Raw genomic sequence first — 72,089 nt, 5'->3', positions numbered from 1 at the left:
AGCCAAGATCCCCAAGACAAACTATTTGGGGGGGGGGGGGGGGGGGGGGTGTTATAGTAACCGACCCCATAGGGTTTCACGACAACCTGACAGCCCACAACTCAATTTCTTAACAGAGAATAAACATTAACAGGGAAAACCCAAAATCTACACTAGAGTGTCGTAGCTTGCGAGTTTCCCAAATTGGTGGATTTGGGATTTTCGTGCAAACCCAATCGTACAGTCAAGAAACCCGCTTATTTTACACATACCGAAACCCCCAAATCAACAATTTGGGGTTCCGGGATTAGGGGTTCATCGGAATTTCCATTCCGGTAACCTGAGATTTCCGGCACCGACACCCCCTCCCTGCGGATTAACTGGTTTGGGGTTCCGACATCCCATCCCCATACGAGCCACGATAGACATACAAGAAAAGCATACGAAAACCCTATGTGTTCCGGCGATTGAAGGAGGAGAGGGCGGCAGTGAGAAGGCATCAATTCCTTGCTTGCTGTGAGAAGGAGGTCGTCGGCGATGGCGGCAGCAACAACAGCTCTGCCGACGTGCGCAAAAACACCAGAGAGGGAAAAAGAGAGATGAGAGGCGATCAACAGAGAGGAGAGAGAGTAGAAGGAAGACGAGATCCCCCCCCCCTTTTAACGAGGCAATCCCTCCTCCCCTCCAGAAGAGATGGAGGGAGTCGGTTACGCCTTTCGTAACCCCCCTCCCTCCCCCTCTCTTGAATTTTGCAAGAATCGTGCCCTAGGCATGATTCTTGTTTACAGGACTTTATAAAATCGCACACAGGTCCTGCAACCCACGACGTTGGATCCACTATCAAAGTGGATCCAGGTCCCAAGCAAGAGGCGAATCCGGGTCAGTAATAAGTTATGGATCCACTCTAATGTGGATCCGAGTTGGCAGCCATTTGACAGATCCACATGGATCCACCTGAATTCGAGTAATGGATCCATAAATTGGATCTTGTTGGCTCCAAATGGATCCAAACCCCATTTACCCAATTCTTTTATTATATTACTTTTTAATTATTTATTTATTAAACATTACTATTACGAATATATTTTTAATACTCATATTTATATTTCTTTTTTGGATCCAGGTAACGGATCCTGGGCCCAATATGTATAACATCACTCAAATTTTACGGGTATTACAGCAGTCATCATGCGCCTCGTTTCAGTTCTCTTTCCCTTTCTCTGTTCCCAATGAAGCTGATGACGTGGAACATTGGAGGGCTTGGTCGTTGGTGGGCCCGCCAGCAGATTTTGGACGTGTTGCACAACCAAAAAATAGACATCGCCCTCCTACTGGAAACTAGATTTTGCAGATTCACTATACAAAAAGCTAGATTTAATTCTAACTGCATTGCTAGAGATCTCGCTAAATTAGCTAAGGGGGTATCACTAAGTCATGGAAAGATCACCCCCCGATTGGTTCCCCGACAGGGGTGATATACAACAGGCACTGTAAGTAGCTTCTAATTCAAAATTAATGAAATCTGGCAGTGGTCTGCTTAACCCCAGCTTGCCTTTCCAAAAAAAAAAAACTATTGAAATTGGTGCCCTAAATCAGAGTCAAATGAGAACAGAGAACTCTCCAGAGATTGAACCAATGCCTCGTAACCGTGCAACATTTATGCAATTTAGTCTTGTTCACCCGACAGAGTAACGGTAAATCTTTGAAAAAAAAGGTTGGGGGGAAGCAAAACAAGCCACATTTATTACAGAGCACATTCAAGGAATTATCCATGCAGTAAAAGCACTCTAAACAAAATAATCAAGCAAGAAACACTAGCGTGAAAACCCAACGATACTTTCATAATGCCCGATGGATCATAACCGACGACACACAAATCAACGGCACTTATGCCACCCTGGAACTAGGAAGTCCCCTTCACAACGATGACAGGGCACTTCACATTATTGATACAGTAATTGCTTACACTACCCAGGAACATCCTGCAGTAAAAGCACATGAACACAGTACTCAGAAGACCAACAAAATCAACTTTTAAAGGAATCAGTTTAAAAGAGTAGCATTCAATCACCAGATATGACTATAAAGGCAACTTCTTAGAGGCATTGCAAACAATGCATCATGATACAAAATACGGTCAGTATTATCCAAGAAATAGTTGTTCATATACCTGAATAATTCTCATATTGAGGATACTAGTAGCTGATTTTCAAAAGCTCTAAGCTGAATGGAAAGTAGCTTTGACTACTTAATATCATGCATGCAACAACTATTGAAGTTGCATTTATCTTAGTGGCAAATGGGCATAGTGGCTTGGCACTATCAAGCAAGATTGATTAAAAAGCTAAGTACCATCTTACACGATAAATGGAGTGGCAGGGTGTTCAGAAATGATCCCATCATAAAGCAAAATCACTGCACTTTATGATGTCAAACAGTTGCAGAAGTGCAGAGCGTCTGAAGAAGCAATTCTGCACATGCATCATGAAGGAACCCGAAAACATATTTTTTTGTTTTTAAGTATGAATTACGACGACCCAGGTCTGCAGCTACCAATAGAATGATATTCCCAGGGTTCTGCCTGACAAGCAGTATCAAAAGGGGGCTATGATTTCCCAGTATCACTATCACAATTATTTGGAAAGGCATTCCAATGGACATCACAATTATTGTAATAAAAGTTTCCAAAATACCAATTAAAGCCTACCTATACGATGCACCACAATGCTAAAGAAACATCAAGGTAAAAAACCTTGGCAGTTGTGCTAGTTTTCATTTAAAGGCAGGAATGTTAGCAGCCATATAAAACATATTCAACGCATAACTTGTGAAACTTGGTTCAGTGTCAAATAGGATTAGTTAGTTTTAAATTGGATGTATTTACATTAGATCATTGTAAAAAAAAGCGCATAAAATTGGAAATATCACTAAAATATATTTCAATGTTTCCACAAAATTCTAATTTTCACAATAATTTGATCAGTTTTTGTTTCAAGATACAAAGTGACAAGATTTTTCCAAGAAAAGACTATTTTGCTTTAAAATCTTCAGCAACGTTCATCCTACTTATCACATAGATGATATCTGATAAGGTTGAAAATCTTGTTAAGGGGATCCCAGATAAAGATACTTCCAAGTTTACCAGCAGTTAATTTAAAAAGTAAACAAAATTTTAGCCCGTTTCAGGTGCTCAATGGCTATTATCATTAGAAAGTTTGTTAAGCACTGGCATCATGACACCAATTCAAACCGAAAGTATGTGGAGAATGAACTTAGAGCCTGCCTGGCCAAAGCCTCAAAATTAGATAAATAGTATAAATGTTGACCTAAATGGATAAAATTAAATCAACCACAGCCATGCCACACACGTGACTGTTTAGGCACACACGTGCAAGCAGGTCTCAATTTTCTGAGCCCGTTGATATCTAAATTCTAAGACACATCAGTCGGGAGAACAATGTTCATGTGAAGTTCAATCATGATTAATCCTGCCACAGTGTTTTAACATAATATATAATGCCCAAATTCCAATGTAACCAAAAGACAATTTTCCAGTAGGATGAGCATTTCAGTTTCTATGATAAAGGGACTATCTCTGGTATTCAGTATAGCTAAAGGAAAACAGATCATACTTTAACAGCCTATATAATGGAAATGTTGCTCCAAGTAATTTTGCGAAACAGGGGTCATGCAGTCCCCTACCCTACCACTAGCAGTCACAATTATGTTTCTCCAGTTTATTTTGCCACAGTTTGATGCTACACAAAATATTATTGTCACTACTCTTCTAATCTTGAATTATGATTAACATTCCATTACACGTGCAAACAGGCACACACAAGGGAAAAATATTGGCTATACATCTCTAAATATGTATATACATATCATGCCCATCTCTTTAATGTTGTATATATCGCTTCCCAATATCATGAAGTGAATTTTCCTTCTTTTTTTCTTTTTTTTTTTTTTGGGGGGGGGGGGGGGAGTTGAGCCTTTAACAAAAAAAAATTTGCCCAATATCGGAAAAACTCGATTCCTATTCGTTTCCCACTCGAATCCTAGGCCCCTTCCCTCTTCGCTTCTGGTTCGCTTCCCTTCTCGCTTCCGAGACAATTTCCGGTTCCCTTCTAAGTCATCCCGCGCTTCCCGCTTCCTAAAATTTTAGAAGTGTCTCGCTTCCCGCTTCCTCGACCTGCAACTCTGGTATATATTATGTTCATTTTATTAAACTGAAAACCTTGTCTCCAATGTTTATCTATATTATAATAATAATATGTTGCACAGGATGCACCTACAACCTAATCAGGTCTGTGGAACTGTTTTAATCGAATGACTGTGACGATCTAAAAAAGATATATCATATTTAATGTTGAGAACCTTTTTAATTTTTCATCTTTATGAGAGCGCTAAATTTATCATGACTTTATATGCATCTTTTTTTGAATTATCACAGCTATTGAATCAAAACAGATCCAACAAACTTCATTAGGGTGTACGTGCATCTTATCATGATTATATATTATACATATGAAATAAATAGAGATGGTGAATGATTCTTTTGGCCTTAATGAGTGTACTTGAGACATCAGAAGAGCCTCAACTCTCAACACTCTTGAAAGAGGAAATTATACAGACAAAAGAGCATGATGATGCACTTATTAAAGCAATGAAATATAAAAAAGTTGATGGAAAAATACTAATTGACTTAGCAAATAATGATGAAAAAATATTGAGAGGCATTGCATAACAGCTTTTGGTCCAAAATACAATGAATAAAATGAAGACTTTAAGAATTCTGCACGCCATCTTAAATCAAAATCGAGTTAATATAAACCTGAAACAAGAAAATTGAAGCGACATATGTATGGGTTGAATATATAATGATACACATTGAAAAAAGTTCTATTTTTTCTTGTCTTAACACGGTATTGCACTTACATATTCATATCTTAAAATGCAAAATGCAGTTCATCTCATTCGCAGTATAACAATTTAACAATGTGCTTTAGTAGTATCTCTATTACAGAGTATTCCCCAGTCTCGGTACATGCACATAAAATTCCACCACCTTCCAAACCAAAATGAGTCATGTTTATTTGCTATCATAGTTGACCTACGTGATGACCTTGAAACCTTCACCCTTTAGGGCATGTTTGATACGCCGTTCCCAGTGGGATTCAGACGAAAATCCCGCAGGGAACAACCAAATTCGACAAACGTTGGACGCGGCAGACGGCGTTCCACGCGTCCACCGCGTCCATAAATGTTTGTAATTTTTGATCCACCTCCCCCCTGTTACAAAAAGAACAGAAACGAAGGGGACGGAAAAAAAAACGCATCGACGGGCGCGCCGCGCCCGTCGATGCGTCTCTCTCTCTCTCTCTCTCTCTCTCTCTCTCTCTCTCTCTCTCTCTCTCTCTGTGTGTGTGTGTGTGTGTGTGTGTGCAAGGGCTCCGCTGGAGCGGCGGGTGGCGGCACCATCGCCTCCGGCGCTAAGAGGGGGCGTCCCTTCGGCAGCGGGGGCAGCCGACCCTCTCTCTCGCGCCTGACCCTCTCTCTTAAAAGTTAAAACTGTCTCTCTCTCCTATGCAGCAGCCGGGGGAGCGGAGCGCTCTCTCTCGGCGAAGGGGCGCGGCCGGCGGAGGCGAGGCCGCTTGGCCCCCTTCCTCTTCTTCTTCTTATTCTTCTTCTCTTGTTCGTTCTTTTTCTTTTTTTGATTTTTGCTTAATTAGGGTTTTTTTTCTAATTTCTTTGATGATCTTCTTCTTCATTCTTCTTCTTGCTTTTTGTATTTTCTTCTTGATTAGCGCTTTCAAGAATCTCCATTGAAGCCTGTTTGGAAGAAGAATTTCATAAGACTGGTTCTTGTGGCAGGAATTTTGTGGATATTATTCATGCTCATTGTGTTATTATTTCAAGTTTGGTCGTGCCAATTGTCTTTGGCTTCATTTTCAGGTGGGCTTTTGGAATTATCCCATCTAAATTGTTTGTTAATCATTTCTTGGTCATGATTTTTTTATGAGGCATTCAGAATCAGAGTTTATCAGCAACCACAGAAGTGGCAGTTTGTCTTATGTTGGTTGTTTAATAACATGATTTCTGATAGAGGCATATGCCAAATATTCTGTGTTAGTTTTCGATGACTTGCATTGATAAATGTATTATTTTTGTGATTTTTATGAACTTATACAGGGATTTGTGGTTTTTATGAACTTATTTTTGTGTTAGTTTTTTATATATGCTTTCAGTATCATAAATATTCATCAATTGAAGGTGAAAGTTTACTCTTTTGCGTCTAAACTTATGCCTATTCCTGTCAAAACATTGCTAGATCATGAACTTGCTCAGAGACTGTAACTTTTTGCAATTTCTGTTGCAATTTGTAACATAGCATCTAAGTACATCATCATCAAACAACGAACATTTGGAACATGGCATCTGAGTACAGTCCAAACAAACGTTGGACTTGGAACAGTTGTTACGGAACAAACATAACCAATGTTCAGTTCCGTCTCTTTTGTTCATTTCGTCCAACCCTGGACAAGCCATCAAACATACCCTTAGGTAACAACTCAAGGAGATGTGTCTCCAAATGTAGAGACTTTTTAAATGAGCACAAGGCTTGAAAGACAAAGGGGAGGAAAAAAAGAAAAACTGGAAATTTCTTGATGGACGCAATCAATAATGTTAGCAAAGTAGCAAGAGATGTTAGTAATGAGTGATTTACAGAAAAAAATAGAGAGATGCATTAAAATCTTAGAGACCATAGGCCTTGACAAACAAATTTATTGCAAAGCAACTGAATTATTTGGGAATGAGGCAAAAGACCCTTTTTTTATAAAAGAATAAAAAATATTGGCTTTGTTATTTAAAGAGTTTGGTGGGTAAACCAATATTTTTTGAGTGTTGTGGTCTTTTCTCTCATTTTATATCTGACTTTAGGTGAAGATGACCGAATGTTCATTACCATGTGTATGTCTTAACATTTACCTCATGTAGGTACATAGCCAAGGATAGGATGGGGAATAATATCACATATATGTTTATAAATTTTGATATGCTTCGGAACTTCTTGATACTTTCACTTCTAGGACAACAATCAATTGGTAGCAAATATTGGATGAAAAGGTTTTTTTCAGAGGTCTGCCCTCAGTTGGCACAAGCCAATCATGGATTAAAGTAGTGTCAACAATAAGCTAGCGTTTTCTGTATGCCATTTCGTGTTAGCATACATGGGTAGCACTTCTAGGGCGATACTGTTATCAAAAAGTAACTGGTGAAGGTATTGGGACTTAGACCTTGAAAAAGAACATCCAAATATAACATCTAGGTATCAATAAATGTCACTTAAAATTGTGACAAGAAACAGGAGATCTTTAAAAATGGTCCCCTAGCATTGAAATGAATGGGCTGAAAAGGAACCATGTCTCTGTTATTAAATATTGGGCAAAGATCAAGACCTTTATAGGTTTGACATATACAACATACCGACTTTTTTTCTTTTTTGCCCTGAGGAATCAGCTGTGGAAGAGGGAAGACTAAGTTATCTAAAACACAAACTTCTAAGGAAATAAGGTGACAGTGTCTGAGGTTACAGTTGTGGAAACTGATCGTACGTGTAGCACCATCAAACTGGACCAAAAGATCAAGCCCTCCAAGAAGTTTGAGCTTCATCGTGTACAATAAAATAAAGGTCATCCAATTCCTTCTTCAATCGACCTTCAAAATGTATGTCATTGTTACACAAAGGACCATCACAATTCAAAATGGTTATAGAAAGTGCAACACAAGAACCATTTGAGTTCCCCCTTCATCATGATTGACAATGATGTGACCAATTGCCACCCAAAAGTAGAAAATGAAATACGCAGACATCGGAAACAAAGTCAAGGTTGAGACATAGCACCTCACCTCTCTATGTAGGCCAATGCAAGACATGTCAAGGTCAGGGTTTTTCTTCCTTTTTCTTTTTGATAATCAAGCTAAGTGATAGCCCTCAATGAGATCAAAACCCCAGATCCCTTGGTTAGGATAGAGTGACTTTAACCAACCCAGCTATCTTATTTGACCCCTGAACCTGAAGAAGTGTTGAAGTTAAAATTCTACAGAAAGCATATCTTAAAGCATTCTCTGATTTTGTTCCATCCAAGTGAAAAACCAAGCATGAAAGAACCAAAATCTCAAGGCAGAGAACCAATTCATACTATTTTCCCTAGACCAAGGAGAAAGAATAAGCCATCTAACCTTTTGTTTCTTATTTTAAAAATATGCATATGACTGATCTAGATGAAGTGGAAATCTGTGATTGGTGAACTCTTCCTGCATTACCCACAAGTTTTTGTTGACCTTGACAAGAAGATGTTTGGTTAATTTGCACACATCATCTAAACAATAATAAGCAATTTCCAAAGTTAGAAAAATTCAGACTCATCTTTAGTCAGCTGCATCCCCATACTGGAAAATGCATTAATGCAGATTCAGGATTCTTATGGAGATTTCCAAGGATAAACCACGAATCTGTTTAGGTTGTTGACCTATTGTGGATAGGTCCAATGAATTATGAAATTTCAACCCAACAGTTATGCACAGATAGAACCGAGTTTGTCATATAGGGGTTAGGGTTATGCCAACATTGGTTCTGGATTGAAAAGGTGTGTAGAGCAAGACCACAACCACGGCAACAAAAAATTGTCGGCATTTGCCATGCCAACCATGCTGCCTTTCACATCCAGAACCTTGAAATGCAGCAGATGACATAGCAAGTACTTGAAGACTATCTCATGAAAAACCTGTCTCAGTTCATGAGTAGGTCAAATCGTATCACTTCTTGCAGAAGCAGCACAGGCCACAGCTCAAAAAATGATGGCTAAGGAGCAGTGGCCAAGCAGCAATGAAGCAACATCTAGCCCAGACTAATTAAAGTGTCAGCATCTACGTCACATGGACACGGCTCTGGTTTCACATAGATCACAACATAATCTCCATTTTTCAACTGTCATCTAGCTAGATGCATTGTTCTGTGGATGTTCATGTGCCCGCTTGTTGAAAAAAAAAAACAGCTGATAGGATATTCGATATTGCCGTTATGAATCAGACAACAAATTTCCAACTTATCCCATTCACAAGGTCTTCCCAGTGAATCTCTATAGGTAAAGAAGCAGTGGGATGCATCCATCCACCCTGTTAGAAGGAAACAACCTTATTTGAGGCATCGTATGTTCGAATCTTACTAGAAAAAGCTTCAAACACAGGAACAGGAGCATACCAAATTCAAACAACCAATAGTAAGAGAGAACATCTTTACAATCCAAAGTGTATGGATGATTCACATTCGAATCCTAAAAGAAGGGACAACTTTATTTATTTCAAGTCCAGAAAAAAAAGGAGAAAATGAATTATGCTAATTGATGACGGGAAGAAAACCAACACAGGAGAAGAAACCAGTCCCAAACTTGAGCTCTACGTTCTATTAGCAGAATGAGAAATTAACCAGAAAAACAAAAAAAAAATGAACAAAAAACAGGAAACGGAACTTTTTGTACATTGCACCAATTCGAGAATGACGAAAACCAAGAAGCAGCAAGAGATGGGAAGAGAGCATGGGGTACCTCTTAATGGCACCATAAGCGTGGCTTCCCATCAGGAGGACATCCGCTTGTAAATTCGAGGTGACCTCGCATATCACGTCCTTTGGATCACCCACGACCACCTGAGTCTTCACGTTCACCTGAATAGTTGTTCCGACGCCCAACCCCCCAAATATCACTCCGACTGATCCCACGGAAAGGAAAGCTCTTTTTTTTAATTAATTAATTAAAAAAAGAGAGTGAAAGAGAAGGATCTCACATTCTTCTGGGAGCAGATGGCCAAGGCGTGAGCGATGATGGCGTCGCTGATCCGCCTCTGGTGCGCCTCGATCGCAGCGGAGAACGCGGGCACCTCAACGTCTTCGCGAATCGATGGAAAGGAAAGCAACTTGAATCAGTTTTTTATTCAGAAGAAGAACACAACAAACATAAGAGAGAGAGGGAGAGGAGGAGGAGGAGGAGGAGACGGACCGGGACCACCGAAGGGGATGGATCCAGGGTTGAGGCCAGCAGCGATGTTGGGAGGGGACTGGACGTGGAGCACCACAAGCTGACCAGGCTCCAGGCCCTGCTGGGGCTGGGCGGGGCGCAGCTTCAGATGCTCCAGCCCCCATCGCAGCGCGTGCATGCTCTCCTCGCTCCCGTCGACCGCCACCACCACGCAACCCAACCTCCCTTCCATTCCCTGATATCCTTGCTCCTCGTGCTGCAGAAAGAGAGACGGAGAAGAGACTCTCTCCCTCTTGGTGAACTTGAAAGGGCCAATCTGGAGCCGGTTTTCGTGGCTATCAAATGACGAAAACACCCTTACCGTCTCTACCTTCTCTTTGGTGCGTTGAGTGAGGGTTGAAGTGTTGTCTTTTTTCCCATAAATTGCCTCACTGTCACCGACCCCACACTGATCTGCAAACAAATATCAATGAAACAAAGCAGACGATAGTTTTCTATGAGGAGCATAGAAACCAAGGTGCCTGGGGGAACTCTTGTGCAGTCGTCTACGGGCACAAACATCCAACGATTATCCCACTTAAAAGCATGAATGAGAGGAGAGCACACGTGGGTAGGGGTGGCACATCAGGCTGCCCGGCCCGTTGCCCACCGCTACACATGGGGGAGTCGAACTAAAACAAATCGGCACCATCCCAGATCGAAATGGGATGACGCAGCCGCGGGGACTGTGCAATCCACAAACGACAGACGCGGCGTACACACGGAACGACGTCTTCGGATGCATCTGTTTTTAGGTGTTATTTCAGTTCGACCTCCATTTCAAAAAGAACAGGGACCAGGGGAACTAATTTTATTTTTTTTTAAATGAATGACCCCTAACACTATCTCTTCCTGCCTCTCTCTCTCGTCCCCGACTCTCTCTATCGCGCGCCCCCGACGCACTCTCGAACTCTCTCGCCCACAACGCTCTCTCTCTATAGCTGCATGTTCCTCAACAGTCTCTCTCGCTGCCTCTCTCTCCAGACGTCGGAACTCTACTCAGCCCTCGACCCCTTTCCTCCCCTTACTCTCTTTGCGCTTCCGTGAACATCCCTCCGACGAGCGACGTCCCTCCGGCACTGTTACTAAGTAATTCGATGTATGTATCCCTCACGCTCTGTTGTTGTAAGAGCCAAGCTGGGTGAGCTCAAGGCCACCACGCTCGGCTAGATCGAGATTAGTAGAAAATAGGAGGATAAACATTGAGGAAACCGTGGTTCCTCATCTCGATTGGGAGGGGAATCGTGGGGAGTCCCCTCTCACAAATTTGAGAGAGTGGGAGCATGAGGGCTCCCACGACCTCTTCCACCCCCATCGTTTCTTAAAATCAGAAAAAAAAAGAGAAGAGAGAGGGAGTTGTAGAGAGAAGAGGAGGTGAAGGAGAGAGAGGGAAAGAGAGAGGGAGAGCAAGCCGCAACGACAGGTAACCCCTTCCACCCAATCGTTTTCTCAAAGAAAAAATAGGTGAAAGAGAGACGATCCAGTAACCACGGTGGTTGTCGGCACCGTTAGAGAGAAAGAGAGGGATAGGTGGCGAGACCGAGGGCGGCGCCTCTCTCAGCCACCAGTGGCGCCGTCGTGAAAAAAAAAGCATCATGTCTTAACCGCCGACAACAAGGTGGTGGCCGGTGCCACTCGGTCGAGGGAGAGAGGGCAGCGAGACAGAGGAGACGCCCTCTCTCTCGCTTCCTTTAGAAGCCTCGGATCGTGACTAGACCGAGTATGGTCAGAAAATATATATATATAAAGAGGATCCAAGAAAATGCAACCGGCGAGTCGACTCTACTCAAACCGGTTTAAATGTGAATCCAAACTGGGTCAGGTCAGACCGAAAGGGTCTGGTCAGAGAGTTTAAAAAAAACAAGATGAAGGTCGAGCCCTGTCTCAGTTCTATGTGCTGAATTGGATCCAAACTAAACTGGGTTTGAGTTCAGTCGAGATTGGATCATTTTTCTCTAAACCCAAACTGAATCTGTTTGGATTCAGTTAGTCCAAACCCAAGTTAAACTAGGTTTGGATCCATTTAAGCCTAACTGGATCTGAGTTCAGGTTGAATCAAACCTAAACAGAGACTCAGTCTAGTCCAATTGTACCAAACTAGATTTGGATTCAGTTTGCTACCTTAAATGTGAGATCGAGACTGGATTGCTACTTTTGATCCAATCTGAATCCAAACCAGACTGAACTGGGTTGGTTTAGTTTATACCAAACTGGAACTGGGTCCACTTTGTTGAACTAAAGAGAGAGAGAGAGAGAGAGAGAGAGAGAGAGAGAACTTATCAAGTTCAGTTTGGACATAAACCAAACCGGTCTCATTCCAAACTCGAACTCGGTCAGGTCAGACCCGAAACAATAAAAAAACCAAAATACCCTTATACCATAGAATTAGTAAAATAATCATAACTTCTCACCTCGAACTTAGAATTATGTTAGGTTTGGGCCATTGAAATTGGGACGTAGTGAAGAATCTGCTCATCCTGATCTCATGACCAAATACACAACACAAAAATTAAAGTGTGATAGACCACCTTTGAGGGGTAGTTTGATAATTTTATAAAATGTAAGAAATGTTGGTTTAGACATTGAGTGGGGTCTTTGTGTAATGTACAAACTCGACTACTACTGTGAGGGACTTGACAATATGTTAAAGTTTATGGATTGCATTTGAGGTAACGGATGGTATAAGCATGTCTAGTTAATAATAAAAAAATATTTGTATTTGCATGTATGAGATATTTGCATGAAATTATACATACTTGAGAATGTCGTCTTTACCTTAGTTGTATTTTTAGAAATTGTGTATTTTTTAGAGTTATAATAAATGCATATTTGTTAGCTATCGTGTAGAAATGATTTCATGTACGCCTTAGTTTCAATATGATATGCATGAATAGATAAATGTGATATTTTAGACAAAAATACATATAATGGGCTTAAGCACATAGAACTATATGCATGAAAATAGAACTGAGTATTTGAGTACTCACAACAAGAAATCTGTGGATTAGTGACAACCTCAATCCGTCGCTAAACAGTTTAGCGACGGATAACTTCCATCGCAAAATTATAGTCGCTAATTAACGACAGAAACTATCTGTCATAAATTTCATCGTTAATTTATGATGAATTAGCGAATGTCATGATTCGCCGTAAGGTCGTCGTTAATATATGGAGATTTTGGTTTGGCGACAGATTAAAATTCGTCGCTACTTTTGTTGCTATTGTAGCGACGAATTAAAATTCATCACAAAAACATTAGTCGATTCACATTTGCAATAGATTAATATTCATCCCTAAACTGTTGCTAAATTGGACGCTGGAAGTAAATAGCGACGAAAAATATCTGTCGCAAACAAGAGAAAAAATAAAAAAAAATGTTTAAAACATAAATATCGAGAAAAAATTCTCGTGATACAATTTATATTTCTTGTACAATTTATATTTCGTGTGTATAAAAAATAAAGTACACATAAAAAATACATATAAAAAGCAACTAAAACAATTTATCGATCCAATATAATTTTTGCCAAGTTCTAATTATTTACAAGTGAATACTTACATTTTTGAAACAACAAGAAGGTACAACAAATTCAACACATGAATCTAATCATTGCCAAGATTCTATGCGTCATCTTCTTCATTGTCTCGATCTGCCCCTTCAGCTCTTCTACGCTGATTATCTCCAGCAACCTACAAGAGAAAAGAAAAGTTAGTATTGATAAACAAAATATAATGAAATAAATTATATGAAATGCACCTAAGTTAAGGCAATCAAAGTAACATGAAATCTAACAATATGTAATACATCACATGAAACTTTCATACTTGAGAGGCACCTGCAGACGAAGTTTTCCTGTCCCAAAAAAAAACTGCATAACTCATTACGGACAACGTCGAAAATTGCTTTATGTAAATAGTCATGCATTGTGTCCTTAACGAGTTGACGTACAGCATCCCAAGAATCAGGGGGGTCAGTCGGATGCTTGGAGCTGATGCTGATGGGAGAACTCTGTGAGCCGTGACTGGAGAAAGCAACGACTGGTGAGGTGTTCATATTACTCACAAATATGAACACACGACCCTTTTTGGGTTCACCTGTTGTTGTCACCCATGCTGCAAGATCAAAAGGTGGATGCTGAGTGGAGTCATCGCCATATCGCTCTATCATTTGTTGCTCATATGACTGTTATAAAGTAATGATTATAGTATAAATTAATAATTAAGAATTACAATATTTATGATAACTTGTATATTACAATGTTTATTAATACAATAAATACATATCATTGTCGTTCTCGCCTTCTCTGATACCAACTCTTTCATGGTCTTACGTTTATGTGTTTCAACAAACACATCCTTTTATGGTACAATGCCTCATTTTTCTGCTTCCTGTAAAGTTAAATGATAAAAAAATTATTTAACAGGTTTGCAATAATACTTATAAAATTGATAATATATAGATTGATGAGTTACTATTTTCTTCAGGTGGCTCCCCAAAGTCCTAGATCCACCTAAATGCAGATGGGCATCGGGCATTTTTTGCTCAGTTTTGTGCAGTCTTTGCTGAGCGGTTTCGAAATTCATGTCCCGCCCACTTATCGCACATTGCATCCCAAACATCTGACCTGATAGTAGGAGGTTCATGGCCCTTCCACTGCAGTGAAAAATCTATCTCGCCAGATGTTTTTCTTGTTGCAGTCTTCATATTGTGTAGCATGTCTGCAAATCGATTGACAGACACCTTCTGCCATACCTTCCTCGCATCCTGCTCCTTCATCGTAGTCGTGAAGTGATTCAAAGCCTACAAATATTTTTAGAAAGTTAGTAGACATGACTATAACAAAAAATTAAATATGAAACACATTAACAATGAGAAATGATTGTATATCATGAATGAAGACCATAATTTGTCCAACACCTCATTCAGGTACTCTTTTCATTGAGCGACTGGTCTTGATAGATGTTGAACTAGTGAATTTCTAATCTCTCGTATTACTTCTTGTGGCTCGAACCTCGCGTTGCACATGAATTAGTACACATTAACTATCAATATACAATATTTATAAGATAAGTATATAATAAGTGAAAATGAAATACTTACGGTCGATTATCGATATACACTATTTGAATGAGTCTTCTTGTGTCAGACTAAGAAGACCCTTCATCCAGCGTTGTGTCGTGACTTGTATGAACAACTGGTGTAGGTGGGTCATGTGCAGGCGAAACATCATATGTAGAAAAATAAGTTAAAAATTCTCAGAACGTGCATTTAAACTAATCAAGTATATAATTAGTTAAATGATATACCTATCAAAGCACCCCAAGGCTGAGACTGGCTACCATTGAGTGATTGACCACTGTAACATCCACGAACTATATTCTAACAAATAAAAACTGGCATGCAATACATTCAAACATTGCAATACCTTCAAATCATTGCAATACATTTAAATACATTCAAATAATTCAAGTCATTCACATCAAATATTGCAATATATTCAAATCATTCAAACATGTTACAATACATTCAAATCATAACTCTATAAGTATCAAAGATACATTTTAACAAAAAAAAATGTCATGTAATACATTCAAACATTGCAATACCTTTAAATCATTCAAATTATTGCAATACATTTCAATACATTCAAATCATTCACATCAAATATTGTAATACATTCAAATCATTCAAATACGTTACAATACATTCAAATCATAACTCTATATGTATTGAAGATACATTCTAACAAATAAAAAATGTTATGCAATACATTCAAACATTGCAATACCTTCAAATCATTTCAATACATTTCAATACATTCAAATCATTCACGTCAAATATTGTAATACATTCAAATCATTCAAACATGTTACAATATATTCAAATCATAACTCTATACGTATCGAAGATATATTCTAACAAATAAAAAATGTCATGCAATACATTCAAACATTGCAATACCTTCAAATCATTCAAATCATTGCAATACATTTCAATACATTCAAATAATTCAAATCATTCACATCAAATATTATAATACATTTAAATAATTTAAACATGTTACAATACATTCAAATCATAACTCTATACGTATTGAAGATATATAATCAAAGAATAAAAAATGTCATGCAATACATTCAAACATTGCAATACCTTTAAATCATTCAAATCATTGCAATACATTTCAATATATTCAAATAATTCAAATCATTCACATCAAATAGAGGTTTGTATTACAAGATTTATTTCACTAGCTCGAGAATTCTTCTTCATCACTTGTTTGACTTTCATATTCCTTTTCTTCCTCCTCCTTTTCTTCATCTTCTTCTTCTTCTTTGTCCGCTTATTCACTTGGTATATCATTTGGATCACATTCTTCTATGAATGTTCTATCGACCAATGGAGATATGACATGCATATCATGCGCGACATCGTGACCATAAGAAAAGTCATACATATCATCTGATTGATATCAATCACTCTCTTCAGTTAACTTGTCTTCCTGTAGCTGATCATACTCGGGGTATAGTTTGTACTTCACCTTGTAAACTGTTCACCATTCATTTCTATCTGACTTCTTTGTACTCATATATGAAGTATAGTAAACTTGTTGAGCTTGCGAGGCTAATATGAATGATTCATATGTTCCAAACCTTGATTTATGATTCACCTTCACAATGCCTGAGGCTTTGTCGACTCTTGTTGCAGTGGGATCAAACCAATGACACTTGAATAAAGTTACCCTATTATTTATACCTAAGTAAGTCAACTCCATTATTTTTTCTATAACACCGTAGTAATCATGTTCATTTTCACCGTAGCTGCTACATTTGACACACATGCCACTATTCATCATTGATTTGTTTACACCGTAGTTTTTTGTATGGAATGAATAACTATTTACGATGTACCCGTTGTAACATTGCACAACTTTGGTCAGGCCATTTTGTAAATCACATATTCTTTGATCTTTAACATCACCATGACGGACCTACAAACATAAACAACGATTGTGATCACGACCAATTATGTAACTTATTGTTGTTTACACAGAGTCAATTTATGTCATCGTCCTTACCAACTCTTTTAATCGTGCCACAAACTTAGTTTCACGTTCTTTTTGTACTTCTGCATCAGTGAGATGTGAAAGTTCTCTTCGCAACTCCAGATTAAATCGTCTGCACTTATCAAATACTTATATTACCGAACCATGTATGCACGTATAGAATATAAAATAATATAGATTTGTGTTGCGTCTATATATACTTACTTGATGTATGGGTCAATTGCTGAGCAATCAAAAAAGATATAGATTTGTGCTATGTCTTGCTCTCGATCTTCCAAGAGTCTTGACTGACAACTGCCAAAGGCATGCCTAAGTGGTTGAAATATCGATAGTTTGTCAGCTATAGTAAATTGTTCTCCATCATCATTATGAGGTGGGCATGTGTAATGTGTTAGAATATGAGGTTTAAAGTACATAGATGAGAAATTTGAAATCTCTTCTAAAGTGTACGCCTCACAAATAGAGCCCTCTACTCTTGCTTTATTTTGAACCTTTTTTTTTGAGGTCAAACATGCATTTGTCAAAAATATGTATCTCGGATTACAATAAATTTCTCAATAGCTTTGAAGAGACAAATATAAGAAAACATATACCTTTCAAATGGGTACATCCACCGATATTGCATAGGACCACCAACCCTTAGTTCATATGACAAATGTATGATCAAATGTTCAATAACATCGAAAAATGCTGGCAGAAATATCTTCTCGAGCTGACAACTAGTAGTGACGATAGAATCTTTGAGATTCTTTACCTCAGATACTACGACTTCCGATGCGCATAATGTTCTAAAAAACCTACTCAACTCAGATAATACCCCTCATATAGGTTTGTCTAACATATCATAGAATTATAGGGGTATCAATCGTTGCATAAAGACATGACAATCATGGCTCTTCCATATAATTGTCCCTCGTCTATCTTCACAGCCCGAAGAACGTTAGAGACGTATCCATCTGAAAATCTCAATTGTCTCAACCATTGACATACCTACTTTATTTGATCTGGTCCAAGCACGTACCTTGCCTTTGGTTTCAGTACTTTGCCATTGTACTCTTTGAGTTTCAATTTTGGTCTTTTACATATTACTTTTAAATTCATCCGAGCCTTCGGATTATCCTTTGTTTTCCTTTTAATATTCATTATTGTATTGAACACATTATCAAACATATTTTCTCTACATGCATCACATCCAAATTATGTCGTATTAATAAGGTCTGCCAATATGGGTAGTTCACAAAATATATATTTTTTGTCCAATTGTGATCCTTCCCAAATCTAAGGAAGGGCGTCAGGCTACGGGCATCTGTCAGTCTATATGTAAAGTATCACAATCTTCTTAAAATCTCTATGCCAGACAATCTTGTAGGTGGACCTTTCATTTCAGTTGTGCTTACTCGAAACACATGACTTTATCGTCGAAATGGATGGTCGCTGGGTAGAAATCGACGATGACACTCAAACCATCATGGCTTCCTTCCATGCATCAATCTAAATGATTTTGTATCCTTCATGCAGTACGAACATGCCAACCTCCCATGTGTGCTCCAACCAGATAGCATACCATATGCAGGGAAGTTACTGATTGTCCATAGAACAACAACCTTCATATTGAAATTTTATTTTTTTTGGGCATCATACGTGAGAACACCATCATCCCACAGTACTTTCAGTTCATCAATTAATGGCCTTAAATATACATCAAGATTTTTGGCCCAGAGAGCTCAAACCAGTGATCAATAGAGACAAAAAAAGATTTTGACGCTTGATACACAAGCTTGGAGAAAGGTTCTATGGAGTTACAAATACTAGCCAACACGAGTATGGAGTTGATCTACCCCCAAATGGATTAAATCTATTTATACATAAACCATGCCTAACATTTTTCACTTTCATTGCAAAGTTTTGATGAGTATGATCAAAGTGTTTCCAAGCTTTTGCGTCAACAAGATGTGTGATCTTGTCTTCATCATGTCGAACTTTATTTGCATGTCATCTCATGTGTTTAGTTGTCCTCAAAGACATATACAATCATTGCAATTTAGGGGTGAGAGGGAAGTAGCAGAGCGACTTGTATGACACTTCTTTTGACCTCGTGCTACCATTGTTTCTTGTCTTTGGTTTGAACCGAAGATGCCCACATGACGGGCATGATCTGCTATTTTTTTTATCTTTGAAATACAACATGCAGTGATTTAGACAAGCATCAATCTTTTGATACCCCATACCTAGAGCGTTGACCATAACCTTCGCACGATAGAAATTTTGTGGTAATTTCTCATCTTTGGGCAACATACTTTTCATAATAGAGTACAAATAATCAAAACATGATCGACTCAAATTAAACTCGAACTTCGAATTCAGTAGTTGAAGAACTGCAAACAAGATAGTGTGACTCTCGCAACCATTTCAAAGTGGCTCATCAGCATCTCTGAGTAAATCATAAAATCTGCTAGCTGCATCGTTTGATGTTTTTTCCTCTATCCCAGTTGTTACATTACTAGGACCCATAGTAGAACCCAGTTCTGGTCCTGCGACATCAAATATCAAATCCATATAAGGATTATCGTGTATCATATCCACCCGTGCATCAAAATTGTTCCTAAATTTTTCACCATGAAACGTTCAATTCTGATAGTCACTCACAAAACCCTTCCTATATAGGTGATGTCTAACACCATGAGGTTCTACAAATCGATTGTTCTTACAAATCTTGCAGAGATACCTAATCCGACCTGTGAGATCCACTGTGCTGACACTTGTCATTGCAAATTTAATAAAACTTTCAATACCATCCATATATTCAAGCGATACCTCATTGTCAACTATCCTATGGTACATTCATTCATGGTTTGGAGTCATTTTGTCGTATGATGTTACGAATATTATCCTAACCAGTTAAAAGAGAATCATCAAAATGCTATGATGAAGAAAATATCAAATTTATCATGCATTCGTGGTAGATGTAATGATTTGATATATCACACACACACACACATATATATACATATATATACATATATATATATATATATATATATATATAATCATACAATCACAAGAACTATGATGCATGCATTAATAACTTAATATTTTCATGTGCAAACTATTCACAACACGATACATTTATTTGAAGCATGTTTTCATGATACAATTTCATATGAAAGTCATAAACAAATTAAAAGTAACTTCATGCAAGCATGGATACAATTATATCAAACATTGCAATACATTCAAATCATTCATATCAAAACAAGGTCAAAGATGTACCTGCAATAAACACACTCCAATATCTTACTAACTACTACCATGACTAGCATGAAATCCGAACTCAAAAAATATGAATATTTCTATTCTTATACATTAAAATCATGCCCAACATGATCTCTGAACTCCAATAAAGCAGTCCAAGATATCCACAACTAAGTGAGTGTGTGAACAGAAAAAGTGTTGCATCGAAGAAATTAAATAACATATGATGTGCTTGCATCACTTACTCACCACCGGTATTTACCCGATTTGCATTTTGCTTGTTTATGTGGGAAAGCAAGAGTTGCATAAAATATCCTATGGTTTATTTTCGCATAGTGGGAAAGCATAGAAAATGAACTTGAAGTAGTTTAAGTGGGAAAGCAAGAGTTGCATAAAATATCCTATGGTTTATTTTCGCATAGTGAGTAAGACTTTAGGCAGATTTGTGTAACATGAACCACGAACCTTAGGGGTAGATATAGCTCATCAATCTGACTCCTTAGCTAGCTACCAGTGGATTCTCTTTTACTGTAGTGCCCAATGATTCTGACCAAGATCGCTCAAAATAGTTCATAGTTTAGCCAACATCATAGAATCGAGGTATTCTACACGGGTTGCTACACGTATAGTAGGTTATTACTAGTATAGCCAATCTAGTATAGAGTTAGCATTGAGTGAATGCTAACTTGTGAGCTTGAGAAAGTTAATGAGAAGATTTAAAAAAGACAAACTTTGTTTGTTCTATAACGAAAATTAAACTACGACTAGAGGCTTAGAGTTCACTACAGTTGTAAGTCAGAGTCTTAAATTGTTTATAATTATTTTTTACTAAGTTTTAAACTCACCCCCTTAATAATTATAATTATAAGTTTTAGGAGATCTACTTAAGCAGATCAACATAGCTGCTTTCATCCACAAGTGTTCGTAGACAGCCAGAGAGCCGTGCAAAAACTTTTACTTTATTATCTTTATTTATTGAACCTTATGTAAATATGCATTTTTAAGTTGGATGATATAGCTTATATGACCTTGGTTATGAGATTATGATGTTTTAATTTAAAAAAAATTTATGACGTGTTTTCTCTGCACTTTTTCCTCTTAGAAGTAAACCCGTAACCTGGACTCGAGAGGTCTCGGATAGGGGTGTTACACTATGTCTTTCTCATGGATAGAATTAACGCTAGTCTAATTTTAGGGTTTGTTCAATCCATTTTTTTTGTACTTTTAAGGTTTCTACATTCTAAATGCTGTTTTTGTAGGGTTAGGGTGCTCTCCATTCCTTTTCCTCTCTCTTTCTCATGAATAAAATTAACCCTAACTCGATTTTAGGGTTAGGGTTAGGGTTTGTTCTATCCATTTTTTTTTAGTGTGCTCAAGGGTTTTGCTTTTTAAATGTTATTTTTGTAATCTATTGAGTGAATACATGCAAAATCTAATAGATTTTAGAGATTTTGTATCTTAAACTTTATTTTTTTTATGCTTAGATTTTAAAAATTTTGTATCTTAATTTCAATTCGAGATCTATATTTGGGTAAACAATCCATGATTTTAGACATACCTTCATAATTGGATCCATATATGATACCAATTATAATGTCAGGATATCAAAAAATTATTGTGTACTTGTTTTACATTTTTTTTTATATTTTAGTATTTGGATCCAATTCAAGATCCACATTCGGGGCAAAAATCCATGATTTTAGACATACCTTCATAATTAAATCTATATCTGAGCAAAAAATACATAATAAACTTGTCAAAACATGTAAAATGGTGGGCAAATCAGGTCATACAATCTAAAACGAAGTAATCTAACCCATTATCCATGTCTGTCCAAGTTATTCGCACGTCATCATCAAACAAGAGACATTTGAAACACAACTTTCGAGTACGGTTCAAACAAACGTTGGACTTGATATAAATGGTAGATAATGAAGATAACCATTGCTTTATCCCTTTTTTGTTCATTTTGTCTAATTCTAGACAAGCCCTACGTCACCTATAATGTATGAAGTTATATAAAAACAAAAACAAAATTAAAAATAAATATATTAAAAAACATTTATCACTATTATCAATTAAAGAATATAAATTACCTTTAAGATTGTTTGAACTTATTGTACGGGATCCTATGAAATCACTAATAAGAAAGAAAGGTTGATAGGATGGAGTGCAAGAAATAAAAAAAAAAAATAAGACCTAAAATAGAAGCAATAAAAGTGATGTGAAAGCTTCACCGGAGAAAGAAATTATAGATTTTAATTTAACCAAATAGTTAGCCTCGACTCAAGGGGTTTGGCATAGTGGAAGGGGGCCTTAGCTACTAGCCCGGTGGTCAAGGTTTTGTTCTGACATCTGCGTTCAGCAATATAAGAATGGGCAAGACCATTATGCTTCTTCTTGTTTATACCAAAGCAATGCTCCTCCTTGGAGGCAAAGTGGCACAAGTTTACACCATGGACAAGGCGACGATAAGTATGGAAGGCTTAGTTAATGTAGCTAGATCTCAGATCTCCAGGTGGTTTTCACCTTCTTTATGAAGAAAAAATTGAATGAAATAGTTACAGAGTGAATGAAATTATAGCTATAGATTGAACCAAATAGAGAAAATAACGTCCAATGATCATTTTGGCGATTGGCATGCATGTCAATATAGATACAAGATACCTTTTTTTAGAATAAAAGAAAAAAATAAATGATAACAAATCATCAAGACTACAACGAATAATATGTTGGGGAAAACTGGCTTTCCCAGAAGTGTGAATCGATGGAGGCAATACAATGATGATAGTGGAAGAAATAAAACCAAAACAAACCAACAACAGAAACAAAAACACACAAAGATTTACGTGGTTCCCTCAAGATGATGTACATCCACGATGACTGATAGGTCAACACCTTCCACTATCTTCAAACAAAGATTACAAAGTGGCCAAAAGGCATACGCCTTACAAACACACAAAGGTGTAACGAAATGAACAAGAGGATATACCTCACTGAAGAATGAAGAACGAATAATCTGAAGAACCAACTTGACGAAGCTGTCCTGAAAGAAGTGTAGCAACACTTCTTGCTTTGTTCTCTCTGCACCCTTTCGGTGCCCTAAAAGTGTTTCTCACACTCTCTTTCTAATGTTCTGCCTTTTTCGCTCACACACACTTCTCTCTCATCCATCCCTTATATAGAGGACGAGACCCGTATTAAATGCAGAAGACTAAATGTCTTGTATAACTTACGATGCGCCTGAAACGCCTTATCACAAATTGCTATCTAGCGATAATCACAAATCGCTATCCAGTGATAACCACAAATCGCTATCTGGCTGAAGCACATAACACTAACTACAAATCGCTATGCAGCGATACCACAAATCGCTATGCAGGTTAAAGCACTCTTCGCCAAATCGTTATCGACAAATCACTGATCCTCAAACTCTGAACAACTGAATCATCATTCAGCTGAGAGGACTTCTACAAATCGCTATCCAACGAATACTCCAAATCATCCTTGAGAAGATCAAGCATCGTGCTTGGAATTCTGCAATGATACTGAATGTGCATCAAACAAATGGATCTCACAAAGGAGGGAAACCCAACAATTCTCCCCCTTCCCGACTTATGTGGAAGCTTTTTCATTCCTGCTAGGAATCGACACTTCTCATGTTTGTCCTTGGGCAATGACTTGGTTAGAATATCTGATGTATTGTCATCAGTATGCACTTTCTCCAGTTGAACAATTTTTCATTCAAGACATCTCGAATCCAGTGGTATCGAACATCAATATGTTTTGATCTTGAATGAAACAATGAATTCTTACTCAAGTGAATCACACTTTGGCTATCACAGTGAAGAACATACTCTTCCTTCTTCAAGCCCAACTCCTGCAAGAATTTCTTCACCCACAACAATTCCTTACTGGCTTCTGTAATGACGATAAACTCAGCTTCTGTAGTGGAGAGAGCTACACATTTCTGTAATTTCGACTGCCATGCAACTGCTCCCCCTGCAAAAGTAATCAAATACCCAGAAGTAGACTTTCCACTGTCTACATCACCAACCATATTAGAATCTATGAACCCTTCAAGAATAGGTTCACTCTTTCCAAAGCACGGACTCATCTTCGAAGTGCTCTGAAGATGCCTCAGAATCCATTTCACTGCTGCCCAGTGTTCCTTCTCTGAATTTGACAGAAATCGACTAACAACTCCAACATCATGAGCTATGTCTGGTCGAGTATAGACCATAGCATATATCAACAGACCTACTGTCGAAGCATAGGAAATTTTCTGCATCTCAATTCCTTCATCATTTGTAGGACATTAACTTGAGCTAAGTTTGAAATGGCCTGCAAGTGGACAATTAATAGGCTTTGCTTTGTCCATGTTGAACCTCTCAAGAACCTTTCTGATATACTTCTCTTACGATAACCAAATCAGCCCATGTGATCTGTCATGAATGATTCTCATTCCAAGAATCTGCTTTGCTGGACCTAAATCCTTCATGACAAAGGTCTCATTCAGCTCCAACTTTAACTTATTTATTTTGCTAATGTCTTGGCCCACAATCAACATATCATCCACATAAAGCAAGAGAATGGTAAAATTACCATCTAAAAATTTCTTCACAAACACACAATGGTCTGTGGAGGTTCTTGAATATCCATGCTCAGTCATAAAGGAATCAAACTTCTTATACCACTGCCTTGGTACTTGCTTCAATCCACACAAGCTTTTCTTTAGCTTGCAGACTAGGTGCTCTTTACCCTTGTCAATGAAGCCCTCAGGTTGCTCCATATAAATTTCTTCATTTAAGTCACCATGCAAAAATGCAGTCTTCATATCAAGCTGCTCAACTTCCAAATTCATGCTTGCAGCTATACCAAACACAGTTCGGATGGAGGGCATCTTTACAACTGGTGAGAAGATTTCATCAAAATCAACTCTCTTCTTCTAAGCAAAACCTTTCACTACAAGTCGTGCCTTATATCTAGGTTGAGAGTTGATCCCATCAGTCTTCTGATTGAAGACCCACTTGTTCTTCAACACCTTCTTTCCTTTAGGTGTCTTTACTAGATCAAAGGTGTGATTCTCATGCAATGAATTCATTTCCTCTTTCATTGCCTTAAGCCACTCAATTTAGTTTTCAGCCTCTAAAACCTTTTTAAAAGTTTCTAGCTCACCTTGATCTGTAATCATTACATACTTATTCGATGAGTATTTCCTAGATGGTTGTTTCTCTTTGGTAGACCTTCTTATCGGAGTCTGAGGAAGTGACTCTTGGGGTGTTAACTCCCCCTCAATTTATGTCTCATCATATCCTTCTTTTGCATAATTGTGAGGAGGTGGCATCTCCGCCATGAAATCCTGAACATCATGTGCATCAAGGGGATCTATATCAACAAGATCACCTGTACTGGGCTCTGATGACTCGGTCACTCCAATGTCTTCAATGGTCTGATCTTCCAAGAAGACAACATCTCAACTTCTGATCACTTTCTTATCAACAGGGTCATAGAGTCTGTAGTCAAATTCTTCATGTCCATAGCCAAAGAATATGCACTGCTTGGCTTTTGGATCAAGCTTGGACCTCTCTTCCTTCAAAACATGAATAAAAGCTCTGCAGCCAAACACTCTTAAGTGTTCATAGGAAGGTTCTTTCCCTGTCCAAACTTTCTCTAGAACATCTTCCTTCAAGGGAATAGAAGGATACAAGTGGATAAGATCAACTGTTGTCCTCATTGCCTCACCCCAGAAAGATCTTGGCAATTTAGAGTGTGATAACAGACATCTGACTCTTTCAAGAATGGTGTGATTCATTCTCTCAACAACCCCATTTTGTTGAGGTGTCATCCTCACAGTCCTTTCATGCTTGATGCCATGATTGGTGCAATACTGATTAAATAGCTCAATGTATTTGCCATCATTATCCGAGCGAATACACTTCAACTGCCTACCAGTTTATCTTTCAGTCATGGTCTGAAAATGCTTGAATACATCTAGAACTTGGTCTTTTCTCAATGTATAAGCCCAAACTTTTCTAGAGTGATCATCTATGAAAGTCACAAAATACAATGCACCACCAAGTGTCTTAACCTTCAAAGGTCCATACACATCAGAATGTACGAGATCTAGAACATGAGATTTTCTAGATGCAATGCTTCTATGGAAGGAAACTCTGTTTTGTTTACCATGGAAGCAATGAACATAAGGTTCCAAAGATGTACCTGTTGCACTCGCCAGGAGCTCTTTCTTAACTAGGACTTGTAGTCCCTTCTCGCTCATATTCCCGAGCCTTCTATGCCATATCTTTGTGGACGAGTCAGTCTCCACAGCATTCACAACACTCTTGCAGGTCTTCGCTTGCAAAGTATAGAGGGAACAAGTCTTAGTTCCTCTTGCTACCACAAGGGACCCTTGGTTAACTTCCACCTTTCATCACTGAAGGTGTTGTTATAGCCCTCATCATCCAACTTTTCGGTAGAGATCAGATTCAGTCGGATGTCTTGTACATGCCTCATATCTTTCAACAACAATTTACAACCAACGCTTATTTCTAAACAAATGTCGCCTATGCCAATAATTTTTGACACATCTTCATTTCCAATTCAGACATTATCGAAATCACCTTGCGAGTAGGAAGTAAAGAAATCAGCCCGCGAGGTAATATGAAATGAGGCTCCAGAGTCAATTACCCAATCAGTCTCTTGACCAATCAAATTGATGCTAGTGCCATCACAGATAACCATGAGCTCTCCATCTGTGACTGCGATTGTGACACTCTGCTTTTCTTCTGAGATTTTTTCTTTGCTCTGCTCCTTGAACTTGAGCTTCCTGCACTCCCGCTTCATATTCCCCTTCTTGTGACAATAATAACACTCAACATCTTTCTTTGAGCTCGAGTGTGAGTGACTTCTGGATTTGCCACGGTAGTGCGGAGCATTACTCTTACTCCTACTTTCCCCCAGTTTTCAATTACAAGCGCCTCGAAGGTAGAAAGACCTAATGAATTTCTCTTGGTCTCTTCATTCAACAGACTGCTGGTAACTTGGTTCACCCTTGTAAACACCCTAAAATTTTCAAGTCCATTCCAGACATCTTCATTTCACAGATGTTAGTCCCCTGCAGGGCGATATCGAGTCTCACCCCTAGGTTTATCCTAGTTTAGAGACAAGTTTACCCATTTCAACCAATAAAAATATCATTTTACCCCTAGGTCACCTTTAGACTTCTCATCAGTTAGGTTTAACCAAACTCATCTCGAGTTCAGCATTTCTAGCTCCTTTGAGCTCATGATGAGCAAATCCTGACCATTTTTTACCATTTCAGCTAATTTAGCTCATTTCGGGCGAAATAAGCTCATTTTAGCTCAAATCTTAACCAAACTATCCCTGAGTTAGTCAAATCCATTAGATCCCATCCCAGTGAGTCTGATCTAAGTTCACCAGAAGTTTGAACAGCTCGGTTTCAGTTTAAAGTAACTTTTTTTTACACCCAAACCTTGTTTCAGCTCATTTTTGCTCGTTTGAGCTCAATTCGGCTACTCGACTCCGATCTGCTACTTTTAACAAGTTTTCACCCACAGACCGATGGGTAGACAGAATGCATCAATGGACTATTGGAGCAGTACCTTGGGCACTTTGTTAGTACAAATCAGAAGGACTGGATGAAACTTCTAGATGTGGCCCAATTCTGCTACAATATTCAGAAGAGCAAGTCTTTAGGCCACAACTCATTTGAGATAGCTACGGGACAACAACCACTGACCCTGCACACTCTAGCCGCACAAGAGAAGAGAAGGTCATCCTTTGCCTATCAGGTTGTTCAAGATTGGCACAAGTAGATCGAGTTGGTGAAGGCGTTTCTGCACAAAGCGACCAAGAGGATGGAAAAGTGGGCGGACAAGCACCGCCGACCTGCTGGGTTCCGTGTTGGGTACCAAATGTTGGTGAAACTTTACCCATATCACAAAAACATCTTTTGTGGATGGCACCACGAATTGATCTGGAAGTACGAGGGACCATTCACCATCACTAAGAAAGTGAGCAACCTAGATTACAAGTTGGACCTGCCCCTAGACTTCAAGGTGCACTCGATGTTTCATGTGTATAACCTAAAATCATTTTATGCGGACGAGGGGGATCTAGAACGTAGCATGCCACAATGCGCCCCTATCCTGTAAAGGGCCCCGACAACATAACAGGATAAGAAGCGTCTCAGCAAGATCCTTCGTGACAAGGTCAACTACTTGGGCGAAGCGAATAAGTATTTGGTGCAGTGGGAGGAGCCAACATTCCGGATGAAGCGCCGCTACCCAACCAAAGTCAGGGCTTACCACAAAATAGATGGCGCCAAGGGCGGCACATGATTTGAAGGGGGGATTCTGTTCTTTTGTGACCTACTTTGTACAACCGTGTCTAGAGTCTGTTTTTCTTTGGTTGAGTCTTAATGTAAAATGTCGAGTCACTTGTAACTTTCTCTGGGCCATCCTTGTACTTTGGTTCAGGTTGATCAATACCTGAAAGGTTGACCCGTAGATCTGAACTCTAATGAGCCCTCGAGCAAAATTGTGAATGAATGCAAATGAGTTGAGCTTTTTTTTGTTCACCCTCGTTGTGATTGGTTTCGAGTGATTGTAATTTTTCTCCATCTCTTCTCTCTCGCTCTCTTACACTCTCAATGATCAAAGTTTCCGTAGTGGTAAGCGAGTGATCGGAAGGCTTGCGATGGTAAGGAAGGACCGTCGTGCCGCAGCCTATTGAAGAAGTAGGCCCGTGACACAAATGACCTTTATATTTAATGGCTTGATTTTCACTATAATAATGCCTCCATCTACTGTCCTGACTAATGTGACACACAGTACTCTCCCTACACCCTTGGCTGCGTAAGCGCATGAAATTCTTGGACCCACATTAAGCATTTTGGCACGTTACCTAATTTTTTTAGGAGATGGCATTAGGCTTGGAGATGCTGGTTAGCTTCAGCTTGGTGGGCAATATGGCAGAGCACAACAATAGGCGCTTCCAGAACTTGAGGTCTGACATTTCTGGTGTGTCACTTTCCATACATTCGAATTTGCATTTTGTTTCTTGCATTCTATGACCACATGAGGATATTTCCTGGTTAGATTCGCCACTTAGGTTCATTTTTTAAGGTGGGTTTGACTCCCATCAGTGATATGTAACTTCTTTGTATCTCGAGTGAATGCTCTCCGTCCTATTATTTTCTTGTTAATATAATTCTTTCTTTTTCTAAAAAATTTGGTGTTAAATTTGGGTTAATAGTTGGTCATGTCCACCTAATGGCCTTAATGAGCTAGAAATCATAGGTGTGGGACTCATCTACCCAATTGGTCCATCATAGATGGATTCAACACGATACTAATATTAGGAACCGGTTCTTGAATAGAATAAACATGAATTAATGAGCTGAGTAAATGTTGCGCATTGTACTCGAATGATTTTTTCAAGGTTCATAACATCATGATTCATGCAAGTCCCGATTTCCACTAATCAAACGAACCATGTAGATCACAACAACAAGGTCAATTTCATGAAAAAGGAGATAAAAAAAACTCTAAAAAAGTCATAGCCTCTTGAACATATATTAACCCGTTGATTTTTTTGGTTAATTGAGAAAGCTGATTGGATCGATGCTAGATGATAGCCTTGTGGTACCCAACTCCTACATTTTCATGTATTATGATATTAAACAAAAACTTACAACGCCTACATTTTCATAAAAATCAGGGATTTTTTTTTTATGATGAGGAACTCATAAAAATCATGAATTTATGTCTTCAATCCTTTGGAGCCAGGCCCCAACGAGGTCTGGCGTAGTGGGATGGGACCTAGGTCGTTAGGCATGTGGTATAGGTTCAAATCCCATGGGTGTCACCCCTTGTGCAAGCCGAAGAGTGGCAACTTCCTAGGGGCAAAGGTTAAGCCCACAGAGTTTTGCACTGTCAGGGCAAAAGTGCGGCATGTGCCAAACTTTATTCATCACTGGCTGAAAGTGGTGCACATGTGTGCATTGCAACAGGGCCTATGATGACATGCACATTGCTAAGTGGAAAGCCCATGTCTCACCTATGGCACACAACAATGACATGAGTCAACACAATATTACTCGCTAGCAGCTTAACAAGCAAACCTTAGTGTGCACATTACTTCTCAAATGCATCTGCTCAACTCCACGCTCCATGCCACGAGGGTCTCTTTGGCCACCCTCGGCCCTGTGTCATGCTTCGGAAGTGCTACGCCACCCGCGACTAGTCTCAACTTCTTGTCTGGAAACGGAGACCTTCCATGCATATTTCATGTGCCATGGTCGAGTATTCTCACATACAATCATACGTGGGGAATGTGTTTGTTTATTCAAAACACAGAAAGAAGCTTCTTCATCTGGAGGTGTCATGTTGGTACCTACGTGGGCCCACCCAAGCATCAAAACCGTGCATCTCCATGCACATAAAAAATTATCGAGCCAAGATCGAGTTCAAAACTCTTTATCAAGGCATTCCTTTCTCTGGAACCTAGAGTCTGACATTATCCATCTCCCTATAGAAAATGTAGTGTACACTACTAGGCATATTGTAGCAACTCTACCCCCACCTCGAGTACCAGAGTCCAATGTTCCCTAAGCCTCATGGTGGAGAATGAATCTTTTAGATCCACATGACAGGAGCTCGCTCAACTGTCCCAAAAAATTCTCCTACGAGGTCAGTGCGAGCTTGTTCATGTCTAATAAGCTAACTCAAGCCACAAGAAAACCTGACGAGCATAAACAACCATTCAGTGTAGCTTGTTATTAAATATTAATTCATTGTGCATTATATAGTACCCTCTTGGTACTCTGGGTCAACACCCAAACACATTCTTATAATAAGAAACTTCTAGGGTCATCACCCTAGAATTTCAACTGTACGTATACACACCCTTTTCTTTTCATTGATATTACTATCTTTGTAATACCCATAACTGAAAATAGTGAGACTCAACATCCCAATGCAATACACAATATACAATAAAAAATATGCATTTAAGCACACAATGGAAACCTCTTGGGCCAACCAAGATCAATTAATGCTTCATTGCACAAATATTATTCAAAATCAACAAACACTAGTACCGCCAATCCATACACAACTATTTTGGATTGGTTCCATTGATTTCTAGGCTCAATAGCCCATACCTGAACTCAAAATATCACAAAACCGTTTTTGAGTAACTCAAGAGTCGACTCTTAGTGTTTAAGAGTCAACTCTTTATATTAAGAAGTCAACTCTTTTAAAACATGGTTCGATTTTTTATAACAGGTATCGACTCTTTTAAAATAGGGGTCGACTCTTTTGTAACAGGTGTCGACTATTTTATAATAGGTGTCAACTCTTTTAAAACATGGGTCGACTCTTTTAAAACAAGTGTTGACTCTCTGTCCCCAGAAATGCCTAACAATGTTTTGAAAATGAGGTGTCAACCCTTTATCAGTAGGAGTCAACCCTCGGGGACAAAGCAACAAGCATATCCATGAAGGACTAGACTTTGACCTGCAAAAGTCAACTTTAAACAGAGCAAATAAAAAATCCTTTCTCTAAAACAGAAATTTTAAACAAAAATTCATAGATCTTCATTCTAAAATATGAAATAAACAATTAGCATACATTTTTACAAGAAAACTGGATCAAAATTACATTTAACTGCATACACAAGGAAACACACACATGCATACTTTTGAAAAATCATTTCCTAAGCGTACCACCATCATGGGTATATAAAAGTTTGAAAGTAATGTTGAACAACTTCATAGCATGCTACGAGTTTCTCAACAGAAAACACACATGATTTATACATTGAACATTTCCTAAACATGCCAAAATTTTACTTAACGAGCATGGTTTTCAGACCAACTTCATCTATATGCTTACATGCCCCTATAATTCATGGAGTAGGAAGATCATACCTTATAATCTTAGGAAAAATAGAAAATTGATCAAAGATAGCTCCTCACATGCGGGGAAACGAACAACACGAAATGACGATCCCCAAAACAGAGATCCAAATCCATTCCTATAGGTTGAAGTCACTTCTCGTCAACCAAAACTTGATGGTTGTGAGAGAGAGTGGTTGAAATATGAGAGAAATGATGTGTGGTTCAGTGAAGGGGATGAGCAGGGCAATGAGGAATGGGAGAGTGAAAAGAGAGGAAAATGAGAGATATGCGTAGGGAGAGAGATGTGTGTATGTGTGTGTGTATATATAAACTTATGTTTAATAAAATCTCCTTAATACACTAATCACACCTTTCTTAACATATGCCATCACAATTAAGTCGTTGGGGGCTAAGTTGTTCATTTTAATGACAACTGCCCTTGTCGAACAAAAATGCCCTTCATGTATTTTTTATACCCATTTTGCCCCTCTCTACTAATCTATTAACCATTTTGCCACTACCTAATAAAACCTAAATCTTTTAATCAAAATTTTAAAATATCTCTTGACAAAGTAATTCTCCTCCTTTTCAAAAATTCCCAATTATGTCCTTTATATATAAAATTATGATTCTACCCCTAGATCATATTGGATCCGATTCGAACCCGATTTTGACAATTTTGAGGTCCAAATCTCGTAAAATCTAAAATACAATAATATAATTTATGAATTACTCATAAAATTCAATTAATGTATTATATTATGAAAAATGTCAAGTTACAAAAAGTCAGAATGTTACAATGGTGGCTTGTCCACACCATATATCTTTGTGGGTGACGATTCTCAAAACTCTACAATGGCCGTCAAATTCATTCTAGTGGGGGAGAATGTAATGAACTTTATCGATCACTAGTGGGCCATGTCGCTACGTTGCTTGGATCACGTCTGCTTGGGTGGCAAACACTCACTCAACTCAAGAGGATTGAACCACCTCCAACTTCAGTGGCCTTGCCTTGACCACATCGAAACTCCTTGGCAGCTTGCTACACCACACATTTTTGTGGGTGGTGATTCCCACATCGACGCTTCATTAGTGACTTTCATATGCCACACTCTCAAAGACTGACACTAAGCTCCATCTCAAAACCTGACTCTATTCTTCTGCCTTGCACACGGTCTCTTGAAAGATGCTTGCACTACACCATCTTCTGCGGTTCAGTTTCAGTCGCCTCCAAATTGAAGAAGTATCGATGAGGATGTCGATTTTTTCTAGTGGGAAGAATGTGTTGAACTTTATTTGTAATTGGCCGAAAGTGGTGCATGCGTGTGTGCGTTGCGGCGAGGCTTATGGTGACATATGTGTTGCTAAGTTGAAAGCCCATGTTCCGCCTATAGCATGCAGAGACAACACGATTCAATGCAACATTGCTCATTAGTAGCTCAATAAACAAGTTTTAGTGTGTGCATTACTTCTCATGTGCATCTGCTAAGCTCCATTCTCCATTCCATGGGGGTCTCTCCGGCCACTACGACATTGTGTCATGCTTTGAGGGTGTTATGCCACTTGCAGCCCATCTCAACTTCGTGTCCGTAAATGGAGGCCTTTCATGTGGATTTTATGTGCCACAATCGAGTATTTTCTTGCACAATTATATGTGATAAACATGTTCGTGAAGTCAGAATAAAGAAAGAAGCTACTTCATCTGGAGGTGCCATGCTAGTGGCTACACGGGCCTGCTCGAACTTTGGTACCACATATCTCTATGCACGTTGAGAATTACCGAACCAAGATCGAAATCTCGCTAACACATTCATATGTGGGGAAGACCCTGATGCGGTCATTTCAATGAAATACAAAATCTAAATTTGGGAACTCTTTTAAGGGCAAAAACTTTGTGTTTTCAGAGGGTGTTAGAGTTTCTCTTATTGGCCAGAGGGAGGGGGGGGGGGGTCAATGCCCATAACACCTATATAGAGCACCTTCTTCTTGACTTGCATTAGTGCACCACCGTATAGTCCGAAGTAAGCAACCTCTATATCTTGTGAGTAGCATGTCAGAGTGTACATGGGTGCTCATGAGTAAGCAAATTCTTCATGAGCATTTCAGGCATTCACGGGGCTCACTCTTGTTGCCCATCTTACCGCCCAACCTCACACCCTTGCGAGGGGCTCCATGAGTGCATGTCGAGCGACGACGATTCCTCTTGGGTAGGGAGTTTTACTACGTCATACTAGCAACTGCCTTAGGCTTAAGGCCTAAAGGTCTTCTCCATCATAGGGGGGGGGGTTCGTGGGGTGCACACTGCGCTTCATGGGGCCTGCAAGTCCCAAAAATCAATATGCCCATTGTTTGGTGCGTCTTAGAAACTCGATATTCACTCCAATGTTCGAGATGTTTATTTAAACGTGTAGCTGGCGCTAAGATCCTCGATTGCTCGTACTCTTGTCACAAGAGGGCGACACACCTGTCCCTTGTTGGCTCCGCTTCCTCTAGGCTTACATAGCTTCTCGCCTCTAAGGCAAGCTTCATGTCACATGGCCCAAACATCCCATTAAGTTTCCTCTCTGTGCGAGACAAAAATCACAAAAAAAGGCCATGACAGACAGGCAAAGCCAGCGCTGCTAGGTCTCTGATCCTGGGGGGTGGTTTCTCGGTGTAAATATAAAAAAATCCCTTGACTGTATCCTTATCCATGTGACATCGGTTGGGAAGATTGGATTCATGAGCTGGCTTTTCAGCAGTTCAATTAGTTTGGCTTTTGTCGTTTGATTCTTAACTTCCCATTAGTGCCTTGGTGACATCCCTTACAAATCATAAAATGCACACATCCATGCTAGGGACGAAAATATGAACGAATCCAGGCATCTTAACTTCGTCAAGGCAATCTATGTTGGCCACCTCCAGTGATGACCAACAAGGGTCTGGCAGGAGCAGTTAGTGAAAGTCACCTTCTGTTGGGACGTTGCAAGTTCTAATCCCAATGATATATGGTTGTATAACTGGTAGGCCCAGGGGTATGCCTAATCTCAGCTTTATCTGTGAAAACAAAAGCTTAGTGATGACTTCTATGAGAGTCGTACGTACCATTCAATACCCAAGAACGAATGGTGCAGATCTCTGACCACTGCACATGCCCTAACCAATCTCTTTCTCTCTCTCTTATAAGGGTCAGAGCAAGTCATAACTGTTGAGTTCTTAGGTTGCACAAGAGCACACATCATGTGTCCCAGCTCTGACTTTCCTTACCCTTATAAGAGAGAGAGAGAGAGAGAGAGAGAGAGAGAGAGAGAGAGAGAGAGAGAGATGGCGGGGAGATGTGCGCTTCACATACTATGAAATTGTGATTAGAAACCCCAGGTTTGGGTGGTAGGGTCTGCCATATGGCTCAATTCCTAGTTGCCACCCTTCTTGCCTACTAAAGACCCTGCTCTGCAACGCGTTCCACTTAGGTGTGGGGACTGGGGAGCCATTGTGGCTCCCTCCTACAAATGACTTTGCAAGGTAAGAACTATTTGCAAGTATGTAATCCACCCCTTATGTTAGTTGTCTGGACTAAAGAAAATATATTCTTCAAAGTACCCAAGAACAATAAAGAAAGAGTAAGCCACAGGTCGTATTCAATAAAATAGGTAAACAAAATTCATCTAATCAACGCGTAGCACTGATTTATGATGAAAAATAGAAGAACAATTAATAAGGTGACGCAATTAAGTGGAAAATCAAGCTCCTTCCTCCTCCATGGTAATCTTCTTAAAAAAAAAATTACATGGTACATTACTGCACCAACTTTTTTTTTTATTATTATTTTGTTTGGTTTGTCAAGAAAGGTGGGGAGTAACATCTATGAACCAAAAATATTCACTGAACCACAGTCGGTGGTGATCCAATAAAAACCTGTTTTTACTGTTCCTACTTTGACAAAAAAGGAGGAGATTGCATACGATGACAGAAAAGAATAACATTCAATATCCAAAGGCAGAAAGTTTCTGGCAAATAGTCCAAAACCAAAAGTGCCTTTGTCATGCAAAATTTTGAGCCACTTGAATGGAGTGCTGTGCTCGACTAGAATTGTTCTTTTCTTGCCTCCGATAGCTACTTTAAATCTTTAATTACCCAATTTGGCTCAACTCCATTCCCCAGAATCAACCTACACTTTGATCTCTTTTTTTTTTTTGTCTGATGGGTGACTTGTTGTTGACACCAAATGTTTTAAGCCATACGTTAATCTTCTCCTGACGCGTCTTGAAGCAGACCAAACCCGGCTTCGGTTCAAACCTCGAACCATGCATACTTGACCTGGATGTATAAAGTCGAAAGTGAAAAACCAACCATTTCAAGTTTTGGTTCTCTTGGCAACTCAAAGTAACGTATGAAGCAAGTTGGTTTCCAACCTTTATCTGGTGAGCGCGACTCCACTTTTCTTTGGCTGGACATGGATCTTGTGTCAACCATTACGGCACTTGTGTCAGATATGCCTGGCCATTGCACTGAGTTTGCAGATGTAGTACAAGATGGGGTTGTCTCTTCTTAAGATCTAGGCTGGACGGGACATAGACGAGGACCCACCCGCTTCTCTAAATTGGACTAAATTCCCAGGTCCCTAATATCAACAAATGAAGCTGGCCAGCAACGCCTCAAATCAGAGACCACTCAACTCAAAAGATCTGCAACAAAATTCATCAACCAAACAAGAAAGCAACCAGGCGGCATAAGTCAAACCAAGATAAGGGGCACAGAAGAGACCCAAACCCACCAACCACGAGGTGCAGTGCAGGTGGGTGAGAACAAACGGATGCGCTCCGCGGCCTTGTGGGCCCACTCCTAATACGACCCCACATACACACAGAGCAAACACACCGGCGTACACACGCACTCAAGCACAAGTGAGCGAAGCGAATCTTTCGCATTTCACGAAGCATCGCACTGAGCTTCCTTACTCTCACACGCACGCACGCACACTCCAGGAAAATTTTACTCCCAGGTCTTTCATTTCTCCCACCCCTACCCCTGAGTCCGAACCTTTCTTTTTCTTTCTTTTGTTTGTTTGTTTCCCCAAATCCGACCCTCCCTGTAATTATTTCCACCCCCCCCCCCCCACCCCCTCAAATCTCATCGCTCCATCGTTCTTTCTTCCCCCTTCCTTCTCTTCTCCATCATTCTCCAATCATCGAAGACAAAAAGGGAAAATCCCAGAATTCGACGGACGATCTGCGAAATCTATGTATTCTTTGGGGGAGAAGGGTTCCATCGGAGTTAGAGTTGGGGTCTGCGCGTTCTTGATGCGTTTAGGGCAGGATAAATGCCCGGCAACGGCGATTTGGGGCTGCCCGGATTCGTTCTGGTTCTGCTCGTCGTCCCGCTGTTCACCTTCGTGATCCGCCGCAAATGGAGGCTGGCCGAGGCCCGCAGGCAGGAGATTAAGAAGCTTCTGGTCCTCGCTTCCCGGGAGTCCGCCCGGGCTGAGCTCGAAGCCGCCCTCGAGTACAGCGCCTCCTTTTCCTCCGTCTCCTCCTCCTCTTCCTTCTCCGCTCCTGTCGTTCCGCTCCAGCAATGTGCCGTCTGCTACTCGCCCACCACCACCCGCTGCTCCAGATGCAAGGCCGTTAGATACTGGTGCATGATTCCCCTCATTTCCTTTGTGTGTTTTTTTTTTGTCTTTCTCCGTTGAACTTTAGGGTTCACTTCATCTCTTTCATTGCGTGGGCGTGTGTCCTCTTGAATCGTGTTAGGAATTTATTAAGGGGTGGTTGCGAATTGATATTGGGTTGTTGAATAAGATGTAAAAAATCAGGGCTCTTGATAGAATGGTGTGTCCTTTGCCATTGATGCACGGTTTACCATTTGTAAAGATGCTATTTTAGGGCCTCCGGACCTGATCAGCGCTATAGACGGTCATGATCTCATTAGTCAAAGAGGGTAGGGGGGTTCGTTTGCAAGCACCACCTATTCCAGAAATTAGGATTCACCAGTTTTCTGGACAAGTGGACGCATCCAAACACCCACTAAACATAATAACGGGGCATGCTTTAAAAATTTCCCCTTCTTTTTCGCTACATTTTAATTGCACGTACAGCGTCCAGTGTGTATGTAAAACGATTTGAAATTGTGAGTGAGATTGGTTAACCAGACTCAAATTTACCTTGCGGCCATGCCTGTTGACGATAGTAGATCATGCAGTCATCGATTGAAAAATAAATAAATAAAAGATCTGCCAATAAGTTAGTATCATGTTGAGATGAACCGAGTGCAGCATAAGCTTTTGAAGGAGAAATAATTAGACATACCAAAAAAAATATTGTGGGCTATCTGAAGATAACACAATATAGTACATTCCAAGGTTGTTAAATGCGATGAGGCGAGGCGTTGAGCATGTTATGAAGCGAGGCGTTGAAGCGTAAGCTTCATGATCAGAATAATAAAATATATAATATTAATAAAATAATACAAATTTTAAATAAGAACTACTAATTTGTTTTTAGTTATTTTAGTACAAAATCATAAGAAAATAAAATAAATATTCATCATTGATCTCTGCATCCGCCATTAACTGATCGGGGCCGAACAGGGAGGCGACGTCAGAATCGACCTTGAATGAGACGATGCTTGCAGCGTTTTCCAAGAACTGCTCGCCGATGAGAAACCGCGCACCGCGGTACTCAAAGAGGAAGAGGAGGAGAGTGTACCAAATTATGCATTGGAGGACGACGATCTGTAGTCTGTACCTAAAGGCCGCCGACAGACCCTCACTGGCTACATCTGATCTTGAGAGCGGTTTTTCCGTGTATATATAAAAAAAGGCCACCGGCAGATCCATGAGGTCGCCGACAGACCCGCCCTGCCCCTCAGAAGTTTTTTTGTTTAATTAAAACTTATACATGTAAGCCTGGAAGTCCTACAAAAACTGAAAAAAAAACACCATTTTATACCTCAGGCTGCCATTAAAATGCATTCAGATAAAGTACCTTAACAAAAATAAATAAACAGGTTGTTTAATGTAATAGCCCTGAAATCAAACGGCCTTTTGTAAATAGATGATAAGTTAGGCATAATGTTGTAAATTGCTCGATATCTACATCATTTTTTGCCTGACCAGGACTGTTAAAAAAAGCAAATCTCAAAATCACCGTTGAGGAGGCAGCGCTTCAGGTACTGAGTGTGCGCCTCAGTACCTTGAGCGTGCGCCTCGCCTGTGAGGCGTACGCTTCAAGTACTGAGGCGTACACTTCAAGTACTGAGGCGTACGCCTCTCACAACACTGGTACATTCTTCAGTTGCATCTTGAAATGCAATTCCGAAGTATGGGGAGTAGGAACATCCAACCTAGCCATACTGACGGTTCAAGAATGTCCAGGTTGATGCTGACAATCAGGTTTTCGGGGCTCCACTAGTATTGCTGGTTCTTTTTTTATTTCTGACCTATTTTTGGCAGTGAGTTTTGCCCATTTTTTATACATGATCCAGTGTCCCTCCAAGAGTTTTTACCTATTTTTCATGCCTGATTGCGTGAACCACGGTTACCAGAAGCGCCACCCTAATTTGGGAAGCACACTTCTTGTATATGTTGGAATTTTGCATGGGAAGTACACTTCTCAAATACTTCTCATGTTTTGGAAAAACACATCCCAAATGCTTTTTAAACACTTCCTGGATTGTTCTTGGTTTGCTTCGCCTTTTTCTGCCATACATAGGCTTCAAAAGTCCTTGCTTCCCACTTTCATTTTCCTCATCACTTCCAAAATTTGGTTTCTTTCCTGGAAATATTAGTGCAAAGTAATGCAGATGATGGCTCTCTTTTATTGTTAGCATGTTTGAAAGTAGTGGAGTACGACAACTTTTATGGACACAATGACATTGATTATATCTGGTGATCATCAGAGCCTTGCAGGCATTCAGCTAATAGCATAGGTCTTGGAGGGATTTCTTAGAATGATGTTACTGGTGGGCAGGTAGATTGAGAGGGAGGTCAGAATGTTTGATAGCTTATGGAACTCAATTACCTTTTTTGCCCTTTTCAGACCTGCTTCCCTCCTTTCCTTTCTTTCCCTTCTTCTAATGCTTCTTGTATTTTCACTTTATAAGCTTAAGAGTTTTCTAAGCCTGACTTGCTGGCATGTGAATTCAGTAGCTGCTTTGACATTTGACAGAAGTGGGATGGTTGTTTCAATGTGCTTATTTGGGTATAGCAACTCGAACCTATAACAGACTGAATTTGCCCTACTTGAATGAATTCTAAATCCACATCTATGACAAAGTCTTGAGCTGATTTAGATTGTCATGGGTTTCACCCAGCTTCAGTCTAGTTGCAGTTAAACTAGAGAAGCTGATTTGTAAAATATAAATACATTCGCCTAAAGATTTTACAATTTCTTCCTTGAAGCATTTCACGGTTAGGTTGCTGTTTCCAGCTTGGTGGTGAGGGGAACCTTATGCGACAAATAGGCTGTTGGATCCAGCTAGATATCAAGGGTTAAAGTTATTAAGGTCAATTTTCCAAATCTGAGGGCTGGGTCAACTGGAATGTGTAGTATCCAACTAAAAGAGATTCCAATTGAGAAGGTATATCAACTTGAGACGAAGAGAAAGGGTGATCTATTTCTTTTTTTTCTTTTTTCCCTAAAGTGAGACCAATGATTTGTTATTGGAGAAGACAACAACAACCATTTCATTGCAAATTTTTACTTTTCCAATGTATTTTTATTTAATGAAAATTGTTTGATGTGGTGAATAATAGGCTTTGGTTGTTCTCAGTTCCAAAATTATTGTTTAGGCAGTTCATACCAGCGACAATTTGTGATTCTATCTCAGTAAACTAAGGATAATTTGCTGAAAATGTAAAACTTGACATTGGATCTTATAACATCTTTGAAATGGTTTGCATACAAAAGAACGGTTCTAGGACATAAATGGATAATGCATATACATCATACTTGCACAGGTACACACATGCATACACTTGATTGATTGTTTGAAAACCTCAGATCTCTTGACCAAACAATGTATATTTGTGGACAAGGGGGGAGGGAAGTGGGGGAAATGATCTAGCTATATTTGCTTCAGCATGCTGCACAAATAGTTCCAATTAATAAATGGCACCACATGATTCCAAATTCCTTTTCTTCAATAAGATCATTGCAGCATGGACCAAGTGAAACTTGAGTTACCCATAATATTATGGGTAATATTCCTTTTCTTCAATAATATATGCAATTGTTGATACACATTAAAAGGGGTCATAGGGCTGGGTGATGCACACCATGGAAAGAATTAATATTTGGTGTTATTTAAAGAGTAATGATTATGATTTTTATTTTTGCACATAAATCCAGCTGCATACCATGTTAACCTGTCACAATGAACAATAAATGTTTTCATTCTTTCTGGATGCGAGTAGAGGGAAGCGATGAGCTTGGTTTATCTATGGAGGTTTTGACTAATTATGTCCATATCTATTAAATGGAGTTATTGGTATTAAGCGCATATCAAACCAGGGTAAGGGTGAGCGATGGAATATTCATTTGTATTTCAGGGAATGAAGCATGGGTAGTGCATACAAATCACTCTCGGGAAAGATGGATGGAATGAAGAACCAAGTACGTATGAGTGGGATGATGGGCTATAGGTCCGTGGAAAAACTGTTACTTGCTGTTGTGTGTCCTCCCCACCTCACACTTTGTGCCCGCCTCCACCCATCACGCTAATGTAGAACGAAAGGGGATCAGGTGGAGGCCGGAACAACGCTATACTCAAAAGCATGAGCGGATGTCATTGCTTACCTTTCCCCAAGAGAACCTGTTTCATAGCTATTACCTCAAGAGGTAGGGGCAGCTGTTACATCACCATATGAACCAAGGGCATCACTTCATAGACAAAGCTAGCCGCAATAGAGTCAGAAGTAGAGGCTGGCATTTTCTCCTTTGGCTATTTTAGTCAAAGCAATTTGACCTTCATCAACATATGATGAGAAAATGAACGTGAACCTCTCTAACTATTCGCAAAGACATTAGTTTCACTCATCTACTCAAATCCAATTGCATATCCGGCTTTGTAATTGGCAGTAGTGGAAGCAGAAATTGAGTACATAGACAAGATGGAAACCGATGTAGGAGCTGGCCACTGACGACTAATAATCCATTTGCGATGTAGAAATAAGTTGTGGATAGGGAGAAATGAACATGTAGGATGTTGATTTCACCGTCTAAAGTGGTTGATTTATCAATAACACACCAGTCTTTCTTGTCTCAAAATCTTTTGATATACTACATATACCAGCTATAAGCTAAGAGTGTGCCATCTTCCTATTCTCTTTAGGGGGCTGCGGTAGTGACCTCCAATAGTAGGAGGCGGAGGTACCACCAGAAACAAAAGCCAGAGAGAAAGCAGCCCTCAAGATTAATGATAAAGTACATTTAATTGCTGAGTATTTTTATTGATAGTTATACTGATCACTGATGCATTTTTTGCCCATTTTCTTGGCTGATTTTGTCCTTGGTGGTGGAACTTTGTGGACCTCCTAGTTGGTGCTTGCCATACTTGGGAGTTTCGCGTTGCCTTTCAGTCACTTGAAAGTTATACTGTTGCTGCTTTTTTGAAAATTTTCCACTATTAAATCCTTTTGCTAGAAGATGTGAATGTTCGGCACAAACTTAATTGATGGCATGACTGATACTGCTTGCTGTTGAGCTGCAGATGGAAAAATTGGAATGCATGAGTTTTACTAATAGGTTCTATTTATTGCATATTATTCATTTGTTTTGTGTGAAATCACTGACGGTTTTAACTAAAAACTGTTGTCAGAATTTTTCCTGAAATGTCCTGCACATTTGCAGGCTTTTATTGATTGATCTTTTCTCACATATAGCAAAAATGCATGTTGCAGTTCTGGTAGGTGTCAAATCATTCATTGGCGGAAAGGTCATAGAGAAGAATGTCATCCTCCAAGCACGACCATCTGGAACAATTCTACTGCAGGAAGCTCCCCTCAAATAAATGTAGCATCTGAAGATTCATCATTAAGGGATGACAACTTAGGTGAATCAAGGAGCTGGCATGCGGAGACTGTTGAGTCACCTGCGGAGATACTTGGTTCTTCAAGCCAAAACTTCTGCTCCAGAGCTACAGATGGAAGGAAAAATGATGATGCTGAACCTCTTGCAGATTCTTCAGAAAAAGTCAGTGCTGTTACTGACTCCTTTGCTGTCTCTTCACCAGTCATCTCCTCTGACTGCAACAAGGAGTCTAGGTTGCCAACTAATGGGCCTGACTGTGTCTTCCCTGTCATTGGTTCATCTTTGGGATCCGAAGCACCCATTTCCAAAGGTATTAGCTCTCATGTGCCTGCAAGGGTTGCTGATGTAAATGAGGGCACTATACCAGAAGTTTCACCCTCTGGTTCTACTGATAGTGGCGACCTAACTGGTTGTGTAAAAAATATGGTTTCTTCTTCGAGCGAATTCACTAGAAAGACAAGTAAGCTTGATGATGTATCCATCGAGTGCATAAACTCTAGCAGTGTTCCTAGGTCGAGCTGCACAATTCCTGAAAAGATTGTTAAATCAAATCCTTCTATTTGCACCTCTGAACTTTTGGAAAACATTCCTTGTTCTATTGAGTTTTTTCAAGATTCAGATTGCAAGGAGTCTGCTCAATCAAGAATTTGCTCTCATAATTCTGAATCTCTTTCTGGGCATTCACTTAATGTTTCCGATCATTCTACTCCTGCTAAGCTATCTCGGTCTTCTTCTACTCTAGCTCATTCAAATAATTGCATACAATACAAGCACTCAGAGAAAGGAATACGTGTTAATGGAACTGCATCATCAAAGAAATTGGTACCGGATCAGTCCGTGCCCAAGAGTTCTTCATTGAAGACTCATGAGAGTTTGCATTCTCTATCTAGTCAAATTGCTGTTGATGCAACATTATCAAAATCAAACCTGCGGACATCAACATCAAGAGTTGCTTCTATGGATCATTTGCCATCTGTTAGTAGGGGACTCTGTGCTTCACGGATTACACCTGAAAAGGCTAATACCTTGGATGCTGTCCCTCCTGGCTCCTTTGAATCATTAATCTCTGGGCCAAATGTCAATGCTGGTCTGAAAACATCAATGCGCAAAGTTGTTCAGCAGTTTAGAGTACCAAAGCTTTCAAAACACAGTCCAATGGAAGTTGGAAATGAAATTGCTGGAAGGCCAAAGAAGGTACTTGCTACTGCAACAAGTTTAATTTCTCATGTGCATGCATCACTAAACGGTTTTATTCATTATTCAATCTTACATGTTTATGTGGAACATCTATTATTTGGATTTCATGAATTCTGGGTGTTGCTCTTCTAAGCTAGCTATTATTTGACAGGTTCTCTTTTCATATGATTTGTTTGTCAAGCTGTACAATGACAAGGTGGAGCTGCGTCCATTTGGACTTACCAACTGTGGTAACAGGTAGTCATCGGTTCCCTTTTTTCCTGAGCTTTAGGTGGAAAATCAATAACTTTTGTTTCTTGGTTTTATTTATGATATGATTAAATGTCCGTTGCCCCCAAGGGCTCCACACACCTGGCCAGGTTGGTTGGCTTAAGGCACTCAAGTTGAAGGACATCAAGAGTTAAATGCCAGGGGTACATTTCCCTTGTCACAAGACGGGGGTATGCATCCCTTGTTGCAAGATTGAGGCATGGGAAACTACCCACAGTGGGTAGGTCAGAGTACTTGTGGACCTTTACACTGTGGACACTGTAACGGTGCTGCGATTAATGTGGCACCTCTCACCCATAACAAGGATTAAATGGTCTTCAACTCTAAATTGAGGGGAATCTTGTAAACTTGTTAGCTATTGACTTAAAGTGATATTCTGAAAAGTAGTGTTGCTCAAAGCCATTAATTTTAGGCTTAAACATGTGGAACATTAGATTTATTGTTTGCTTCATGAACCAGAGTGATAAATATCAGTGTTGTGAGAGGCGTACGCCTCAGTACTTGAAGCGTACGCCTCACAGGCGAGGCGCACGCTCAAGGTACTGAGGCGCACCCTCAGTACCTGAAGCGTTCTGGAATTGCTTTGAATACATAATTATCTAAAATAATTTCAAATATATCACTGTTTGGATTGCCCTCACTATGATTTCAGCTAAATGTTTGATGCAAGTTTCAATAGCATTAATAGCTCCCGATTAATTGCGTGGTGGTAAACCACTAAAAATCTTGCATTAGTATAACTAACTTAAATTTACATATACCTGGCTGTATATAAGTAAGAGATGTGTGCAAAAGTGCATTGCTGAAAAACTATAGTTTCATGATAGTTCTATTGCATGTATGCATTTGATATGTCCAAGAAAAAAATATTTATATGCATCACTAAGATTTTTTTTTTGTTTAGGCCGTTTTTGATGGAAACAAATTCAAGGTTATAATTTAAAAAAATTGGGAGCTATTTATTTTTCAAGTCCTTCAAAAACCTTATATTTACTAAATCAACCATCAAACAAACTCATATATGTATATAACAAACTCATATATGTATATTTATATTAAAAAACCATTTACCAGTGCTATTTTATTAATATCATATATTTTATTATTTTGATCATGAAGCTTACGCTTCAACGCCTCGAGGCTTACGCCTCGCTTCATAACATGCTCAACGCCTCGCTTCGCCTCATCGCATTTAACAACCTTGATAAATATACCCACTTGTCTGGTGCATCCAGAATCTTCCAATGTGCAATAAAATTTTGTGCTTATAGAGTTGAAGTTGTGGTTTGTGTTTATGTTTGCAAAAAAATGGTTTACTAATATCTAAAAAAATTCTGTTCTTGATACATCTTTTTGCATATCTTCAATGAGTACTCTTTAAGTCTGATATATGTAAAATCTAAAAACTGTCCAGAACATATTCTCCTCCCTCTCCCCCTCACCATGCTCCCTCCCTTGTGAAGGAAAAAGTGTTCTGGATCAGCATAATGTAGACCTGACATCCAGGCATTGTGAACAATCACTTCCAAATTCAAATGTTTATGTTGTCAGGAATGGTCCTCTTTACATATTTAATAAATGCTTTTTAATAGACGTTGATTAACGAATTGCGCACACGTTATTGCGATGCTATTGGTCTTGTTCCAAATTTCTGGCCTTTTATCTAGTTGTTCTGCTGATGAAAATGCAAAACTTCTGGAGTCTATATCACTAATAACTAGGATTTTCTGACAATTTCATCAGAGGTGTTTATGTCAAATTCTGGCAATGTCTTATAATTTGTTGAATGTGACATATTGATTATTCTACTGGTTAATTTATTATCTTGGCTGTTCTTTCTGCAGCTGTTATGCTAACGCTGTACTTCAGTGCTTGGCGTTCACTCCACCACTTACTGCTTATCTTCTTCAAGGACTACATACCAAGAAATGTAATTCTCTCCATCTTTTTCTTCTATCATTCTGTCCGTGCTTGGTTCTAACAGGCTATTTGTTTTCTTGATTAATTAGTTTCCTTAATTTCTAATGTGTTTCATCAGGCAAAAGAGCAGAATGGTGCTTTGCATGTGAGTTTGAAAATCTTATTCTGAAGTCAACTGAAGCGAAGTTCCCACTATCCCCAATCAGGATTCTATCCCAGATACACAGCATTGGAAGCCACCTTGGTTACGGAAAAGAGGAAGATGCCCATGAGTTCTTGAGGTGAGTCAGAGTCATAGTTGAACTTGAATTCATTGTTCAGTGCTTACATCATCGGACCTGCTCTCCTTTTCCATGTTTTGTTGCTCATTGATTTAAATAGTTTATATTTTCATTGTATCTGCAGTAAGTTATTCTGTTCACAATTCACTGCAGAACTGTCTGATTTAACTGGTGAGTGACAATGGCAGGTATGCTATTGATGCAATGCAATCAGTATGCCTTCAGGAAGCTGGTGGGAGTGTGTCAGGTTCATTGATGGAAGAAACAACTCTTTTACAGCTCACATTTGGGGGTTACCTTCGTTCTAATGTATTTTCATGTTTACTCAGAGTCTCAGACTTATTTTCTGATCTTTTAGTCCCATGTACATTTTTTTTTTACTGAGATTCATAGAACTTAATTGTGAAAGATGATGGATGATTAATGCAGATAAGATGCTTGAAATGCCAAGGTAAATCTGTAAGGCATGAAAGGATGATGGATCTAACTGTGGAGATTGATGGCAATATTGGGACTCTTGAAGAAGCATTGAAGCAATTCACAGCTCCTGAGATTTTGGAAGGTGACAATAAGTACCTATGTCAGAGGTTAGTTCATTTTGGTTATGTTTGTTGATTTATTATAATTTTAAATCTGGTGTCATAAGTGAGTTGCATATTAATGTTCAGTTTATATTGATTGTGATCAATGGTAACATAAAGCAAACATGTAATCAGAAATATCTGGAGTTTTTAAGGACGATTGTATCCCACAAATATGAGTGAGCTTTTGAACCTTGTGTTGTTAGGTATGCAAATGAGTCGGAGTTCTGGCCCAGCTCTGAACCAGATCCGACCCGTATTATTGGTTCTGGATGGTATCAGAATACGGTTTGGATCCAAAACAGATATAAATAGGTTTAACTTGTTTCTCTGTCAGATCTCTTATCACAGGGTCTCATTTTTCTAGCCAGATCAGGAATTTTATCATGTGATCCAAGTCGGGCCTGGCTACGGAACCAGGCCCATGTTCAAAAATTGGATCCTGTGTCAGGTCAATCCTGACCTGACACATATCTAACCCGTTTGTATCCCTATGTGTAGGGGTGCATAACGAATCAAGCTAGCTTGAGCTTGGCTCGGGCTCGGCTTGTTTAAGCTCGACTCGAGCTTGTCCATGAAAGTAAATGAGCCGAGCTTGTTCACAAGTCCAAGCTCGATCTACATAAATGAGCCGAGCTTGATCAAGCCACTAAACTCGATAAAGTTTGAAAAGCTCGATTAAGCTCGATTAAGCTCGTAGAAATAGTATATATAAATATGTTTGCAAAAATAGAATTAAAGTTAGTGTTTCTCTAATGGGTAGTGTTTTGGACATCTCCTCGAAAGGTAGCGGGATCAAATCTCCCGTTATTAAAACTTTTCACATTTTTCAATAGCCTACCCTAGCCTGTCTTTTTAGAATATGTACCATTTTTTTCATCATAATAGCCAAAAAAAGGTCAGCCTGGTCTAATGGCAAGGCAGTTCACTTTTTGGAGAGGTTGGGGATCGAATCCCACCTCTTCAAAAGTGAATGATAATTTTTTTTTAAACTCAGGTCAAGGTCTGCACTGCTCGAGCTCGGAACCGAGCCGAGTCTGGGCAAGGCTGTTCCAGCTTGGCTCTGAGCTTGAACAAGGGTGTTTCTGAGCGAGCCGAGTTCAAACAGCCTAGGCTCGGCTCAAACTCGGCTTGTGTGCACCCCTACCTATGTGCTGTTATCAAGAGAAATTCACATTCCATGAAAACCCTGATAATATCTCTAGATATTCAAAATCTTGCCTAAATTTTGAAAAATCACTTTTTTCATATGTTTACATTGTTCATTTTTTGAGGACTCTAACTGAGCTTGTGTGCACCCCTACTTATTGGTTGCCACAATAACTATTTTCAAGGACTTTAAGAATTACATTAACCATAAATCTAACCAAATAAAGAATAATAATAATAATTAAATGTATTTACATAGTGTGTCATGCTGACAAGGGCCCACTCATCTGGTAGGGGCGACTTGTGAATGTCACCAAGTTGACCGGAGATGGTGTCCCTTGCCGCGAGGTTGAAACTGGATGCACTCACCGGTGGGTAGGTGTAAACACCTCAAATTTTCAACTTTCGCTCATAAACCCTTTTCTCCTGCCATTGGGACCCACTCTCTGCAGCCTTCAGGGAACCAACAGATCGACATCTGAGCCAGGGCTGTTCATAGCCCAAATTTTACAATAAATTTCAATACTTCATCCTACAATCAAGATTCAATCCTCATTTTGGCTCAATCTCAATTATCAGTTCTCATCCTCAGATGAGAATTTCCTATCCTTTGTGTCTGCCAAGGGTTCGGGATTCCAAGTCCCTCATCCAGGGTTTACATTTTATGTGTCATTGTATATCACTGCATGCATTTGGCATATCATCTCATGGCATTGCATGTCATTGCATCTCATTTTTGAGATTCAGGACTTTGGTTGTTCAAAATATTTAATCCAGATTCGATTTTAAAACTTTTCTTTCAAAATCAATTCCAAATACCTGGGGTTTAGATCGACATTTTGCCATTTGTTAACCCCCAGGATCTTATATTCTTTTATTTCAAAATATTTTCTTTACAAAACGATCTGGATTCATTTTAAAATCAATTTTTAACTGATCTCAGTTCTCAGATGAGACACATCTAGGTGGTGTCACTTCTGGATTCCTTCATTCCTCAAATTTCTCAAATTTTCAATCCTAGTCAGTTCAGGACTCTATCTTTTTACTTTTTAAACAAAATTCTATTTTGGTTTTAAATCAGAGGTAGTCTTATCCCTTGTCTATTCCTGTCATTTTGGCCAAAATCTCAGAGTTTCAGTCGGATTAGAACTCTTTTTCAGAGTTTTAGTCGGACCAGGACTCTACTTTTCACTTCTATTCTTATCTCTTTTCGAGAAAACTTTTCAAAACCTTTCATTTTGGCCAAAATTTTAGAGTTTCAGTTGGACTAGGACTCTGCCTCAGAGTCCTAATCGAATCAGGACTCTATCCTGATTTCATTGTTTTATTTCATTTTCACTTGTTTTCAAAAGTCATTTTTAAAATCTTGTCATTTGCTTATCAGAAAACCAGAAATTCTTAGAGTTCTAGTCGAATTAGGACTCTTCCTCAAAGTCCTAGTTGGATCAGGATTTTGAACCTGACTTCAATTTCTATCTTATTTTCACCTGTTTTCTAAAACCCTCTCATTTGTTTTCTAGAAAACCCTAAAATGTTAATAATTTTAGTCGAATTAGGACTCTGTCCTAGAGTCCCAGTTGGATCAGGACTCTAATTTTGATTTCAGTTTTCACCTTGTTTTCATCTGTTTTGCGAAAAAGTTTCTAAAACCTGCTTGTTTGTTCAAAATTCTGAGAGTTTTAGTCAAATTAGGAATCTGTCCTAGAGTCCCAGTTGGATCAGGACTCTAATTTTGATTTCAGTTTTTATCTTGTTTTCACCTGTTTTTGCGAAAATCTCTCAAAGTCTTCTTGTTTGTTTTCAGAAAAATCAAAATTTTTAGAGTTTTAATCGAATTAGGACTCTATCTCATAGTCCTGATCGGATCAAGACTCTAATCTGATTTCTGTTTTAACTCCCATTTTCACTTGTTTTTAAAACCTTTTCGCCTGATTTTTGAAAAAAATCTATTTTTGTAGAGTTTTAGTCAACGTAGGACTCTATTTCAAGAGTTTCAGTTGAACTAAGACTCTGACTCTAACTTTGTTTTTTCAGCTCATTTTATCAAATTTTGATAAAACCTTTTGAAATTCCTTTATTTATCTTTCAAAAATGCCAAATTTCCAGAGTTTCACTCGAAACAGGACTCTGTCCCGGAGTCCTAGTCGGATTAGGACTCTAAATTTTTGTGATTTTAATCTTTTATTTTCATTGTTATTCATTTTAAAAACCCTATTTCTTAACCTTTGTTTTAATCTTTTCAAAATCTAATTTTATTAGCTTTCTTCAGATGGGTCCCACAATGAATGGAGTGTCCAAACCCTAAATTCTCCATTTTCATTCAAATTTCTTTCATTTCATATTTTATCCATACCAAAAATAAAAAAAAATGTTAAGAAATCTATGTGGTTTTTGAAGTTTTTGAATTTTTTTTAACCCCTTTTATTTTCAGGCTTTTTAAAATAGTTTTTTGGAAAACCAAATGGGGCCCACTCTGAGTGGCGCCACATTTGAGAGTGTTAGGGTTAGCTTAGTATCCTAGCTAGGTTAGAAGAGTCAAAATTGATTTTAAAATCTCATTTTCACTTTTCATTTTAACCTTGGTTTTTAAAATTTTAAATTAGAGTTTTAAAAACCAAGTGTGGGCCCACAAGTGTTGGTGCCACATTTGGATTGGTTTTAGGGTTTAATTAGGACTCAAATAGGTTAGAGTTGGATTAGGTTAGGATCCTTCAAAAAAGTCGTTCACCTTAATTGATTTAATTAGAAAGAGTTTAAAAAAATAAAAACTCCTTAATTAACCTTAATTAAGGAGGTTTTGAAAAACTATAAATAGGGGACTCTAGGGCGGGTCAACCCATGCTTTTTCTCTCCTCTCTCTCTCCAAAAATTCGTGGTCCTCTCTCTCCTCCAAGTTCCAGCCTTTCCTCCGTTGCTGCCCAAGGTAAGTTTTTCCTTTCTTTTATTGTTTTTTTTTATTTTTCATTAAAAATCACCATTGTTGCCTCTTTTAACATGCTTTTCTCTTGTTTTTATTTAAAAAAAAATCATGTGAGGGCCTTAAGGTGATGATCAACTGATGTTTGATGGTCCCTTACACGTTTTTGATCCATTAATAATATTTATTTTTCGTTTATTATGTTAAAGGCCCGAAAAAAATTGATATTCGACCGTTCGATGGTCGAATCCCTTTTTTAGAGGCTAAATCAAATTCTAACCTTGTATTCCCTGATTTTATTTATTTATTTATCATGTTCATGGTTATTTTACTCGTTCAAGCATCAAATCCAAATTTGTGATATTATTTACATGCTTTTCTTATTATTTTTCATGTTTAGATTATGGTTTTGCAAATTTTATTGGTGATACACGATTTTCAATCCTGGGCACGCAGAAATCACATTATTTCATGTTTAAGTTTCTGTAAAAAAATACAATTTTTTTAGGGTTGGTCCACGGGTTTGTCAGTGATTTCCCATAAAAAAATTGGGTTATTTTGGGTTCTGTAACCCTGTCAAAAAATAGAAAATCGAACCTTATTTTTTTAAGTCGTGAAATTGCTACGAGGATTCAGGAACAACTTGCCGAGGTGATATCTCCCTCGTCAGAGATCCGATCGACGATCCGTAAGTTGCAGTGACTTTGTCTTGATGTCTAGTATTTCCTGTAAAATTTTCAGATTTTTTTACGGTGGATTTCTATTTTTCCTCTGTCAGAAAGTTAAATCGGTTTTATAGAGCCGTTATGTATTGTCTAAACCCTAGATCGACTTGTGTCAATCGTATCTCCCTGATCGGAGATCCGATCGATGATCCGTAAAAGAAAAAATCTTCCTCTGTGTATCTACTGTCATATGCTAAAATTTTATAATTTTTGAACACAGTTTGATATATTTCTCTGTACCCGAAACCAGGTGTATTTATTTCAACTCGTTATATATTCGCCATAATCAAGCATATATTGTCGGAATGATATCTCCCTAACCGGAGATGATTTTTCTGATCTGTAAAAAGGAAAATCTATGTTTTTCTATCTAGTACCTCTCTGTAATTTTTTATGAGTTTCTATGGTGGTTTGATATCCGATTCGGGTCTGACACCGTGGCAGGTACGTGGTTGCGGGCAAAATCGCGTATTTTAGGGTCTTATTCGATTTTTACATTAAAATAATGTCAGAAACATATTTTTTCAATTGTAGTTTAATTTTAGGGTTATCAGAACTATCCATGTCAATTTATACAGATTTTTGAATTCATTTGATATATTATTTGATTAAATCATGAAAACAGGATGCCTGCGGAGTCCCGGTTCGAGTAAAACACTGGCGAAAATCACTATTTTTGTGATATTTTGACTTTTTTATAAAAAGTTTCATGTTTTTAATGTTTGATCATGTTTATAATCATGCTAGGGTGCTTCATACCCGATTTGGTGTTTATTTGAATCTATTTGAGCCCTAAATCCAAAGTTTTACAAAAATCTTTTCTGAAAACTCTGATTTCAAGGTCATAGTCTTGTTTTCAGGAGTATTTTTGTCATTTTTCTTAAAATTCTGAATTTCAAAGTTGTTTATCTTTATTATTTATTCAATTTTATATCTTATTTTATTATATTTATCTCAGAAAAATATGGAAAAAGACTTATATATGGATAAATCCAGTAATTTCCAGATATTATTTGATAAATCCAGAAAAGCTGACATATTTTCACTAACAAGTTTTCTAGTTTTGCAGGGACATTCAAGAGTGTATTTTATTTTATTTTCTTTTTCTCTTTTTATGTAAATTGTAATTGTAAATTTGGAATAAGAATTTAAATTCTTGCTTAAATTAGGGTTTGCATGTGCATATAGTTTAATTTTTTTTCTTTTCAATAATGTTAATGTGTGATGGATGATTTTTCATGCATATTCAAATTCACCATGGTCTACACGAATGACACGTGCATGATGGATGATGTTTCATGCATATTCAAATTCACCATGGTCTACACGAATGACACGTGTACTAGCTTCTAAGGAGTTAATAAATTCGATTGAGTTCGTATTCATGGCCATAGTTAGAATACGAACAATATCCAGATTTATCATCTTTTTCTAAGCCACAAATGACCTACACTCTTAGGCATCTTCAGAAATCATTGCATATTTCAAAGTTTTTTCAAGTATTTTCTCATTTTAGAACCAAATGAGATATTATTCAATACATATTTATGGCCATAGTCAGGGGTACGTAAAGAACCTATTTCATCTAAATTCTATGAGGCACAAATTTTTTTTTTTATCAAAGATTTTCCTAAAATTCTTCAAAAAATATTTTTGCAAATTGCATTCATTCATTCATCTAGGTTTAGATTGCATCATAAGAGGACTTCACAGGGCCGCACGCCCATCCCTTTTGACCTATTTCATAAATTCAATTCAGAAAAATTGATTTTCTCAAAGTCATTCTAGTTTTTTCTTCAAAATCAATTTTCTCAAAATTTACTCTGGAATTCTTCATAAATCGATTTTCCTTTTCTTCAAAAGTATTTTTCAATGTGATTCACGATTTTCAAAGATCTTCTCTTTTTCAAGTATTTTCAATTATTCTAAGCAAACATCATGTTTTTAAATCTGCATTTTCTGAAATTCATAGCACATGCCTGATTCTTTGTGCATTTAAGAATAGAACATTGATTTAGACAAGTTGAGTAAAACAAAGCACATGGTTGATCCTTGGTTCAATTACCCCTGGTTATGGTGCCAGGAACGGTTGAACCTCGTACCGACAGACGAGTTCCATTCCTCAGAATTATCCTACATTTTAAAACGAAGGCGAGTTATTTTCAAAATCTTTTTCAAAGTTCAGTTTGACTTGCAAAAGTAAAATTTTGCAATGATAACAGTAGGGGACCTCAAGAGTTTTACCAACCGGAGGCCAGCCAATGTGTGGTCGGTGATGAGGGGGAGGGGGGTTCCCTTGGATTATTAAAAAAAAATGTCATAGTGTATCATTGGTCATATCACCGTATGGTGTCTTATCCGATAGGCATGGAAGCTGCTACCCAACTCGATTCCACTCATCCCCTATGTCGTACCCATCGTTATAACTTGTCTGAGGAGTAATAGTGCCAGTTTCCTTCAAATTTGACCACATAAATGGATTGAGCATGGTCAGTTTGATAAGAATCTTCCTTTGGATTGCATTTTTGACGTGTGTAGCGAGAGACAGAGGGATTATGTTGTAGATCGATTGTGTTGGGAAAAGCTCAAGTATTCTGGACAGAAACTGGAACTGTTGATGTGGTAACTTTGTCAGTTTGTTATTACAGATATCTTGACACACTAATTTTGGTGTTTTTAAATGAAAATGCAAATGACTAGCCTTTTAACAATCCCCTGATCAGAGGGATGTAAATTGGTTGTGAACCATGTGTGCTCTTGCATAAGGTCTTCAGGATTCTTCATTAAATTTGTGATTGTTTTGTATTCCATTATCTTATTGTTGATGCATCAACTTTCTGCTCTTGGTCAAGTAGCATCTAATTCTCCTGTTCTTGGATGAATGCCCAACTGCGACATGGTTTGATTTGCATGTTGAATAGTTAAAAGAACTAAAGGCCTTCTGCTTGATATCATCTCTTTGTAGACAGTGCATTTGTACTGACAGTTCTGCTCAGGTTATTTACCATTGTCTCTTTGGCTTAATTTTTACCAGATGCGAATCTTATGTGAAAGCTAGAAAAAGGTTGACGGTATATGAGGCTCCTAATGTCCTTACAGTTGCTTTAAAACGGTTCCAGGTGATCTCCAGAGACACTTGTGTATTTAGACTCGTTCTTATTACTTATATTTTGTTAATGCTTGTTTTTTTTCCTTCACCAGTCTGGGAAATTTGGAAAAATCAACAAGCCTGTTCGCTTTCCAGAGGAATTAGATTTGACTCCTTATATGAGTGATCCAACTGTTAGATCCCCTTCATACAAGCTTTATGCCGTTGTTGTTCATATAGATGTGATGAATGCCTCTTTTTCTGGTCACTACGTTTGCTATGTAAAGAATAAGCATGACAAGTGGTACAAGATTGATGACAGTAAGGTACGATCTGCTGCAAAACTTTAGCTCATTAAACTGCTTATTTCTGATGATGATAATTTTTCATTTGCTTGTTAGTATCTTGTTTCTGTTTTCTAGTTGGGTTCAGTGATTCCTGGTTCAAATTAAGGGTTCCTTCCACAAGAATTTTGGCTTCCTCCATGTTCTTTTGTCTTCCCCAAGAAAGGACTTAAATGGTTTCTTATCCTTGTAAATCAAATTACCATCTATAAAGATTATAATTTAAATTGTTGAAACAGGTGGAGCCTGCACATTTTCACTTTTCTCTAGTAGCAATTGAATTCACGCTTTACATCATAATGATTTCAAATTTCCCCAGTCAACAATAAATGCAAATGCACCTTAATTAAGTGTTGTAATGTCCAATGGTTTCGTAGGTAAAACCTGTGGAGCTTGACAGAGTTTTGACAAAGGGGGCGTATATGCTTTTGTATGCAAGGTACTCTCTCTCTCTCTCTCTCTGGTGTCCAAATGCCTGATAATTGCTTTGTCTCATTACTGAATTTTGGCTGTTGATTCTGTGAAAACCATAACGTACACCGATTGACTTGTTTCAGTATGTCACAAGTCCCATCTATATCCTTAGTGAGGTCTGGTAGGTTATCTTCTTATGACCAAAATTTATTTCATGTGGCAGGTCTTCACCGTGCCCTCCAAATTTCATGACAACTGGCATGTGTAATGGTTATGTGAAAAGCAGTAAGAATGAATTTACTGATCCGGTGCTTCTAAACCGTAACAGAAGTACCCCTAGATCAAGAATAAACTCTGCAGCCTCATTTGACAACCTTTCAGCAACAACTGGAAGTTTAGAAAACCGCATTCATGGGGCAGATGGTGCTTTAAGAACTGAATCTTTTGATTCCTTGGATGAGCGACTGTTGCCACTTCTCAGGGTTTTGAGAACTGATTCTTCCAGTGAGTGTTCATCCCTGTTCAGTTGCTCAGATGAAGCTTCCTGCAGCACTGAGAGCACCAGGGACTCAACCAGCACTGATGAGCACTCTGAATGCATATTTGGAGAGTCAGGACACAGCTGGAACAGCCCTTCGAGTGTCTCCGAAGACTCAGATGGACGTTATCCATCAGTTGCTGGTGGCCGCAGTGGTGGTGGCCACGAGCAGGATTATCTCTCTATGGATTTCTATTTTCCCAACCATAAGTCTGCACCGGAGAGGCTAAATTATGTCGGCGGTAATAGGGTTGCTATGCGCAGCAGGAGGGCGACCTGGGCTAGGAGGGAAAGCCCTCCCTTTTTGTATTCTGATCCAACTAACTCGTATAGTAGAATGGTAGATGGTGTCCGTAATTTTAGTAGCGAGATTGACTCGGAAATGTCAGGCAATGCCTCTTCTCTTGATGATACACGTAAAGTACCTGTGGGATGGTCTAGGGACAGAACAACACAGTCGTTTTTATAGTTCTTTTCTCTTCCTTTTTTTTTATCCTGGGCTTTGTAATATGTGTATCAAATCTATTTTGGCCAATGAAAAGAAATATCACATGCATTTTTTGTTCATGCTTTTGTTTATCTGAATGTTTGGTTCTTTTTTCTCTTCCTTTAATTACCAACGGGGGCTCTGCTTGTCTGGTAGGAGCAGCTAGTGCACGTCACCTTGTGTTGGGGGGCGTTGCAGGTTCAAAATCCAATGGTATAGTTGTATAACTGGTAGGGGTCTGCCTAATCCGAGCTTGCCTTTAAAAAAGAAAAAGAAAAAGAAAAACGTTTGTGATCTTATTCTTGTCACACGATATTTTAAAAAGCCAATATAATCTCAAAGAATATGATATTATTAAAGTTCCATCTGTATAAAAACATGCTTTAATATTTTTTAAATTTTATAGTTTATTGATTTTCTATTTTCTATTTTTTTCATTTGATTTTTTTAGATTTTGTTAAAAAATAAATTTTAAATTTATCATGTAATTTTATTCAACTTTTTTTTGTTTGAGAACAAGATTTGTGGCATTGCTTTGGATGTCTGGCAGAGATGAGTTGTATTATGTGGAAGGGATCTTCGCTCTTGGTTTCTTGGATTCATGTGCTTGATCGGTTACGAATCATGTCGACCTATATATGTCACACTAATACAGCTACGCATATGGATATTTAATGTAGGAAAATTATTGACCACACTCTTCGTTTTCGAAACTTCTAGTTGAAACTCATGGGAGCAGATCGTGTTAGATTTATTCAATATGGCCCAAATAGTAGGAATTGACCGTCAGATACCATTTTTAAAGAATGAAAATTTGTTTCATTGTGCATCACATGTAGATCACATCTAAAAGGTCTGACCTACAAGAAATAAAAATAACTAAAAATAATGTTTTTCTATAATGGGTTTTGAAGTTGGAACCCACGCGTGTAGCCAACTTTTTCGTTTGTGTAAAAAGTACTACTTATTGGTTGCCACAATAACTATTTTCAAGGACTTAAGAATTTACACTAAAAAGTATTAAATACACAAACATTAACCATAAATCTAACCAAAATAATGAATAATAATAATAATAATTAAATGCATTTACAGTGTGTCATGCCCATAAGGGACGTCACAAGTTCAAAATCCACAAATGGTGTCCCTTGCCATAAGGTTTGAACTGGATGCACTAACTGGTGTGTAGGGGACCTAAAGGGTTTTACCAACCAGAGGCCAGCCAATGTGCTATGGGTGATGAGGGGGAGGGGGGTTTCCTTGTGTCACGGGCATAAAATCTTTTGCAAACCCGTAACACGCCAGCTCAGTCTGGCCAGCCTAACGGCCAAAGGTCGCACACAAACAATTTTTCATATGCTGAATCATTTCATTGGCCTTACGCACTACCTTGTGCACAACTGCCTAACCAAAGCTGATCAAAAGAATCTTCAAATGTGTATTCTATCTAGTTCATGTCACTTTGTGCATAGCCGTCCCATACCAGCTATCACTTTCAAAAAAAGTACAAACTTGCCTTAGCTTTGCCTGACACGGAGCGTATTGCTACTCAATGCACATGCTACAATAAAACCTTGCAACTGAATGAACACGACCTTGCAGCCCCCAGTCCGAAAGCCAGTTGATGATTGAGCACTATAGTGATGAACACCACCCAGACTCATTCGTTGGTGCCTAAGCATTCATTCGCCTAGCCCTGAGTTACCATACTCGGTTGGAATCACCTAAGGTGATCACTGAAGTAATTAGCCCTAACCCACATGCACCCCCATGTGTCCAAGCGCTACGCGTGGGAAACTCCTACAAGCTGAGAGGTCCTTAATCAAATCTCCAAAGGCAACATCTTCTGATCCGTTGGCACTACTTAACAAAACAACGCTCTACATCTATGACATCATACAACAATGCACTAATGACGATACTGTTGTCTATCGCATGAGGTGCTATCACCGCACGTCACCAATCAAGCCAAGGCATATCATGCATTTCTACACTCGATGCATTTTCCACTCAGTAGAGCTTCGCACTGCACCTGTCCAATTCGAAGGCTCGGTCCGGGACATTCTCTCCCACCCAAACCATTGTCGTCCTTGACAATGTTGGTGCAGGTAAGAACACAGTCTTAACTGATATGCTAATTTTCTTCTGCACTTATCTTTGGTCTACTTCTTTTCTTCACTCGACTCAACTTATTCTGGTTTTCATCCACCATCGCTGCAACCTTTAACACGCCAAGTCTCATTCTTTAACGCACCTCCGATCACTTAAACAACGATCTTCTGTTTCATCAACATCGAGCATTCTTTGCTTGTGGGACCCCAGTACAGTCCGATACACAAGTGGGTCATCCTCGCTCACACGATAAACTTACTGTCTTCATGCTCATGGCTCAGGTGCCTTTCGACCCTAGCAAGGGCAATTCTAAGCCATTGGTGGTCCTTGCAGAGAAGGACAACCATCAACGCATGTTGTAGGGATATCAACTCCCTTAAAACACCAACTTACGATTTTTCAATGGTCCAAACTAATCCTCAAGTGGGGGATGCCGACTTGAGTATCACCCCAAAATGGTCCTTCAAAGAGTCTTTCTGAGCACTCATTCACACAAAGGGCAACACGACCCAATGCTGCAACTCTCATCCGAAGCCAGCAAAACGTTTTCACCGAAACCAAACTGATGAACCACAAATAATAACTTTTTTTGCATATACAATCCATAGAGGAACGATCAACTCAAGGGACCAAAACAATGAGCATTCTGCTCAAGATGGACACTCTGCTAACCCACAATCTTGAGATAGAATATAGAAGTTTAGTTGAGTCTCTCATACTCAAAGGTGAAAATCCATCCAGCCAAATCCATCGTGCATTATTTGCATGCACAAGACAAACATTATGCTCCACTTGCGAGCTTAATGCACAACCGATAGAAACCTTTAGCTTATCCATGTTTCTTTAGCCAACTGAACAACAACCTTACAATTCTGCTTACCATCAATAAGATGACCCATACCACCCTACCAACATCTTGCTTATGTGCTCAGTCAACAACATTTCAGCTACGCAAAATTTGCATAATTAGGATAAATCACCATTGTGCCATTTAGTGACACACTCAATGAATAATAAGGTCTCCGTAAATCTTTTTGCTCTGATGACAATTTGTCACAAGTATAAAATTTTTTGCCAACCTGCGATGCGCCAGACTGCCCAGTCTGGCCAGCCTAACAACCAAAGGCTAGCTGCACACCAACACTTTTTCATGTGATTAATCATTTTATTGGTCCTGCGCACCACCTTGTGTGCAGAGCGCATCTCCAAATGCGTATTCTATCTAGTTCATGCCACATTGTGCATAGCCGTCCTATACCCGTTATCACTTCCTAAAAGGGCACAAACTTGCTTTAGCCTTACGTGTCATGGAGCGTATTGTGACTCCATGCGTACGTTAAAACAAAACCTCACCACTGAACGAACAAGACCTTACGGCCCTCAGTCTGAAGACTAGTTGATGATTGAACACCATAGCGAAGAGCATTACCCAGACTCATTCGCTGGTGCCTAGGCATTCACTCGCCTAGCTTCGAGTCACCATACTTGATTGGAATCACCTAAGGTGATCCCTAGGAAAATTAGCCCTAACCCACATGCACCTCCTTGTGTCCAAGCGCTACGCGTGGAAAACTCTTGCAAACCGAGAGGTCCTTAACTAAATATCTAAAGGCAACATCCTTTGATCCGCTAGCACTGCTTAACCAAACAACGCTTCACGTCTGTGCCATCATATAACAATGCACTAACGATGATACCGTTGCTTATCACGTGTCATACTATCATCGATCAAGCCAACGCATACCGCACATTCCTACACTCGATGCATTTTTCACTTACTAGAACTCCGCACTACACCTGCCCCATTTCGAAGGCTCGATCTGAGACACCTTGAATTATTAAAAAAAAGAAAACTTCATAGTGTATCATTGGTCATATCACAATATGGTGGAAGCTGCTACCCAACTCTATTCCACTCATCCTCTATGTCATCCCCATCGTTGTAACTCGTATGAGGAGTAATGGTGCACGTTGTTTCCTTCAATTTTGACCTCATAAAGGGATTGATCATGGTCATAAGAATCTTACTTTAGATTGCATTTTTTACAAAAAAAAATGATTTTTTTAATCACCTAAACATCTCACACACAAATCGAATTAAATGTTGATATCCACTAAATGGACCATGTAGATGGGGGGTCTGATGAAAGGATGAGTAGAACCAAATTGGCTACTACCTCCACTTCTTTGAGAGAGAGAGTCCCGTTTTGGGTTTTGAAATGCATCCGGAGGCCCTAGCCTTCATGAAGAGAGCCCGTTTTGGGGTTGAATTGGACATTGGGATGGCAGACTTTGGGGTCAGATTTGCGAATGATCTTTAGTTTTAATCAATGTTGCCAGTATCGGAATTAGACCTGTATCATTTAGCCAACAATTCAGGTGTACCGATACTCAAGTGTGTCGTTCTGAATCGGCCAAAAAACAATTAAAAAACATTACATATCAATCAGGATGTGACACATGTTAAAATAAGATTAAAATAATTGATTTAAGCTATTTTTTATATTTATTAAAAATTAGCCAATTTCGCTGACCCCAATTGTTTTGGGATGAAGGCCTAGTTGTTGTTGTTGTTATTAAAAATTAGCCAATTCAGGTCAGTATCATATCGATTTTTTTTACGATCCGAATTGGCCGATCCAGACTGATATGCACTGATACTGATTACATTGGTTTTAATCCCATTCTTGCCCTGAAAAGGAGAAATTCCAAGGAAGCTCCTTCACTAACCCCCAAGGGGTTTGGTGTAGTGTGAGAGAAACTTGGCCACTAGACAGGTGGTCCCCAAGGGGTTTGCTTTGCGTATAAGTAGGGCAAGGGCATTATGTCCCTTGTTCTTGCCGAATCCAAGTGACAGTCTAGGGGCAAAGGGTGAGCCAATGGTTTACACCACCTAGAAAGCATTAATAAATGCGGCAGGCAGAGGCTATGTTTCTGATGCTGAGAGTGGCCTCCCCATTCCTCATGAAAAAAAAAAGCCCATTCACTAAAAGCTATTGAGATATTCTTGGTACTTCAAAGTGGTGATAACGAGCTGGGAATACTTTTTCCATATGATCGAAGAATGAGGCACTCTTACAGTGTCGCCAATATTTTGTTATGTATGGTTGCTTTAATTTTTGGGAACGAGCTGCTTGCTGCATGCTCCATGAGACTTTGTGGTCGTACGAGTGTGACGGTCTGTGCAAGAGACGGTATCTTGAAAATGACGCAAAACACAGGGCAGGCATGGGTAATTAGCAAAACTACATTAACTGGCTAAAATTAAAGTGCATCAATAGTACTGTATGGGTTCCTGTTTCCAGGGCAACTTGATTTGCATACTTGGATTTCATCTAGAATGCTTGTAGGAGAAGCAGGTTGGTGTGGGTCGGCTCACACTTGTTGAACCATTTAAGAAGAATTAATATGCTTAAATATATAGCAAAACAGCAAACGAGGCAATGAAGCGTGAAGCTGTCTTTTCCACAGCACCCATGAACTGCATTAAATGCAACACTGGATTAGAATAGATGAGAGTACATATAATAATTTCAAGACATCTATGAGAAATGAAACAACCACGTAATCAAGGTGTGATTGCATCACGGGGTAACAACACTCTGCGCGCAGAAGTGTTACCATGGAAACAAAGTCTGACTAGTCCCTGCCCAACTCTTTCCATGGAAAATTGGTGTGGAGTGCGAAAGAAAGAAAAGGGCCGGGTACCAATGGGGGCTCCGCTTGTCTGGCTTGAGCAGCTAGTGCACGTCACCTTGTGTTGGGACGTTGCCGGTTCAAAACCCAATGGTATAGTTATATAATTGGTATGGTTCTGCCTAACCCCAGCTTGACTTTAAAAAAAAAAAATTTAAGAAAGGGGGGCGGGGAGCTTTTCTAAGAGGCTTCTCAAGTTTGTATGCAGCACGCCTGCATGGTGTTAGCTCACAGGAAAGAGTTAGAGGGGATCTAGGGATGGCTTAAGTGATCCCTTATATGCCATCACCTAATTAATCACATGATGTCAGAGGCCCAACAACACTGATAGCAGTCAGCATTTGAGTGAGCTCAGGAGATCAAGATGAGAGAACCCAATCTGCATAGTTGAGGAAAGAGGATCAGCGTAAAAGAAGGAATATGGGAAGGAAACTACCTGTTCTGGACCGTCATATTTTTCACCTTTTTGTTTTTTATGTATATACCTCTTTTGCACTCTCGAGTGCCCCAAAAAGCCTTATGACTTAAGAACCCCGTGTATTCGGACCCTCTCTTCTCACTCTGGTGTACTTTGCTTTCAAGTATCTATAAAGAAGCTTTTTGCATCTTTGCCTCTTTGCTTTCTTTGTAATTGTGCATGCGTGTACTCTTGCTTGCGTCCATGCGCATGTGTTGTGAGTTGCTTGTGCGCTTAAAATGCCTACTTTAGGTGTTTGCGATTACCCGAAGCTACGCCATGGGGACCTTCGCTTTTAAGCCCATGACAAGTTAGTACCAGACCCTTGTCGACATTGGGATTGACAATGGCATCAAAGAAGAATGTCATGACTCCTTCAGGTAGTATGGTTCTTCCTGAAGAAGACTTCATGGTCGATGATTGAGTGTCAACCATCTCGCGTGATGTTGTTGAGCTGACTAGGATAGTGACCAATATGGAGAAGTTGGTCAATGAGACTTATGCTGCTTTTAAAGATCTCATCATAGAGATCAAGACGACGGTAGAGGGGGTGAAAGACTCCGTGAAAAGTCTTGTTTGGTTATTCGGTGGAGGACCTTACCACCAAATTTGATGATCTGCTGGGTCAATTCAACATCATGGTTGCTGAATTGGATGTTTTTTTAAGGAAGAATGATCAGGAGCGGCAGTTGAGGACTGCCCAAACTGGTGGTGCTGTGGTGCAGGTGAATAGCCTACATTACAGGCTACCTGAGCCCACAAAGTATAAGGACATGCAGAACTCAAAGGATCTCGAGAACTTTATCTACGAAATGTATCAGTTCTTGGAATCTGCAAAAATAGAGAAAGACACAGATAGGTTGCGGACCACAACAATGTACTTTAAAGATGAAGCAACGCTTTTGTGGAGACGTCGCTTGGGTGATGTTCGATGCGGGTTGGTTGCTATAGTCTCGTGGGAAGACCTCAAAAAAGAATTACGAGACTACTTTTTGCCTAAAAATCAAGAGAAAATGGTGCGCAAAAGGTTGTTGACATTGAAACAGACAGGGTTAGTGAATGACTATGTCAAGGCATTCTCTTCAATAATGCTGAAAATCGAGAGAATGGATGATCAAGATCAGTTGTTCTATTTCAGTAACGGTTTGCAAGGATGGGCAAACACAGAACTCATTCAGCATGATCCTGCAACACTAGTTGACTTATGGTTGCAGAGAAACTTGTTGAGCATGATAGGAACAATGCAGCATTTCAAGGCAGACAATAGAGAAATGATTGTAACAATCAAAGGAACGATCATGTGCAAAATGCCGGCCATGGGAACCAACAGAATCAAGGCTGACAGGATGACCAAAATAATAATTAGAACAAGAATAACTTTTAGGGTGAACTATCATTGTCGTGATTATCGTATCTATCATGGTGATCACTGGGCCAATACATGTCCCAATAAGAATGGAGATAACCGAACACCTCGAGCTGTGAATACCGTCCAGGGTGAGGAAGTTCATCAATCTGTAGAGGCACTAACAATTGGTGCAATGCAGATGATGAATGCAGTGAAGGTGACAACTACTACAGAACCGGTCATATGCAAAGAACCGATATACTTGAAACTTCTACTAAACGAAAGACTGACCAAGGCATCGGTAGACATAGGTGCCATGCATTATGTCATCTCGCATGAAGAAGCAGAACAATTGGGATTACAATGGCAAAAGAAGGAGAGTCGCATGAAAGTGGTTAACTCAGAAGCCAGAGCCATCTACGGTATTATTTGTGATGCGCCAGTACGGATCCATAACTGGTCAGGAAGGATCACATTATTAGTCGCACCTATGAATGATTTTAAAGTAATCCTCCGGATGAAATTCTTGAGAAGCAACACGGCAGTGTCAATGCCTCACCTCAACGTTGTCAGCTTTGAGAGTGAGAATCATCATTGCATGGTTACTGCGATACCAGTGAAGCATTGTGAGTGCTTGGTGTCCGCGCTCCAATTAAAGAGAGGCATGAAAAGTGGTGATGAAACTTTTCTTGTCACAATCTTTTTCACAAATGAAACGAGAGAAGCCGTTGATGTCCCAAGGGCCTCAGTGCCTGTACTGAAGGAGTTTGGTGATGTTATGCCTGCCAAATTGTCGAAGAAGCTACCTTCAAGGCATAAGGTAGACCACAAGATTGAGCTAGTGTCGGGTGCACGGCCACCCGCAATGACTCCCTATCGTATGACAATTCTTAAGTTTCAGAAATTACCCAAGCAATTGGATGACATGCTCGAAGCAGAAATCATTCAACCATCCAAATCTCTCCTTGAAGCGCTTGTGTTGTTTCAGGCAAAGCACGATGGGTTGAAGCGTCTGTGCATCGACTATAGGGTACTGAATAAAATGACTGTGAAGAACAAGTATCCACTTTCTTTGATCACGGACTTGTTTGATTAACTCGAAAAGACAAAGTTCTTCTCTAAGTTGGACATGAGATCAGGCTACTGACAAGTCACAGTTGCAAAAGGGGACGAGCCAAAAACTACCTGTGTAACGCGATATGGGGTGTTCGAATTCCTTGTTATGGCCTTCAAGTTGACGAACACGCCCAACACCTTCTTAACCCTGATGAACATAATTTTCTACCCACACCTTGACAAGTTTGTCATTGTGTACTTGGACAAAATAGTGGTGTACAACTATTCTATCAAGCAACATGTTTGACACCTTTGGATTGTGTTTCAGACTCTGAAGGGCCACGAGCTGTATGTTAAGCAAGAGAAGTGTCTATTTAGTCAGAAGTAAGTTCACTTCCTTGGCCATATTGTGGAAGGAGATACATTAAAGATGGACCATAAGAAGATTAAGGCTATTCAAGCTTTTGAGCCACCTAGTAAGGTTTCTAAATTATGCGTTTTTTTTGGGCTTGCAAATTACTATCGATGCTTCATCAAGGGATATTCGCAAATCATTGCTGCTTTCATAGATCTGCTAAAGAAAGACAAACCATGGCTATAGTCTGATGCATGCCAGAAGACTTTTGACGAGTTGAAGTGTGCCCTGATAGAGGAACCAGTGCTAAGGTTGCCCGACTGTCAGCAGTCGTTTAAAGTACAAACTGATGCATCTGATTTCGCAATCGAAGGGATGTTGCTCTATGAAGAACATCCCATTGCATTTTAGAGTAAAAAACTGAACAACCCTGAGTGTCGATACACTGTGCATGAGCGCGAGATGTTGGCGATCGTGCATTGTCTCCGCACATGGAGGCACTATCTTTTGGGGTCGTAATTCATTATGCACATTGACAATGTTGCGATAAATTACTTTCAGACTCAGAAGAAGCAGAGCCCAAGACAAGCTCGTTGGCTAGATTTCTTGGCAGAATTTGATATGGTCCTTGAGTACAAGCCTGGTAGGGTCAATGTTGTTGCTGACGCCTTGAGTCAAAAGGCGGAGCTTAAGACTTTGTTCGTTTGGGATGACAATGTTAGCCAACCGACGAGCGACCTTCTCAAGCAGGTTCGAGAAGCTTTAAAGAGTTATCCAATGACCCAACAGTTGATCACGTTGGTAAAGTAAGGAAATATATGGAGATTTTAGTTGGAGGATGATTTTCTCTACTCAATGAGCGATCATCTATATATCCCACGATAAGAGACTCTGCAAAGGTGCTTGATGCACGAGTACCATGATACCACTTGGGTGGGTCACCCAGAACAACGAAAAATATTGGAGTTGCTAGAATACGCATTCTATTGGTCGCAGATACGCGATGATATAGATGCTTATGTGTGGATTTGCTTGATCTACTAGCAAGACAAGCCCATCAACCAAAGATCTGGTGGATTACTAGAGCCCCTACTTGTGCCAAGCTGTCCGTGGGAGTGCATAACCATGGATTTCATTATGAGCTTGCCAAATACTCAATGTTTCTGTTCTATCTATGTGGTTGTAGATAGGTTTTCGAAGTATGCTATCTTTGTGCCTGCCCCTACCACTTGCTCAGCTGTCGATACTGATAAGTTGTTTGTGCAACATGTAGTCAAGTATTAGGGAGTCCCAGAGAGCATTGTCAGTGATCGTGATACCCGCTTCACTGACAAGAAATGGTTCACTTGATTGAGACAAACTTGTACTTCAGCACAAACTTTCACCCCAAAACCGACAGACAGATAGAGATGATCAATGACATGTTGGAGGAATATCTGCGGATGATCAATGACATGTTGGAGGAATATCTGCGGCACTTTGTCAGTACCAATCAAAGAGATTGGGTTGATTTACTTGATACGGATCAATTCTGCTATAACTTCCAAAAGAGTGAGTCATTCAACCATAGTCCATTCGAAGTTGCAACCGGACAACAGCCGCAGACTTCACACTTTCTTGTTGTGCAAGAACATGTCAAAGCGCCTTATGCATACATGTTCTTCAGGAACAAGCAAGATCAGGCAAAGTTAGCAAAGGCGTATTTGAATAAGGCGACTAAGCATATGAAGAAATGGGTAGATGAGAAGCGCCGACCAGCATAATTTCGTGTTGGAGACAAGGTATTGGCGAAGCTCTTTCTATATCGCACAACTATTTTTTGAGGCCACCACCGAGGCCTGATTCACAAGAATGATGACCCCTTCACCCTTATCAAGCATATGGGAAACTTGGTGTACCAACTGGACTTGCCAGCAAACTTTCAAGTGCATCTGGTATTCTACATATGCAACCTAAAACTATTCCATGAAGATGAAGGAGACTCTCAATACAGCATGACTCAATGTGCTTACATTCTGCAACGTACACCATCAACGATCAGTGTCTCAGACAAAGAACCTGAAGTCATTCTCAACTATTCCAACAATTACCTTGGGGAAGTAAAAAAGTACATAGTGCAGTGGAATGGTTTGCCAAAATGTGAAGCCAACTAGAAGAAGGCCACCAACATGTTTAAGCATCAATAGCTTGTAGAAAACTACCATGAACAATTAGCGTCGAGGACGATGCTAACTTAGGTGGGGGAGCATGTTTCGGACTGACATATTTTTCACCTTTTTGTTTCTGATATATATACCTCTTTGGCACTCTTGAGTGCCCCAAAAGGCCTTACGACTTAAGAACCCTATGTATTCGGACCCTCTCTTCTCCCCTTGATGTACTTTGCTTTCAAGTATCTATAAAGAAGCTTTTTGCATCCTCGCCTCTTTGCTCTCTTTGTGATTGTGCGTGCACGTACTCTTGCTTTCGCTCGTGCGTGTGTGTGCGCTTAAAAGGCCTATTTTTGGTGTTTGCAGTTACTCGAAGCTACATCGCGGCGGCCTTCGCTTCTAAGCCCGTGACACTACCAATCAAAACAAAACAAGAAAGAAGGATAAGAAGGAAAATCCTTCCTAAAGAAAAGGAGGATCCATCTAAGGCAACAGATCTGCCTCCTACAATCAAAGCCTATGGAAAGAACATGTAGTTATGCTCTTGACATCCTCATGTGATCTGCAAATCTAAAATACAAGAGAGCATTGAGAGGTGTTGAGGTCGTCGATGCAGGCTCCTGATAACCGAACCACGTATACTAGTGTTATTTGTGCTTGTATGTTTCTTCCTTGCACTCATGTCACTATGCGAGGGTGTTTTGTTTTAAACAATAGAATACAGACTCCACTCAAATTTTAGTAATGTGATAGTGCAGATAAGCAAACTCCCTTGATCTCAAGTGGGAAAAAGCTTCCTTTGCCAAGGAAAGGAGGCTTCTTCTGTGACACTCAAACAACCTAGGGTGGTATTTGGATGCACTCATTTACCCAAACATCTAACAAAGGGTTTGCAAAGAAAGGACCACTTAGGCGTTTGACTTCAAAAGGACAAAAGAAGCCATCCAAATCCACTTTGTGTGACCTCTTTGTCGCTAGTGTGCACGTTGGACTGACCTAACCAATCCAAACAAACACCTTTCTCAACCGATTACCCCAAGTTGTCCAAACTCAACCATTCAAAAGACATCAAGAGAAAACCAAAAAGGAAAAAAACCAAAGGTCAACGTACTATCAGATTAAAGAAAAAAATAGGACTAGCCACACTGTTTGGGGATTATTCTTTCTACTGTGTAAAGTGTGAACACTATTAATTGGCAAACTTTGGCTAGACTGGCAATAGTCCCATGGGTGTGGTGGCTTCGACCGTCAATGTTCTACAGTTGACCAGACAATAGACTTTGAATGTTAGGGGTGCCCTTGCTCTTTACCCATTAAACAAAATTTGAGTGTCACAGTTGGAAATTGGAATACCAACCTCAAGGAATATTTCAACCCTTGTTATCCCCTCAGCCCCCTTTTCTACATTAGTACAGGCTCATTAACTGCTCACACCAACTCAACCGAATCAATGGTAGGTCCCAACATGAATTGGCATAAGGTGTCCATCCCCCCCCCCAGTATGCCATGCCAAGAAAGCACAAAAACACCAAGTTATGTATTCATGCAACTCTCTGGCTTACAAGTCATCTTTCATGGTCCCTGGATTATTCAACGACTACCACAAACAAGAAATCAATATATACAGAGAATTAAAAAATGAATGGACCAATGACTCGCCGAGGACCGTTAAATAAACGTCCAAGTCATGGAAATTTTCCGTGGGTAAAAGAATCCAAGTGAAGTGAAAATGGTTTGGAAGCAACATCAGGGGACATCGGTCGGTTAAAGAAGGATGGGATCATTCATTTGTAATGTTCAAAGTCCATGGGAAAGAGTCGCTATATACATTTGTAGTGTGTCCTCAATTTCTTCTTTCATCTTTTTTTTTCTCTTTTGCCACCGCCCTACTTAATTCACCATGCCAAGCACATCAACATGGTTGGATTTGCTAAAAAAGTGTTAGAAATACCCACATTTCTAGTTTTCATCTTCTAGTGACTCTCTCTCTCTATATATAGTCACTAGAATACCCGGCAAAAAAACTAGGTCGATTTGGGTACCCAGCAAAATCATGGTCCAAACCCGACCCACATATTGCTTGGGTTTGGTTCGGGTCAGCATTTTGCATGCCCATACGAGGGAATTTAGGTTCGGGTTGGGTTGTGTAACCAGTATAAATTTGACCCATTGACAACCCTACTGCACACCTGGCTAAGTGGGTTGTCTTAAAGCATACAGGATGAAGGATGTGTTGTGACCCACAGTAAATCTGTTCGGGTATGGGATATGCGGTTGTATCGGTCAGCACAGCCACACATAGCGCAACAACACAGCTGAAGGCCGCACTTGCCAATGTGGGTTTTTTTGCTTGTACAGAGCATGCTGCCAGCGTAAGATGCCACATCAGCTAGTAGACAACAGGGTCTAATGGCCAGCCAGATGCGCAAGTTAGTGCGCCATATCAGAATGACCAGGTTCAGCGCATGGGAGCATTGGTTGCCACTTCAGCAGGCCCGATTCAATGAATGGGAGCCTTAGACGGTTGGGATCACTTGTGACAGTTGAAAATAGCTGGTGGTTTATGCAAGTTGGTTTATGGTTTTGTACAGCCTATAAATCGGCCTCATTGTCATTGAATTGTATCTTTTGAATCATTTGAATAGAAATTGGAGACTGCGATATTTTGGGAAGAGAGAAATCTCTTTGGTGCCTCAGAGCATTCGGATCCCTTAATCAGAGATATTCGGGATTGATGCTCAACATTTATCCTTGGGCCAATTTTAGTTAGTTTCAAGCTAATTGAGTTGGATTAGGACTTAATCAAGCGCTTCGAGCCTAGATCGGGTTCATCACACGTCCGACGATTTTGCAGATTCCTTTAGAGTTGTTCATTGCAATGAAGACGTCAAGATTGCAGTGTTGACCTTCTCTCAAAGGTGAGTACTTGATGTTCCTTGCTCTTTCAATGATCTTCATGCTCAGCGCAATCACTGATGCAATATCATTTGCATGTGCTGACTCTTAACTGCGAACAATCGTTGATGGTTGTCGCATGGGAGAATCAACTTTGCTCCCTGCAGAGGTCTTTTTGACTCTATTCAGGTGAAGGGAGGCTTCTCAGCTCAGACTGCCTCACAGTGTGGACAATCTACCGAGCACACACTTCAAACTGAGCAACGCACAACCCAAGGCTAACACAAACCTAGGATCGTCGACTTGGACCTTGCACAAACTGCTAGTGCACAAGGCATTAGTGTAGCGCAACACATTTGCATGCGTGCCTTTATAAGCATGTTGTCGCCCCTCTACAACCTCACATGTGTGTTCAACTGTGCATCGCTTGACCGCGTAGGCTCCTTGTGAGGCGCACTAGAGAACACACAATTTTTGCAGTGTGTGACATCATCTGCGCTGCCTCCTACAATGCGCACTCTCACCGCACACCGCTCTAGACTTTGCTCTTAATCTGCAGCATGCGACTTCATCCACATCGCTTCCTGCGATGCACACTTTCACCACACCTCATCCAGTGTGTGCAACGATGCCAAGACTTGACTGTAGACTGCCGTAACCCATAGTAAGCCCGCCTGTAGGCATAACACAGTCCATTCCAACTGTGAACCTCCTTCAGACCGACCATCTTGTATGAGCTGCCCATTGTGAGGCAGTCTATTGTGTTTATGATGAAGTGTAGAAGGCAATAGCCTCCCTTATAT

General features: G+C 39.4%; 2 protein-coding genes across 4 annotated transcripts; one reads left to right on the top strand and one right to left on the bottom strand.

Annotated features, from left to right (window-relative positions):
• Positions 1 to 1,701: 1,701 nt before the first annotated feature.
• On the bottom strand, positions 1,702 to 10,835 carry LOC149812562 (Adenine nucleotide alpha hydrolases-like superfamily protein). Of its 2 annotated transcripts, none has more exons than XM_089993863.1 (4): positions 10,038 to 10,327; positions 9,826 to 9,926; positions 9,588 to 9,706; positions 1,702 to 1,961 (listed from the first exon to the last, which is right to left on the bottom strand). In XM_089993863.1, exons 1-4 carry the CDS (start codon positions 10,246 to 10,248, stop codon positions 1,883 to 1,885), a joined length of 510 nt encoding a protein of 169 aa, XP_089849989.1. In that variant the 5' UTR covers positions 10,249 to 10,327; the 3' UTR covers positions 1,702 to 1,882. The 2 variants fall into 2 exon arrangements, with proteins under 2 accessions (XP_089849989.1, XP_089849990.1); XM_089993864.1 differs by lacking the exon at positions 1,702 to 1,961 and adding an exon at positions 7,949 to 8,056 and having other exon boundaries at positions 10,038 to 10,835.
• Positions 10,836 to 37,243: 26,408 nt separating this feature from the next.
• LOC149812561 (ubiquitin carboxyl-terminal hydrolase 17-like) lies at positions 37,244 to 57,278 on the top strand. Of its 2 annotated transcripts, XM_089993366.1 has the most exons (11): positions 37,244 to 37,913; positions 43,177 to 44,500; positions 44,655 to 44,740; positions 46,618 to 46,703; positions 46,812 to 46,974; positions 47,163 to 47,283; positions 47,404 to 47,561; positions 55,381 to 55,465; positions 55,548 to 55,760; positions 56,156 to 56,217; positions 56,416 to 57,278. In XM_089993366.1, the coding sequence occupies exons 1-11, from the start codon at positions 37,600 to 37,602 to the stop codon at positions 57,197 to 57,199; spliced, it is 3,396 nt and encodes a 1,131-aa protein (XP_089849492.1). In that variant the 5' UTR covers positions 37,244 to 37,599; the 3' UTR covers positions 57,200 to 57,278. The 2 variants fall into 2 exon arrangements, with proteins under 2 accessions (XP_089849492.1, XP_089849493.1); XM_089993367.1 differs by lacking the exons at positions 56,156 to 56,217; positions 56,416 to 57,278 and adding an exon at positions 55,867 to 56,008.
• The last annotated feature ends 14,811 nt before the right edge of the window (positions 57,279 to 72,089 follow it).

The sequence above is a fragment of the Nuphar pumila genome, chromosome 17 (genome assembly GCF_984573655.1).
Source record: "Nuphar pumila chromosome 17, dmNupPumi1.hap1.1, whole genome shotgun sequence".
Classification (NCBI taxonomy): domain Eukaryota; kingdom Viridiplantae; phylum Streptophyta; class Magnoliopsida; order Nymphaeales; family Nymphaeaceae; genus Nuphar; species Nuphar pumila.
This window is presented reverse-complemented; position numbering and strand designations above follow the sequence as displayed.

What these genes read in the sequence shown, in the direction of transcription:
- LOC149812562 (XM_089993863.1), bottom strand. Translation starts at nt 10,248, where the DNA reads ATGGAAGGGAGGTTGGGTTGCGTGGTGGTGGCGGTCGACGGGAGCGAG. An exon ending in CCATCTGCTCCCAGAAGAAT is followed by an intron (nt 9,707 to 9,825) that starts GTGAGATCCTTC and finishes ACAACTATTCAG; the next exon opens with GTGAACGTGAAGACTCAGGT. An exon ending in GCTTATGGTGCCATTAAGAG is followed by an intron (nt 1,962 to 9,587) that starts GTACCCCATGCT and finishes CTTTTACTGCAG; the next exon opens with GATGTTCCTGGGTAGTGTAA.
- LOC149812561 (XM_089993366.1), top strand. Translation starts at nt 37,600, where the DNA reads ATGCCCGGCAACGGCGATTTGGGGCTGCCCGGATTCGTTCTGGTTCTG. An exon ending in GATGCCCATGAGTTCTTGAG is followed by an intron (nt 46,975 to 47,162) that starts GTGAGTCAGAGT and finishes TGACAATGGCAG; the next exon opens with GTATGCTATTGATGCAATGC. An exon ending in ACAAGATTGATGACAGTAAG is followed by an intron (nt 55,761 to 56,155) that starts GTACGATCTGCT and finishes ATGGTTTCGTAG; the next exon opens with GTAAAACCTGTGGAGCTTGA.